The sequence below is a fragment of the Chenopodium quinoa genome, unplaced genomic scaffold, assembly GCF_001683475.1.
Source record: "Chenopodium quinoa cultivar QQ74 unplaced genomic scaffold, ASM168347v1, whole genome shotgun sequence".
NCBI classification, from domain to species: Eukaryota; Viridiplantae; Streptophyta; class Magnoliopsida; order Caryophyllales; family Amaranthaceae; genus Chenopodium; species Chenopodium quinoa.
The window spans coordinates 1,850,015-1,922,103 of record NW_018742483.1 but is presented as its reverse complement, the minus strand read 5'-3'; the positions used below and the strand labels follow the sequence as shown (position 1 = coordinate 1,922,103).

The window sequence follows — 72,089 nt, the reverse complement described above, 5'->3', positions numbered from 1 at the left end:
CGGCCATGTAAAACAGTCGGTCTAGTGAACAATTGGATATTAGAATATGGAATACTTAGACAAATTTGAGGCAAAACAAAAATTCATTAAAAATAAGCCGGTCATTAAAGATCAGCAAAATATTCAAAGCCCCGGCCCCCTGGCCGGGTAAATACAAAATAAACGGCACGCAGGCCGTGGAAAGAATACATAAAGCTTAAGAAGGGGGCAGATCTTCAGTATTAGCAGCTGCCGCCTGATCAGCACTCTTCTTGCTGGACTCGGCTTTAGCTGCATCCTTTTTTGATGCCTTACCCCCAAGCGGCACAAGCGCCACTACCGGCTCCTCCTCCTCCAACGCTTCCTCCAACGCCTCTTCCTCAGCAGCTGCCAGGATCTCTTGATTATAAGTATCAGAACACTGGCGGTACGTTCTTTCCCAAGAGGCAAAGTCCGCATTGGGGAAGAGGCGGCCCCAGGTCATGCGCTGGATTTGAGCGGAGTCTTCCATCATCTCCCGGACCAGCTCTTTCTTCTCTTGCTCGGCCTTTTCCGAGAGCTCTTGAGTAAGACTCTTCTCCTGGGTCACCAGGCGTTCCTTTACGTTGGCCAAGGATTTCTCCAAGGCTTCGTAAGAGTACATTTTCAGGCGAAGAGGTTTCAGCTCGGCCTTGAGATTGGAGATGGTCGCCTCCAGCTCGTCATTCCTCTTTTGGGCCGCCTCTAACTGAGCCCGAACAGCGGCAGTAGCCTGCGCCTGATAATAAAGAATATCAATGGTCAGAACTTCATTTTGGGCAATTTGAAACATTGCCTTATCACAGTCAGAGGCGGCCATAGCTTTTGCAGCCTTTACCTCTTTGTTCTTCCGATCAAGCGGCTTGCGAAGGCCGTTCACTCGGAGCAGGGCCTAAGTAAAAAGGAACAGGCGTCAGTTTCCATACAAAAAGAAAACAGGCGTCCAGAAATTCAAATACTCAAAAATATGCTAAGTATACCTCAGCAAGGACCCTTGCAATCCCGTCTAGGTCAAGGGTGCCGACACCCCTGACCGCCTCCCTTTCAGCTGGAGGAACTGCCCTGATCATAGACTTGGCCATCTCTACCAAGTCAGGCTCCTGAGGGCCAGCTGCATCAAGCATAAACAAACGGATTAGACCTAGTAAAAAAGGGAGCAAGTCTAAAATTTACAAGGACAACTTCTTACTTCTAGGCGGCCCAGTTGGAGTTTTAGAAGAAGTGGTCGGCTGTTTCTCAGCCGCCACATGTTTCCTGGCAGAACCAGGAGAGCTCCCAACAGTCGTCTTCCGGGCCTTGGGGTCCGGCTGTTGGGAAGATGAAGCTCTTGGAGCACCCGTCTAAAAAAGAAGAAAAAAAAAAGTCAGTATATGCATAAACACTCCAAAAAGAGGGTGAAAGGTTCGGAGCTCACCAAGGGTGCTCCCTTCTTGGGGGAGTCGGTTGAAGCTTGTTGCATGATAGAGGCCCGTAACATGGCCGCCGCAGTCTTGGAGGCGGTAATTTTGCTCATGGCGTCCGCTGCAAAAACAAATAGCAAAGTTAATAAAAGTCATAACAAGAAATGCATGGAACAACAGAGTATTCGACAGGCCGGCTACCTCTTGAGCACCGACTGCTGAGGCCACAGGCGGCCAAAAAGTACTCGTCGTAGAGCCATTTGAAGCTCGGGACGCAGTGCAGGGGTACTTGCTCTCGTACCCCTGAAGTAGAGTTCACCTTCGACTCTACTTTGAAGAGTCCTTTATCTAGGATCTCTTTCTTAGCCTTGGGGGGAACAGGCGGCATGATACGGCCGCCTGCAAGAAGAGGCGAATTCCTGTTCCACCTATTGAAGCGCTTGTTCAGCTCAATGTCTGAACTCTCAATGATGAGGAAGGTGCTCCGCCAGTCCTTCCACTTGTTTGCTTTACCTCTCGTCATGAGGTAGCCCCTGTGGCTTGTCAATTGATACCAGCCGGTACCGCCTGTCTTAGGGGTCCGGCTGAGATAGTTCATATGGGCGAAAGCCTCGAAGCTCGGCTCCACCCCGTGCAGTTCGCACCCGGCTACATAGCCGAGTACGTTGACCCAGGAGTTTGGGGCTAACTGCCATAACCCCAACTCATACCCATCCAAAATCCGCTGAACAACCGGATGTAATGGGAAGCGCAGCCCTGCCTTGATGGCCGCCTCGTAGCAGCCAAAGCAGGCGCTATCATAACTGGAACCAGCCGGCCAGACGACTGTGTCTTCTGGATCCGGCACAAACACTAGAAAGTCGGGGCCCATGGTGTGGTTTGCAATAAAGCTCTCCACTTTCTCTTGCATGGCTGTGATCCGGCCCCGAGGTACCGTGCAGTAGTAAGGGGTATTTAGATCTCGGTAAGAGGCGGATGGCTCCGCCCAATTATCCCCCTTCTCAACTGCGTGAGAAAGTCTCGCCTCTTGCAGGCGGCTGTTTTTCTCTTCTGTGCCCAAAGAAGCATGACCAGAAGAGCTTGACTCGGAATCGTCCTCTGACGAGTCCGAAGAGGACGACTCCTCCCCTCTCCCGGAGGGGCCCGCCTCCTCTCTTTGAAAAGGAGCAGATTTGTTAACTGTTAAATGGGAAGGGGTCACTATGACTCCTCCCTCAGAATTGCCGGCTTTCAGGCCGCCTTGTTTCACTTCCACATCTGGCGCCTGGTCAGATGTTTCACTAAGCGGCACCCTGTGGGAGGAGCCGTCTGAATTTGAGATCCTAGCAGTCTTTTTCGTTCTGGCCATCCTGCTCTGCATAGACACAGATACAGTCGGACTTTGTATAAAGGGCAAAGATGGGTCCGGAAAAGGGCAGGCGGCACTCCTAGTCCTAGATTCAGCCGTCCCCGGTGACCGGCTGATCACTAACCTAGGTCGTGTCGTGTGCTTCCGTGGTGCCATTTCAAAAAATAAAAAGAAAATTAAGAGTAAGAGAACTGACAGTTACCTGAACGAGTGACGGTTGATGAAGTTCTGAAAATCCTGTGCAGGCGGCTTGTCAGAACAGGCGGTAGGCAGAAAAGGTCCGAAATGTCAGAGCAAGTTCAGGGGTCCGAATGTTCTCAAAAAGTTCTCAAAGTGTGAAAATGACTCAAGAAAATCCTCCCTTATATAGGCGAAGTGAGAAGGCGAAGGGTCACTTTCAGAATTCAAAATTTGGGCGGGAAAATCTCTCGTCCTTTAGCCGACTGACACCTGTAGAAGGTCGTCGCCTGTTACAGTGCGACACCTGTCACAGATAACACGTGACCAGTCACGTGCCACCTGTGAGGGGCAAATGATTAGGGGATTTTGCTCTCACCAATCAGAATGCGCCACGTGGACCAATCAGGTCCTGCCAAGTGTCCCCCAGTTGGAACTGTCAGGGCTTTCCACGTGGCACGCGCTTATTCGTCCACCTTGGACCTATTATGTCATGACATGTGGCATACTCCATGCCTAATGGAGAAACCGGCCACCCAGGCCCAACTTCCGAGGGAAGCCCAATCAGCCCTAGGTTAACCTACACCTAGGATGGGCACGTTTCCCAAGGTTATAAATACCTCCCTTAATCCTCATTAAGGGGGAACATAACGAAAAAACACATTAATTACACACAGTAATAACCGGCTGATCTCGCTAACAAAGCAGATTACCTACATTAAACACTCTCACCTAGAGAGACCCAACCACTTTAATTTCCGCATTAATTACTCCTTAATCAAGTACTAACTTGACCGTTGGAGGCGGAGCTCCCAGGAGTCTCCGTTATTTTGCAGGTATAGGCGTCCGGTTCCAGTCTCGGAATTGTAACACTCCCGCAGGACATCAGAAAACCCCGAAACAGGTTGCTTGCAACATAGCAACCCGGTCGTTTGGGCAAAAAAAATGACTTGACTCTAAGTCCCAGGTATACGTCCGTCCCTCGTTTAGATGGACGGTAAAGGTACGGTATCCCAAGTTACCTCAATTGGAGCAAGGGCATACCTAGGCATTCTAGCCCAGCCAAACATAGAAATTTTAAGTTAGATAGTACTTGAAATTTCTTGAGTATGTCCGAGAGATAGTTTCAACGGAAGACTCACATAAAGCCAATTAAATGGCCGAATAATCTATTGATTCGGCGTATCGCCTAGCCCAAGGGCAATCATCACTATGATTTGATTAACTTGCTAAGTAGTCATACCCTTTAAGGCATAAATACTACCAAGTCAATCAAACCAATCAAAATATGGACTAGGCGAACGCCAAATAAAGGGGCATACCCCTAGGCTCGTACGAAAGCAATAAAATATGAAAAATTGCAAGAATTTGCTAAGGATGAAACAGATATAAACACCTCTCAAAAGGTGGCAATCAACATTAATTAAAAAACCGCTCAAAGGGCGGTAAAATATCTTACAAAAACCGCTCGAAAAAGGCGGCATTTAAATAAAGCAAAAATTGTTTAAAAAGGGCAGAAAAAGGAAAAGTTGATATCATAGGGCGGTCGGGGCTCTAAGAAGTTGGGTCTTGGCCTTGGAAGGGCTCTTTAGAGGCAGGAAGGTACGCGTCATCGGCAGGCGTTTCTTTGCTCTCCTCCTCGCCTTCAGCGCCGTCCGCAACCTCTTCATTCTCCTCATCTTCTGAGGTAATTGGCGTGACGTCCAGCTCAGGAAAAGGCTGCCCGGCCTTCTTAGCCTCTTCCTTGAGGCAGACGAAGTTGAGGCGTTTAGTGAAGCGTTCCTGATAAAAGGCTACCTCGCCCTCGTCCACTATAAGCTTGAACGCCTCGAAGAAATGGCTCTTCAAACTGTCCTCAGCATTCTGCTCTATGCGGACGACTTCGTCTGCGCTAGCGGGCCGAGGTGCTTCCAGCCTTTAGATTAAGTCCTCAACGGACTTCTTTAAAGTTTCCACCTCGGCCCGAAGAGTGTCCGCCTCATCCAAGGCCTCCTTCAAGTGCTTTTGGGCTAAGGTTACCTCGCTCTTAAGCTTTTCGGAGGCCTCGAACCCTTCCTTCCAACGCTGGCCGTCTAGGACAGCCTGATCCCTTTCTTATCTCATGGCGTCCCTGGCCACGGACTCTTGCTCAAGGGCTTGGCCCAGTTTCACCAGATCTTCAGCTTGCCGCGCTGCCTTGTCGGACAACGCGTTGATATGGGTTTCAAAGTACCGGCAATGGACAGCCGTTTCCCCAATAATGGAATCCTAGGTCTTTTGAATCTTATCCCAGGCATGCTTCAGCTTCTCGTTTTCCTTATCCTTCCATTCAAGGAAGGGGGTCAGCCGCAGGAAGAGCTACGTACCAAAGAAAACAAGTTAGCAAAATGAGAATAAAAAATTAACTAAGTGTGAAAGTTGAAAAAACTACCTCAGCACTGCAGTTGATCATTGGGCCGAGGAAGCCCTTATGAATTCCCCGCAGCTTGTCTTGCTGCTCAGCGGGGACGACCCTGGCCATGGCTTCCCTCATGGATTTCTTGTTCGCGCCAGTAAGAGACTGGCCGGGCAACTTCATATTCAACTCCTTTACAATATCTGCACGCGGGCGCAAAGAGTTTAGTTTTAGCTTAAGCAGACTTAAAAGGAAAGAGTGCAAAATTGTTTAAACTGACCATCTGAGAAGCTCGTAGCAGTAAGAGGGTTGAAGGTGAATGGAGGAGGAGGCGCAGGTCGTCACCCTACTCACCTGTCCGGCCAGGCTGGTCGCCGGCCGACTAAGAGGCCTCAAGCCAATCAGATCTTTGGACTCTTTGGACGGGCGGAGTCACTTCTGGCCCGGTCGGTTCTGCCGGGGTCGACTTGTCCTTATCGTCCAATTTCTCGGACTTATTATGGACCGGCGTGGCGGCCGGATCCACGGACTTGGAAGCCCCGCTATCACCCATCCAAGGTTGTTCTCCTTTGGACTGCTTAGAAGCAGCCCGCGACGTAGTCTTGGCCGCGCTGGTGGAAGTGGTCTTAGAAGCAACCGTCTTCCTTTGCTTGGACGCCTTCCCGTCCTTGTCCGTTTTTGCAGCAGGGGACAACTGCTTTCGTTTGGCCCTTGGGGTTGGAGTTGACAGCTGCAAAAAGGCAAAAGTTAGTGAAAAATAAGCAGAACAATACATCAGTGTCCGTGTTGAGCTGGGAAGAAGGTCCCTTCCATCATGCCAACGCGGACGCAAAGTTACGTCCGTGAGAATTCAGAAAGGAGGACTTTCTCAACATACCAACACGGACGAAAGGGAGATATGGAGGAGGAAAGATGTTTTTACCCCCTTAGTTTGCTCGTACAACTTTTGACGAGCCTTGTAGCGGGCTAAGTCGATTTCCGACATGTTCACCTCCCCCTTTTGTTCTGAATCCAACATCTTGAACGCCTCAGCTGTAAAAGAAAAAGAAGAAAGTGTTAGAAAATTTTTCAATTGGAAAAACTATGTGCGTACAAAAAGTATATATGTCCAAGCGTCCACCTTGGGGCAAGTTCTTTTACAAGCCGTAGGCCGACATGAACGTAGGGTCCCAAAGCCAACTAGATAAAGGGACCCAGTTACTCGGAACGCGCTCAGTTTTGTCGTTCCTCTTCACCCTCTTGACTTTGAAATATTCAAGCTGATGCTCTTGGCTGGGGTGGACGGGTGGTTTATCAGGCTTGTTATTCCAGCGTCTAAGCTGAACCGGCTCGACATTAAATCAATTCATCCGCAAATTAAACTCGACGTCCTTGGTTTTGATGCGGTAGAATCGGTGCTTCCAATCACGCCATTTGGAGACGCGGTCAACCTCTACCATGTAGTCTCTATTGGAGCTCAGAATGAACCAGCCATTCGTGTCTGAGTCCAGCTTGGTCATTGAGTGTATCTCACAAAAGACCGCAAAGTCCGGCTTGAAGCCCTTGCAGATGCACGTCACCAAGTACCCAAATATGTTCAACCAGCTGTTCGGCATCACTTGGAAGAGGGCGATGTCATACTCGTCCAAAATAGTACGGACGAAAGGGTAGAGAGGGAAGCGCATTCCAACATCCAAGGCTGCCCTATAGACACTGAAAGCCCTTTTGCGCGGCCTCTCTTCCTCCCAGGCGGCCACAGCATGTGACTTCCTCGGAGGCTGAATCTCAAATCCCTCCCCTAGGTGGAGGAATATCTTGTATTTTTCAAATTCGTCGTTTAAGTAGCCCAAGGTCGTGCTACCCACCGTATAGGTGTACGGATCTTTAAAGTTGTCAATATTGGCGACGTGCTCCCCGGCCGCCGCCTCACCCTCGGTCGTCTCACCCTCGGCCGCCTTCTCAACCTCTTCCTCTTCCTCTTGGTGAGGAGCATTCCCAAACTCAGAGGACAGCACTCTATCCAGATCGGCCGCCTCTGTCAAGCTGCGACCCTTAGAGCTATGGCCGCCCCTAGAAATTAATGGGATTTTGCCCTTGTCTTTGGCAGTGGCCGCCTGACTTCCTGTAGGAGGGGCACTGCGAGGAGGCAGGTCGGACGGTTCATTAATCGAAATCCCTGTCCTTGGTCTGTCCGACCTGCTATATCGGAGATAGAGTTGAGAAGGAGTTGGGACGGACGGATCAGCGTCCGCCCGAGAAGAGGAAGGAGGTCCTTCACGAGGTAGCAACTCGGCCTCATCCATGACCGAGTTGGCATACTGGGGGAACATTAGTTCCGGAGTTCGCCCGAACGTTCCCACCTCAGTAGAAACGCCTTGAGTTCTTTGGCGCTCCTCGAAGGAAGAAGTAACCTCCACGGCCGAATGATGAGTGCCCGTGGAGGCGGTTGTCCGGGTAGTAGACCCAATCTCGATATCGGTATTATTTAGGTCATAAGGGACCCTAGGATTTATGTATTCTTATGTATCAGAAAAATTATTGAGACATAACCATTAGTTGTAAATGCTTATTTTATAAAATTAATTTTGAAGAAGAACAAACTGAATTTGACATTTTAAACATATATATAAAAGTTAGATTTTTATTATACGATTTTAATTAAGCAAATAAAAAATGATTTTAAACTTGTAATACATAAAGGAAAAAATATATATATACATCAAAGTATTTTGTTCGATGAAGCATAAGGGAAAGACGTATTAGATACCAATAGTTAGTGATAGAAGAAAAATAAATAATTTACTGAATATAGATAAATTGAGAGGAGGAATCAAATTTGAATTTTGAAACCAAAGAAAATATAATGACATCAGATTTTTATTTAGGCGGGAAAATTTTTCTTATAAAGCTGCCACGTGGATAATATATGATGTCAGCGGTTGTTTCTTTAGTTTATTTATAGACTAGATTAACCCCGTGCGATGCACGGTTTTAAAATAAGAATTGAATTATAGACTTTTAACACGTACTGAAAGAAAATAAATTCCTCATTTTCCCAAACTAATTTCTAATTAAATATGAATATACATTTCCCAAAAGTGCATAATTTTTATATTTAATTAATAAATTTCATTTTAATTATATTATTAACTACTGTTAACAGCTCGTAAACAAATAAATAGCATAACATGTGTAGAAAACCCAAAATTTAAAATTTAAAAATTCAAATGGAATATATTTTCAAAACTTTTTTTTTAATAGCAAAAATATTTCGTTAATTAAAAGTCATACGACATCTACAACATAGATTCGACGCTAACAAATACATAAGATATTGAATCAAATAAAATTTTCCTTCATAAAAACTACGATCGTCGAGTAGATCTTGCACTGTGTAACATCTCCCGCTTATATCGCTGGAAAATACAGCCTTGTTGGAGAGACAATCTAACGATCCTTTGTAGCTGTGAGGATTTTTTTTTTTTCTGATTCAACTGTCTGCATTCAAAAACTTGATAACTTTTTCACCAACGAAATAATTTCACGACAATCCATTAAATCTAATATCATGGATTCAAAACTAAGAAATTTCTCCCCTCAAAAGAGAAGATAAACCTTGTCTTTCGAAGAAGGTCGAAAAACTCTTGTCTTTCGAAGGAGGTTAGAATCTCTTTCTTTCGAGAGAGAAAAATTCCTCCCAAAAGGAGGAAACATTTCAAAGCTACGTTAAATAGAGTAGCTTAAAAAGGAAAAAAAAACATGACATCATCCTTGCGTTTGGGAAGGAAAACATTAAATAAAATAGTGACATGTACGCAATGATGATATCAGCGGTTGTTATTTTAGTACATATAGACTAGGTTAGCACCCGTGCGATGCATGAGTTTATCAGTAATTTTTTTTTTTTTTTGGATATTTGTAAATATTTTTTTGAGTTCAAAATGTTCACAACTTCAATTGAATTGACCTCAACTATGCTAACACCTCCTATAAAGACTCCAACAACCTAATATCAACATAATCACCAAAGTAATAGGTACTTATTTTAAATTAATTACCTAAATAATAGCTATTATTAGTTTAAAATTAATTAGCATTTTGTTTCAAAAAAAAAAATTTAAGCGGAAAATCTTTTCATAAAATAGTGCCACGTGTACAACTTTAAAAAAGATGACATCAACAGTTACTACTTTAGTATTAGTTATTGAAGTAAGTATAGATTGATTGATTGATTAATTTTATTTAACTAACAAAAAAAAACTAATAGAGCAAAATGACAAAAAATTTCTTTACCTCAAGAAATAAGCCAATTCGGCCCATTTCTTTTTTTTTTTTTTTGGACAGGACCATTTCTCATATTCTTTACGGACCATTGACTCAAAGGATTTGTGCCAAAACTTTGGTTTGGTAACCTTTTTGCTTTGCTTGATTAATTAAATTATTCTTGATCATTAACTTTCTTTTTATTCAAAGAATAACGATTACTGAAATCTCAAGTACAACATTAGTTCCAACATCATCATTTAGCTGCTTTATCTTATGTTGTCCGTTCAAGATATGGCCTGGGGTTATTTTGGGAAATTTAAACATATTTTAGCAAAATCATTGTTAATTGAAAATCATCTTTCTTATTACTGTATTACTTTTTTCTTGTACACAATTACCAAATCAGCATTATTTCCCATTGGTATAATTTGTGTTAAAAAAAAAGGTACTCCAACCATTCTAATAGATGTATCACTTCAAAATTAAGTCTCTAATAAGGTTTTTTCTAAGGTTTAGGAATATTTACTTGAAAAGGGTTTGGGGAAAAAGGATACACAAACTTTTAAAAAAAATCGGGTGTACAGTAATTATTGTACATCTATTATAAAGATAACCTAAAGTGATTAAAAGGTGTCCCTAAAATGAATAAAAGTTACCCCAATATGCGTTAAAGTAACTCAATTCAAATAAAAATTATCTACACTTTATTAGTAAATAATCACATTTTAAATGACTAAAAATCAATTATTAGTGATTTAATGTAATTAAATTATCTTTATAAAACTTTTCTTGTTGTTGATTTATATAAAAATTGTATTATGTATAAAGTTACCCAAAAAAGACAAAAAGTTACCCTAAAATTAGCTAAAAGTTATCGTTATACTACTCGATGTACACTAATATTAGTGTAAACCGGATGTATACAAAAGTTTTTGAAAAAGATATGAGTTGAGGCAAAATTAAATATCTAATGAGAGTGTTGAGTAATTAGTAAAGAGAGGATTGGAAGTATTGTTTGAGAAAAAATAATAATAATAAAAAAAAAACTAATTTTGAAAAGTAAAGAACTTTTTGGAAGAGAGAATTGTGAATGTAGCGAACTTCCTTCTTTGGTAATTGCTATTATATTTAACTAGCCTTATGTCCCGTGCAATGCACGGATATTCATAGAAAACTGCATAGGAAGATAAATGATGAGTAAATATCAATAAGTCATTATGGTTATAATGTGTAGTCGGAAACATGATTAAATTAATTAAATTTTAGAGCTTTAATTGAAAATGAGGATTAATTAAAAAGGTGGAAGGTTAAAATTAAAGAGAAAAAGAAAAGGTTGAATTGAATAGGGGGAAGATGAAAATAAAACATGCATGCAAGATAAAGTATAAATTTAATAAAAGAACTAGTGTTTGGCCCGTGCGTTGCTGCGGGTGTTACTTTGAGTATTTTTATCATTATTATTATTAAAGAGCTTGAAAGAATTTTTTTTATTGACGAAAATTATAATATTACAATAACAATAATAAATAGTTTTGAATAATTTTGCTTTTATTTCTATTATGTATTTATATATTTATGTGCATAGATAAAACAACATTAGCTTATAGCTTGGATGGTAATAAGTTGGTCTTCATCAATGATATTTTTAGGAACGCTTTTTAATATATAAAAGTATATATATAGATATAGATTAAAGAAAACTAGTGTAATAAAAAAATTAATAATGTAAAAAGACATGTAGCATTTGGGTTAGAGAAGTGTAATAGGATGGAGACATATGTCTACATTAATTAGAGTTTTTAAATACTAAGTACAAATATGGATGAAATGCGGTAATTTAATATTATTTATTTTTCTGATAATGGTATGTAATCCTTCCTTTGTCCTTTGCTTTTTCAAGAGTACAAAGAGGTAGCACCCCCAAAAAACCAAGTCCTACTAAACCAATTTGATCTTCCTAAATATCCAATTTAACCTCCTCTAAAAGGCAATTAATAACAAGTGTTGTTTCTTTACCAAAAAAAACTTTGCACTATTCACTGCATTCAAGATAAAATCAAATCCAAGCAGCTGTTTCTTTTCTTTCATATCCAATTTTAAGACCAAAAACAAAACTTCCTAGGATATTACACAAAAAATATCTAACCAAAATTATCAAAACTTCTTCATCATCAAATCTACAAAACCAAATTAGACCATCCCCATTAGAGGTAGTACAACAAGAAACCTCTTCAGAGACAATAATAATGCAATCTTCGATATCGATTTCGAGTGATCTAAATGATCAGAAGTCTATCAACAAAGAAGGGTTGCAACATAAGGTTGATGAGATGGGTTCAGAGGATCATGTGTGTGTAATAGATGTAAGAAATGAGGAAGAAAAAGAAAAAGAAAAAGAAAATAAAAATGATGAGAAAGTATGCAGAATATGTCAATTATTGAGCACTGATCATCTACCTGCAGGTGCAGGGGATGTTAATCTGGTATGCCTTGGTTGTGCTTGTAGAGGTGAACTTGGTATCTCACATTACCATTGTGCTCTTCTTTGGTTTCAGCAGAAGGGAAACAGGTTTCCAATTTTACCCTCAGTCATTTCTTTATTTTTTTCTGTTTTTTAATTTGTATTTTTTATTTTTTATTAAATGAAGAAATTGGATAATAATTTTCTTATATCACTTTGTATATGAACAATTATGCACCTAGTCCGCTTGCTGGATTTTCTTACCTTATGTATGAATTGAATTATCGGGTTAGTAGTGCAATTTGATAATTCAATGCGGATAAGTTAGTTCTTTCGTGTTTAAAAGTTCATTCCATTTTAACGGTGATTGTGTTAAAAAAAAAAAAAAAAAAAAACTGTCAAACACATAATGCACTTACTTCTCTTTATACTGTCTCCGTTACATATTATTTGCAACGATTTGACATAAAATAGAGAGGAAAAATGTCTAATCATTGCAAGTTTAATAATATGCAACGGAGGTAGTATGTATAAAGTTATTGTATACTATAAACGTCGTATATTAAGTTAAAACTAGTTTTACTTCTAACATGTTCTTTTATGAAGTAAAGAAAACTAGAATGTTTGTTTAGTTTCAAATTCTTCATTTTGTTTTTAAGGAAGTTAAATCCATTATCATTTTTTACTTATAATTTTAATTGATGATGCATTTTCAATTCATCAATAAAAACATTTATATTATACTCCGTATTATATATATATTAAAAGACATTACGAATCAAGTCTACATGACACTCTTCCATGAGTCATTTAAAAAATAAAAATATGATTTATATAAGATTTGAACTTTTAATCTCAAGGTTAAGTAATACGGAGTAAAAATTTAACCACTAAACCTTGTCTTAATATGATTTTGTAAAAGCAAGCAAAATTGTACTCCGTATATTACAGCATAATAAACAAAAATCTATAAAAATGAAATTGAATCATGAATGTCAGGCACAATTATTAAAATACAAGGTTTGAATCATAAATAAACTAAATACCATGTACAATTACCGTAATTTATATAATAACCCGGGCAAAAAAAAAAAAAAATTGTTAAAATCAATACCCTGGAAATCTTGAATGAATAACTTTGTAAAGTGGTATACTGGCATTGTCATTGTATTCTATGCGTTGGAAAATTAACATAAATCTTTTAAAATTTTCATGATAGTCCAACATAACTTCAAAGGAAAAAAGATAATACTTCGTATTAAATTTTAGCATCTTTAAACTTTTAACTACTTGAATATTATAGTCTGTTCCTGGCTCCTTCACAGCCATATATGGAGCACATTTTTCAGTCTATCAAACTTGATGTTATTGAAAATTTGAGATCGAGTTGTATCAATCTTTAACCATCATATAATTAAGATTGTTGTTTCAATTCATTACGATCAAGATTTAGAAAATAATATTTGAACGTTTGTATAAATTAACATTTGGTATTGGTTTAAGCATTTCTAAATTCTAAGTTATATTTATTTTATTATAGGACTTGTGAGATATGTGGTTTACCAGCAAAGAATATAGCAGGGATAGATGATACAGGATTCCGAGCCTACGGTACAGATATTGGCATCATTACGACAGAAATTGCAATGAGCCGTGGTTCATACCCGACGGACCACCGATGCAGCACATCCTTGTCTAGATTCTTACTAGTAGCCGTGGTGCTAGCGTTTGTCCTGCCATGGGCAATTCGGCCTAGCAGAATATTATGACAAAAATTACCTTTCGTTTAATATTTTATCGAGCAGAGGTCTAAAAGATTCAATTACTTCATTTTTTTTGGTACTATGATTGTATAGTTTGTGACTGTGTGAGTGATTGATCCAGGAGAGCCTGAGAGAAGAGTATTACAGGTGTATCAACGCTAGACATGGGGCACGGATATGGACCTTGCTAAGCACAACCGCCAACACGGCATTCCCCAGCCTGTTGCCACAAAATTGGTATTAGGTAGTGATTTTTAAAAATCAAGTAGGCTGTTTCAGTATATTCTTTATTCATCTGGCTCATGAAATTATTCGTGGTTGAAAGCCTGAAATCATGTATATAATGCAGTATATTTGTACCTATGAATTTATACAAGTTTAATGTCATGGTTACCTTCAACTCTTCAGCCATGAACATCTTTGCCACAACAAAACAATTGAATGCCTGATCCTAGCAGAACTTCACTGCTATGAACGCAGGTGAAGTATCGGGTTTTGCAATGAAATGTTGAAGTTTGAACCAAAGATTAAGTGCGACAAGTATTTCAAATTAAAGTACACATTGTATTTACATGTTACAACAATTTATACTCATATATATCTGATATATGTATAGTATGCTACATTGCTAAACCTGAATACAGCTAAAATTTGTTGCTCATTCAGATGTTAGTATCCCATTAGTCCTCTATCCTTCAAAGAGCTTTACATGAATTTCACTTTGGGAAGCCAACTCATCCAAATGCTGCATTTTTCGTGGTAATTTTGTAAAAGACATACCAGTCACAAGTTTCAATTTCATCATTGTCTTTAGTTCTAATTGTCTGAAATAATTTGACAATAACCTGAAAAATCACAAGCAAAAATTGGATAAATCATCAGCTCAGCTACAAATGTTTACCTCAAATACCAAAATTTCCCAAGAGTATACACTTTTTTTCAGCCATAAACGCATAAAATAAACCAGATCATCAAATTTACCTGCAAATATCAAATCCAAACAATTTAATGGCAGCAGTCACAGGCCTCACAGCCATGTCAATCAGCGCGATGTATTAGGTTTCAGTTTTCCATCCAAAATGCTTGGATTACAGGATGTTACAGCTGCCTCAATAAAGCACTTTAATCAAGGGAGTTCAGGAGTGCACAAGCAAAATTCATGACCAAAAAGGCAAGAACATAATCATACTTCGCTCGTGAGCTGATCCATCCATAGTTGTCTTGTCAATTTACCTGTGAGATTGTAATTTATTCCCAAGTAAGCAGCAATAGGCAGCAGCAAACACGTTTGTTCTTTCTGATCTACATAAAAGCGTTGTACATGACCAAGGGAACGTTCCATGGGCCATGTCACAAGAAAGGGGTAGCAATCTACTTAAACCAGGACTCTCTAAGTATTTCATGGGCCATGTCACAAGAAAGGGGTAGCAATCTGCTTTAACCAGGACTCACTAAGCATTTCATGGTCAACGGTCTCATATTCTACACAAAAAATGAGGCAGCCATGGGCATAACACTTTAAAGTGAGGTTTTCCACCAAGAGAATGCCCTGCAAAACTAACGTAGGAATTTCACCATTCTGATCTTTGATTGGAGTTCCCTCGCACCTCTCCTGAATCCTGAACCACGAAAACCTCTAATAACTGCCCTCTCTGCAGACTTAAGTATGTTCATCCCATTCTTTAGACAAGACAATAAGAGTTTGGATGCACTCCTGAATTTCCTTTCCTTGCAAAGATTGTGCACCATGGAGGAATAAGTAAATTCATCCTTCATCTTCGACAACTTGAAAAGTTTCATTGCAAACTCGGCATGGCCAGCTTTATAAACCCCATCAAGCAAACTATTGAAGGCCGGCAGATTTGTAATAGACCCCGTTGAACTAATTAATTTCATATGTCTCTGAGCCTCCTCAACATTCCCTGCCTTGCACAATCCATCGATTAAAATGGCATGAGTATAGTTGTCACATTCAAAGCCTTCGTCCTCCATCGTATCCAACAATTTATAAGCAGCCTCAAACTTCCCCTCTTTACAGTAAAGATTCATTAAAGTGTTATAGCACACATTGTCAGGTGAAATCCCACTTTTCAACATTGCTTCCATGCAATCATTTGCCTCTTTTAGCATGCCTCTCTTAGCAAAAGCTCCTGCAACTGTGCAATATGCAAAGGCATCATATGTAAAACCTTTACTCTTCATTTCCCAAAAAATTTCTAAGCCTTCTTCAAATTTTCTGGACTTAAAGCAACATTTCAAAACTGTTGTATAAGTAATAGCATTAGGTATGTAACCTGAATTTTCAAGCTCTTTGAGAATCCACCTAGCTGCCTTTAATCTACCCGCTTTGCATAGCCCATCAATAAGAATATTATAAGTTATCAGCTCAAGTTCGCAGCCATGGCGCTTTAGGTTCCTATACAACATTAGGGCATTATCAGTATACCCATTCCTGCATAGGCCATTGAGCAACGTGTTGAAACTAGTTCTATCAGGACTGAGATTATTAAGAATAATATCCTGGAAAACTCTATACGCTTCATCTGGTTTTCCTAATTTAAAGAAGCAATGCATCAATGTATTATAACTCCATAAATCTGGTGAAATACCCAAATTCAGCATTTCCTCAAATATATCAAGGGAAAGTGATAGCTGGCATTGCCTACTGGCACCTGCTAGCAATGAATTGTAAGTAATTACGTTAGGCGTAATACCTGCAACTTGCATCCTGCGAACAACAGCATAAGCTGCTTCAATGCCAACAAACCGGCAGTAGGCGTCAACAAGGGCGTTGTAAGTCACTACGTTTGGGAGAACCCCTAGCCTTATACCATCAATTATAACTGCTTCTGCTTTGTCCAATCTTTGTAATTTACAGAATGAAGATATGCATATATTCAACAGTCTAGTTGACAATATGCTGCACATGCTTCACACGAACACCATCGACAAACCCAACCTACACAATTATGACATTTAGGTCATGCAACTCAGATTTAGATACAAAGGAATTGAACAAATTATTTCGGAGTATCCAATTTCTTGAAAGTAAACCCCCCTCCAAAATAACAAAAAATAAACAGAATGTCCATTTTCATATATCATTTCTACATTTTAAACACCTTCACAACCAACACCCCCAACACTGCAAGACTACCGTTCATTCCTTCAATGGCAGCATTAGACACATCGTTGGTCTCCAAGTTGAAACCCCAAATCCTCTAGATTTGCCAGTTTCAAAATAAATGCTCATTTCAGACTTGGAAGAACTACAACAAATGTTAGTAAAAATCCAGTTGATTAATTGTTTGTTGTTAGTAACTTAGTATCTGCCTGTATAGGTATAGTTGTTATAGACAAGTGACCGGTTTAGTGGAGATGGTGGCAACTAATACTGAACAACAATTGCTACAACATTCAATACTCAGGCAATTTCATAGTTGAATCCTAATTTGAGTCAAATATCTCATAATATTAGGGATAATTGATTCATAATTTTAGGGGAATTTGATATGATGATGGCAAATACAAACAAGGTTTCAAAAAAAAAAAAACAAATACTAACAACTTACCTCAGAAACTGCTTCAATGGGGGATACAAGAACTGGATTCAACGGAGAACGCCAACTGCGCTTCAATGGAGAACGTTGAATGCGCTTCAATAAAGCAATTCAATGGATTGGACGCCTTGGACCCCTATCAAAAGCCTTGACCCATGACCCGCCATAGTTATTAATGGGTTAGATCTGTTGAATAAATAAATGGTTGAGTCTTCATAGTTTATGCTACTTCCGTTATATATATTATTTGCAACGATTTGATATAAAGTAAAGAGGAAAAATGGTTAATCGTTACACATACGGAGTAATATGTAACGGAGATAGTAAAATCGAAGGGTAGACCTTTTAAGGGTTTAGAGTAAATATGTTCTAAAAAGTTTATTTTTACACTTCCATTTCTCAAATACTATATTTTTGGATTTTTTTTTTTAAAAAATTTGAAAATGAATGAAATTACATTAATTAAACTGAGTTTACAACAAACGAAAGAATGTATGGTAACATAAGCCAATTACAAGTTATTATGTCTTAAACTAGTTTGTGGACCCGGGCGATGCCCCTGATTTTTACATGGAACTGGTCATTAATATATGTTGTAATTTATGATTTATTTTTCTCGTAATTAAATTTGTTGTTCATATTGTCATTTGCTACATATTAATGTTTTGTATTCAAATGATTACATAAAATATCACATAGCTCGATGGTAAGACACTAGTTGTAGAACTAGTTTTTTGCCCGAGCAATGCTCGGAGATTCATAAGAAAAAAATTATATTTTCATATTACTATAAATTTGTATTTGTTTATAGATTTTGTATACATTTAATATTTTATTTTATTTTATTTAAATTTGTTATTGTTCTACTCCGTATTATTTAGGTTGTATATTTTTTTTTATCAATTTTCTTATATTTTAAAAGAAAAAAATAAAATAAAAAATAAAAGGTTTTTGGCGGGAAATTTTTTAATATGGACGCGACACATGTATTTTTGTAATAGTTCTGGTGATTACTTTAATATATAGTATTGATGATTAAAGGTTGTGAGTTCAAATCTTATGGTGAATTTTTTTTTTTTTTTTATTATTATTATTATAAGGAATGACATATAATGAAGACAAATGGAAGGGAGAGCCACATGGCGTTATGAGTAGTTGCATGGGTGACGTGGCGTTATGAGTAGCTGCATGGGTGACATGGCGTAGTGAAGGGAGCTTATGTGACACGTGGAGATTGTTATAAACATCTAATTGTGTCATGTGAAGTGTGAACTATGCAATTGTATAGGTAGTCTCACCTTTGCGGTTTTAACATCAGCTAAAGGTCACCTATATTTTATTATAAATGGAGTTGCAGAGTAAGTGTAAAATTGTATGAGATAGTTAATTGTATGAGTTGGTTAGTGATATGAGTAAAACAAAAATTTATTAGTGAATAACTTTGGAAGTGAAAACTTTAATACTTTTTTTTTTAATAAAAAAACCATCTAGATCAAGCGAAGAAAATTCCAAAATACGAGGATGGATTACATCACTCCACACTCATTGGCCAAACTCCCATAGTTGAAAGTAAGTCAATTAGTACGTTACATTATTACCCTGGCCTCGCTTTACAAAAGACCATGAATCACTAGTAAAATTAGAAGAAAAAAAAAATAGAATATCCTTTATAATCAGATGAAAGGAACTGGAGTCATACAAACGCTTCCTCATTGCCTCAGTCACCACCGGATTATCACTCTTGATCCCAATACAGCTCATACCCTTGTGTCTCGCAATCTTCATGCCCCAAAATACCGCTTTCACCTTTGCAATCTTAGTATCTCATTTTTCACTCCACTACACCGTAGCTCCCGAAAGCACCACCCCTTCACTATTCCTGTAGACTACACCCAACCCCGTCCCCACCTCCCCCAAAACACCAACATCAATAATAATTTTAAACCACAATAGATGCCGAAGGAGACCCGCCTATAAAGACACTCTTTCCACCCCTCCATTCCCCATGTTATTCAACTTTCCCACCTCATGCCCTTTCATATTAATCTTCAAGGCATGGGCAACAATTTTCTCAACATTCGCATTTTCACCCTCAATCATCCATTTGTTCCTTGCGCTCCACATAGCCCAACACGTGGTAATTAAACTCACTATATCCTCTCTAAAATTACCAAAACAGTGCTCCCACCAGTCACCCATACTGCAAAGAGAGTGAGACAAAACCATAAAATAATTGCACTTACTCCAAATTGCTCGGGCTAAATTGCAATCTTTTAATGCATGCATGACAGATTGTCTTCTCTCTGGCAAACACCACAAGTTAATAGCTAAGGCACAAACTAGCTATAAAAATTAGCTTTAAAATCTTATGTGGCATAAAATAATAATTTGCTAATTAGCTTACTATTGGAATTGCTTTAATAATCCATCTGTTGTTCCTTTTATTAGATACTTTTTTACTTTGCACCCTAGTGTTCCAACCAATCCGGCAAACACCCACCCAAATCCTAATTCTTACTCTCGAACCCCACTTATTTGGCGAACTCCTATCAAACCCCAACCCTTACTCTCAACCCACACTTATACGATCAACTCCCACCTAGCCCCAACCTAGCCAATCGATCGAACCCACGCAACTCTCACCCCACCCTAATCGGCATGAACCTATGACTACCCGGCCCTTCACACCAAACCCGATACCCTAATCTTTTAAAAAAATTATTTATTACAATTAAAATTAAAAATTATTTTTTGTATTTAAAATTAATATTAAGCTATATTTTGTTTTTATTTGTGTCAGTTATTATTTAATTGAGAGTTAATTATAGTATAAGTCAATTAATGACTTGTTTGATCGATCACAAGTAAAATCTAGTACTTAAATTACTTATGAAATATAGATCATGTTAGACTTAATTTTTAATTAATTAAAGTTGACTTAATATTGGAAGATTACCTAGAATTTAATTTATTGTGGTTATTTTTTTTTTATTATTTTATTATATTAGATTTTTCTTTTACTAATCATCTATATATGCATTCCTATTTTACATAAATATTTTCCATACTATAATTACAAAAAAGGCAAAAAAAAAATAATGGTGCATAATCACACCAAAAATCAACATGATTTTTTTTAGTGCATCATTAAATATGTAGTTATTGAAATATATACTTATATATTATTGATTGGTTATTATTTATTGATGATTACTAGTTATTTATTTAAATAAATATAAAAATATGATATTTAATTATATATATATATTTTTTTCTAATAGATAAATCACAAAAGAAGGTCAAAATATAAGTATGAATGAAAATGGTGCAATTAATAAAGGGAGAAAGTATTTAACAAATTATATAAAATTATTTACGAATTAACAAATTATATAACTATATAAGGGCTTGTTCTCATACGTTGAAATTCAGTTCAGTTCAGTTCAATTCAGCTCCTAATTTCCTTCTCTTATAAAATATTCATTTCAGCTGAGTTCAGTTAATGAGAACATGCCCTAACTATATAACAATTATAAAAAGAGAAATTCTCAATGGTACTCTCCAATTTTATAAAATTCTCAATGGTGAACAAAGTTTTATGAAATTATCTTTGGTACTCACTAATTAACATTTCTAATTCAATGGTGACATTAATAATATAAGTATGCAATTATAAGCTAACCCTAGTTAATTAAAGGCATAATTACTAATATAACCCTATAAATTAAATTTAAAAAAACCCAACCACCCCAATCCCAACCCACTGTCAGAGCCCCCCTCCTCTGTCAGCGGCAACCGGCGCGACCCCCTATACTTTCCTTCCCCCTAGCGCCGGCAACCCTGTCCATGGCAACGACCTTCCTTTGACGTCGACGACCTTCCCCAATTATATCAGTTCTCCTTGCCTGGTTCCCTCTTGTTCCCTCGGATTAACAACTAGCTACTCACCCAAACCAAACTACACCAACACAAAACTCGAGGAGAGAGAAAAACCCTCAAAAAACCTTCAGTCTCCTTCAATGGCAGTTTCCAGTAGCTGCTACGCTAAGGTTTTTTCCACATTCGAGTGCCGCTCTGAGCCTTTCGCTACCTTGAAACCCGACATCCCTTCCTCAAACTCTGCTAAATATCGCCGGAATAGGTGGGAGTTCGTTTTCTGGTACTAGCGATCGATCTTTGACGATCTTGCGATTTCTTAGTGTTTTTATGGGTGGTGGTTAAGGTGGTGATAGAAGTGGTGGCACCGTAAAAAAGAGAAAATGAATGGTGGGGTCAACACCGGCACCGGGATCGTGGGTAGGCAGGGCCGCAGGGGCTGGGCTAGGCTATGCTGGGTGGGGGGATAGGGAATAATTAGGTGGGATTTTTTTATAAAATAGGGGTATTTTAGGCATTTCTCATTGCTCTCCCTTTTGAAACATTAACCATGGTTAATATTTTATTAAAATGCTAAACTAATGTTACCACTGAGTTAGTTTTACAAATTATAGATTACCAACGATAATTTGATATTTTATTGTTTACCATTGAGAAAAATAAAAACCTGATGAGTACCATTGAGAATTTCCCTTATAAAAATAAATGATTTTTATAATTATTATTTTTCCTTGAGCCTCCATAATGTTAAAAACAGTTCTATTAATACTGAAGTTGATATTTCATTGTTTTTTTTTTGAAAAAAAGGATAGGTATTAATTAATTGTTAAATTAGAGTTTACATCATTCAGTTCACCGCTCATAGGAAATGGCATAGTTACATTCTGTGATGCAAAAGGTGTCCAAAAGATGCAAAGTCTATGCTTAATTCATTTATACAGACAGGGGGAGGGTTGTCTAAATTACATAATTGATACATTTGATTACAAACTCCTCTAGCATGCTTTGCAAGGATGTCAGCAACTTTGGTCTTGTCCAGATAATCCTTCCTTCAGAAACCTGTGACAGCAGCTGCCTGCAATGCACAATTGAAGGAGTGACTAAGTTAGGGGGGATTGACTGAGAAATGTCTTCCACTGCCTCTTTATTATCAGATTGGATTATGATTTTTTCCCAGCCTTTCTCTGTAATCCATTATAGCCCAAGGCTTATAGCTTTCACTTCAGCTTCCTTAGGAGAGGGGGGTGTAGCCCTTCCATAGGAAGCCTCCTTTCCATTGGCCATATTGGTCTCTACACACTCCAGCACACCCAGTCTGGTTTGATGATAGGATAAAAGATGCATCAACATTCAACTTGAGAAAAGAAGGGGGGAGGAACTCAAGCTTTTGCAACAGGCTTTGTAGTCTGGTGGTTTTTTGTTGAGTAAAACCATTCAGAGGCAACCCATAGGCATTGGGTTTTAGACTTTTGAGAAGGGAGGTTTAGGTTGCTGAAAATCCATTTATTTCTTCTCATCCAAATGCCCCATAGGGCAAAGGTAAAAATAATCTTCCAAGGTACACCATTTTGGACAAGGAGCTTTGCAGATAAGTTTTTTTTCCATCCAATCTTGGAATGGGGAGGGGTGAGTGTATAGGCAATGGTTAGGATCATCCAGGAGCTGCCACAGTTCATGGGCTCTTGGGCAAGAAATAAAGAGATGAAAGGAGTTTTCTGGTGTGTTTGGGCAAAAAGGGCAAGAATTTGAGGTTGATAATCTTCTCAGGTGGAGGTTTGATTTGGTGGGGAGTCTATCATAGGCTAGCTGCCAAAGAAAAGCTCTAATATTGGGGTAAGTGTCAGCTTGCCAAATGATAGACCATTGTTACCAAACAACACATAGAATTCTAAATGCTTCATTTCAATTTTGGAATTTCAAATGCTGATAACCAATTATAAATTTCAAATGTTGATAGCTAATTCAAAATACATTCAAACCATTCATCCCCAATACACAAGGATGATACAAGGGGAGAAATGGTCGAGTTTTCAAAGTGAAGATCTCATTGAGCACCTTGATAGATTCCTTGAGCTATGTGCCATGATTCAAACCAATCAAGTGTCTTAAGAGTACATCCGAATGCATCTATTTTGACAATCTCTTTCGAGTAGAGTTAAGAAGTGGCTCAAGCAAGTGAGGCCAAAGTCTCTCACAACATGGAGAGAGATAGTCAAGACATTCTTGAAGAGGTTCATTTTCGAGGAAAAGACCGTTGATATGAGGAGGAAGATTGTATCGTTTGAACAAGAAACGGTAAGAGTCTTAGTGAAGCTTGGGAAAGGTTCAAGGAATTGGTACAAGCATGTCCTCATCATGAATACAATCAAAGCTTGCTCATGTGATTCTTCTATGATGGATTGGAACCTATGTCTAGAGCTTACTTGGGGATGCAGGGGCGGGTGGACAATTGATTAAGATCTCCCAAAACCAAGTTGAAGCGACGATGAAGAAGTGGCGAAGAACTACTCTTGGGGTAGTAGAAGGAGGAATGCACCGAAGAAAGGTGGGATGTATGAATTAGAGAAGGTTGATTAATTGCAACATCAAATTGAGCTTTGACCAAGGGGCTTGCAAAGTTGAACACAAGTGTTAATAGTGGGGAAAGCTCTTCTCAAGTCAATTTTTTCTCATGTCAAAATTGTGGTGGTATAAACCACGCGAACACGTTGCGACTTATAACACAAGGCAAGATGTATTTAGGGGAAGTGGCAGAGGAGTAGCTTGGAGACAACAACTACTCGGATTTGCACCTTAACCGCAACAATGGGGGCAACAAGCTCAACCATCATACAATTCTAACCCTTAATATCAAAACCCACCTCCACCTCAAAACCAAAACCCAAGGGGTAACTACCCAAGAACCAACCAAAACCAATACAACAACCAAAATCAAGGGTCTCAAAGAAATCAAGATCAAGTATCTCAATCCGATTCCACACAAACCCAAATTCTTCATCAACTCCAAGCCATGAATCAACAAATGCAAGAGGTCAAAGCTAATAACAAGATGGTTGAGTCACAATTAGCCCAATTGGCCGAGAGAGTACATTTCAACTCACCTTCTACTTTACCCGAGCAACCACAACCTAACCCCTCTCACAACTAAAACCCGATTCTTGCAAGGCAATTACATTGAGACCGGGCAAATCCTATCAAGGGACTAAAGAAGGAGTAGAAGAAGGTGTGAGGGTGGAGAAAAGAGTTAAAGAAGACAAGGTTGTTGGGAAAGAAGAGAATGTGGAGAAGAATAAGCCTAATGATGAGAAAACAATTTTAAGACCTAGTGAGACTAGGAATCTAGATGAGCCGGTTCCTTTTCCTGGGAGGCTTACGGAGAGAAAGTTGAATTATAAATTCTCAAAATTCCTTAGTGTAATGAAGAACTTACACATAAGTCTCCCTTTCATCGAGGTTGTTACCCAAATGCCTTCTTACTCCAAATTTCTCAAGGACATCTTAACCAACAAGAGAAATCTCAATGATGAGCTCATTACCCTCCCTCATCAAGTTAGTGCACTCTTTCAACACAAGATGCTAAAGAAAGAGAAGGACCCGGGAAGCTTTACTTTACCGATTAAGATCGGTAACATGGAACCTAGGGGTGCCTTGGCGGATTGAGAAGCGAGTGTTAGCTTAATTCCCCTCTCCATTGCACAGAAACTCAATATTGAAATGATTCCCACGAGAAAAACAATTCAACTAGCCGACCGCTCGGTCAAACTTCCTTGTGGTAAACTTGAAGATGTTCCTATTCAAGTTGGGCATATATATGTGCCATGTGATTTTGTAGTGATGGATATCGAGGAAGATGTTGATACTCCTTTGATCTTGGGTCGTGAAGCTCTTAAAACCTTGGGGACGGTCATCAATTGCAAGAACAATACTATTACATGTGAGGTGGCCGATGAGAAGATTGTCTTTGAGTTCTCCAAGTAACTCAAGACCCCCATGGTTGAGAAATGATATTGAGTTGATGTTGTTAATGAGGATTTAGATCGCTTGGGGAGGGTAATAATGAGGCCTCAGTATCCAATGATTGAAGCTTTTATATGCAAGGAAGAGTTCCACTCTCAAGAGGCAAGAGAGTTTGTCATGGCTATGAAAGAAACCTCAAAGGAGGAAGAGGTTGAACAACAAGTGGAGATCGAGCTTGAGCATAAAGAGGAGAAATTAGAGGAGAGTTCTAAGCCTCCTCCCAAAGTAGACCTCAAGCCCCTTCCCCCTTCTTTGAAATATGCTTATCTTGATAATGAGGGAAAATACCCTATTATTGTCAATGCTACTCTTGATGGACTTCATTTGGAAAAATTGCTTGATTTTTTGAGAAAATATAAAGATGTGATAGGGTATAGCATTGATGAAATCAAGGGTATTAGCCCTTATTTGTGCATGCATCGTATTCATCTTGAAGGTGATCAATCCACCTCCATTAAACCTCAAAGGAGGTTGAACCCCAACCTCCAAGAGGTTGTCAAAAAAGAGATTTTGAAACTACGTGAAACGGACATCATTTATGCTATCTCCGATAGCAAGTGGTGGGTTAGTTCGGTTCATGTAGTTCCAAAAAAGGATGGAATAACCATCATCAAAAATGAAGGAGGAGAGGAAATCTCCACCCGGACGGTGACCGGGGGAAGAATGCGTATTGATTATAGGAGATTGAACAAAAATACAAAGAAGGACCATTTTCCTCTCCCATTCATATATGAACCAAATGTTGGAAAGACTTTCTCACCATGCTTTCTTTTGTTTCTTGGATGGGTACTCATGATTTTTCCAAATCCCTATCCATCCAAGTGACCAAGAGAAAACAACTTTCACATGTCCATATGGAACATTTGCATATCGAAGAATGCCATTCGGGTTATGCAATGCTGCTTCACCTATTCAACGATGCATGGATTCTATTTTATCCGAGATGCTTGAAAAGAGATTGAAGTATTCACTAGTAGAAAAACTCAATTTGGCACCGGTTCAAAACCCCCATAAGGCACCAGTTTTGAACCGTTGACAATTTGGGGGTGCCAATTCATCCAACAAATGCCACCGGTTCAAAAACGATGGCAATATCTAATATTGGCACCGGTTAACTGATGCTATAATTGATTTTTGGCACCGGTTAAACCAGTGCCATAACTTTTTTTTTTGTATTAAAGTCAATTGACACTAGTTAACCGGTGCCATTTCATGTATTTTTTTTAGTTTGCTTTTTACACTTGACATATAATCAGAGAATTCGCGGCTTTATCTCAAAAAATATAAGCAAAACACCATTAAAAAGAATAATTGAATATGAAATATAATCAGAAATATATTCATCATTAAATTGTTATTTTACAATACAAAAAAATAAAATAAATTACAACATCAAAATCAAAAATAAAAATTACAACATCAAAGAAAAAAAATTACAACATCGAAATTAAAATTCCAAAATCAACACCTTGATTCTTCACCTGCATCAATTAAAACACCGAAATTAATAAAACTCACAATAAACTAAAAAACCTCCATGATTCACGAACTCAAAAAAAAACCATAAATCATGAAAAAAAACCCCGAAAATCACGAAAAATAAAATCAACCCAGGAAATAATAATAATAAAAAAACCCAGAAATCACGAAAATTAAACCCATCAAATCACGAAAATTTAAATCAACCCAGAAAATAAAATCAACAAAGGAAAAGAAAGAGAAGGGAAAATCAATCCCTTATTTTTGCATAGTTGTTTGTTTTACTTAGAAAATAAAACAACCTTACTCACCACTACCCCCTTGGGCTCTTCTACAACCACCACTACCCCTTCATTCTTGCCCTTCTCCTTGCCACCACCAATTTGGCCCCCAAGATTCCTTCGCCTTCTTTTGCCTCGGCTGCAACTCCTCCCCTCTGCCGCCGCTGCCGATTATCTTCTCTCTTTCTTTCTTTATTTAAAATTTTTTTAGATCTAATTGCTTGTTTTAAAAGAAAAAATGTTTGGGGGTTTATTTATGGGATGTTTAGGGGTTTAGGGTTTTTTGGATGGTTTTTGTGGTGGGTATGGTGATTTTAAGGGTGAGTTTTTTGGATAGATTTTGTGGCGGGTCTAGTCGTTTTGGGTGTGGGTGGGTTTTTTTGGGTGGGAGTGGGCAATTTTTGGATGTGGTTGGGTTGTGTGGTAGTTTTGGTGGCGGTTAGGTAGTGTTGTCGGTAGGGGTGTTTATATTAGGGTACCCGAGTTTTCGGATACCCAAATCTTTGGGTAGTTTGAAAATCACTATGTCCCGACCCGAGAACATCGGGTACCCAATTTTTGGTACCCCAAATTTCTTGTGTCGGGTCATAGGGTACCCGGATTATAAATTTACCAACTATTTTGTTTCTACATAATCTTGTCGTCTTTCATAGTTTAATCACTTTCACGTGAGTTTCATTGCTTAACTTTATAAAAATTCATTATACAAAATTACAATCCATTAAACAAAATAATTTACAAATAAAATAATTTTTTTTAAAAACAACAAGCAAAAATTATACAGTAATGTATTGAATTATTTCAAGCATCTCACACTTGAGCCTCACTGTGATCATAGACTTAAGTATGGTGGCGTCCAAAGGGAAGGAAACTAGAGCAAAAGAGTCGCCAACAAGTTTTAGGAACTTGTAAACCGTTCACAAGGTGAAGGTTACACCCATTCACGATCTATGAGATCGTTAACTCCATAGTGTTTTGCAATCATGACTGAATATTCGGGAATGAAAGTACAAATCTAACCTAAAGGAGATTGCACCTGCCCTAAAAATAGGCATCTACTTTATTTTTCTTATATTTATGTGCGCTGTTTGACTAACATACGATCAATAAGCTCAACTCAGTTCAATTAACCAAAATAGGCCCTTAGTCATCTACGAATAGGCATCTACTTTAATCAAAATAGGCCCTTAGTCAACCTACCCAAAAAAAAAAAGTACAATGAGTTTCTTTCGGGAAAAAAAAAAAAATCTACAAACGAATTGGGCCGCTAATAACCAAAACCCAACCTCTAAAAAAGAAAATTCAATGATATAAGCCCAGTCCATCATAAGATTAAAAACCCATCAAACATAAACATCATCAACATAAAAACCCTAGCTTGGCCTCCGCTCTATTTTAGGGTTTTTATTTCATTCCCACATTTCACTCTAACGCTTCCTCTCTCTCCATCCGTCGGCTGCTGCTCCAGTTTTTCTCTAATGGTGATTTTCTCTCTCCTCTCTCATTTCACTATCTCGCTCTATTCTGTCGATTTCAATGTATTCTATGAATTTTGTGGATTATGCAGTTTTTTTTTTGCTCTAGCTTTGATGGATTTAAGTTTTTAAGCTCTGATTTAAGTGGGTTCTTGGCGTTTTAATCTCTGAATTTGATAAAATCTAGGGTTTAAATCTTTGTTAATGGATTTCAGGGTTTTAAAAGCTCAAATCATGGTTGATTTAGGTTTATGAATCTCTGATTTAAGTGGGTCCAAGGGCTTTCAAGCTTTAATTTTGACAAAACCTAGGGTTTTAAGCATTGTTATAAATTGGATTTAGGGTTTTATTTATGTTTAATTTAATCAAATTCAGGCGCCGGAGAAGAAGTTATCGAACCCCATGAGGGACATCAAGGTCCAAAAGCTTGTTCTCAACATCTCTGTTGGTGAAAGTGGTGATCGTCTTACCAGAGCTGCTAAGGTATAATAAGCCAAATTTTGTTTCTATATATTTAGGTTGAATAATGCCGATAATTATGAATATGTTTTGAATCCTAGATCATTGTTGTTTTTCTAGGTGTTGGAACAACTCAGCGGTCAAACCCCAGTTTACTCCAAAGGTATAAATTATAAGGTTTAATTAGTTGTTTTTGTAATGTTATATGATTGTTTGACTGTTGTGGTTGTGTATTGTGATTTTGATTTTTGGTTAATACTTTGTATTGTATTTCTGTGCTTCAAGTGCTATTTGTATTGATAAATGTTGTAGATTTATAATTACTTTCTGATTGTTTATAATTTGCGTGAAAATATAATGAAATTTCTGTTAGGTTGTGCTAGTGAATTGTTTTAATGTGCAATTTAGGATTTTTAATTTCCAATTGTATTTTATGAATGTCTTTTATTTTTGGGTTTTGTGTTTGTCGAGCTTAGATCACTACTAAATATTATAAACTTTGTAGGAGTGTTTGTAATGGAAATATGTTGGTTTACATGCTGTTGAACGTGTTAGTTGTAGTAGATTTCTAAGAGATGTTGGTTTTACACCATAAATATGTTGTGTTAATTTACAGAGTAATGCATGTGTGTCTTGATGTCTTTTGTTGTTTTAATTACAGTTGATCATATTAAAACGTTATTTTTAAGAGTGTTTCACTGTTTCATGATAATTTTAATGATTTTGTTGAAAAGATTAGTCGTGGATTTTGTTCATAGTTGTTTGTTTATGATTAACAGCCAGATACACTGTCCGATCTTTTGGAATCAGACGTAATGAAAAGATTGCTTGTCACGTGACTGTTAGAGGTGACAAGGCAATGCAGTTGCTTGAAAGTGGTTTGAAGGTTAAGGAATACGAGTTGTTGAGGAGAAACTTCAGTGAGACTGGATGCTTTGGTTTTGGTATTCAAGAGCACATTGATCTTGGAATCAAGTAAGTGATCATGACTATTTGATTTATTATTCGATCATCTGTTGTTAGTGTCGTACTGTCGTTGCACATTGTTACGTAGGCCTTTATGGATACATACTACTAGTTAGTAACTTAGTAACTTGTCTTTTAGCTTTGTTATATTGTCATCCTTGGCAGTGTTGCTGTTTCAAGTTGTTGTCTTGGTTGGTTAGAATTTAGTATTCTATTACTATCTTCAAAATGTTTGATTTTGCTGCAGCTACTTGACCCTGATATAAAACCTAAATATGTAATGTTACCATTGTAGTTTAGAGTCATGCGGCTGTCTTTTTTTTTGTATGTATTTTTGCTGTTCATTATGCAAGGTTCGCCTTAAAAATGGATATCGTAAGGCTAAAGCAATATTTTCTTATGAAAGGGCCTTTATTGATATAGATTAAGTTGAACTTAGTTCCTGATTTTTCCCCTTTCAGGTACGATCCCTCTACTGGTATTTATGGTATGGACTTCTATGTTGTCCTAGAGCGTCCTGGTTACCGTGTTGCTCGTCGCAGAAGGTGCAAGGCCCGTGTTGGAATCCAGCACAGAGTTACCAAGGATGATGCCATGAAGTGGTTCCAGGTCAAATATGAGGGAGTTATCCTCAACAAGGCCCAAAATCTATCTGCTTAAACCTTTGTTTTTTTCTTTAATGCTAAACCTTTGTCTATCTTAATAGTTGTTATCCCGCTAGGGTTAAATTGGATTTTGTAGTGAAAAAGAGCTTTTTTTGACGATTTATTAGTGTTCTTTGTACTGTTGGGTCACATTGGTTCTAGAATTTTTGTTCTATGCTTGAAGGTTTTACAGTTGTCATAACCATGAATACCCCATCGTACTTCTGTTTACATCAATCAAGTGTTGCTAGTTTGATCCACTCTTTCATTGATTTATGGCTCTGCAATCTTCTGAGATTGTGGGATGGGCAAAGATGTTCCACCCTAATTTGTCCAACTTACCATACCTTTAAATTTCAATGCCTTTGTCAATGTTTTATTTGAATTTGAAAGTTATTTTAGCTTGTATCATTGCTCTTGTTATTCTGGCTTTGTTTTGATGCTATGGGGGAATCAGTCTGTATTGCTCAGTCTCTTGTTTCTAGAGTAATTTGGGACTGGAAATTGTTAATCTCGTGCATGCTGTACGTCTTCCATGTTAAATGTTGGTGCATTGTGCTGACCCTTGTTGTCCAAGACTGAAACTATGTTAACTTTGATATCACAAGTCAGTCTTTTAGTAGATGGTTGATATAATTGAAGGCTTTAGTCGTCCTGGATCATTGGTTTGTTTTTTACTCTATTTTTTTAAAAGAACATACAGCAACTGGATATCTAATACTAACTGGATTTCTTCCAGAATTTAAAAAATAGATTGCAGCTTTAAGTATCCAAACATACAAAACATTTTAAGGTATCAGCCCAAATGAAATGATTAAGAAGCTAGTAGCACAAAAGTGTCTGAGATGAAAAGCCGGAAGGCTCCCACTAGTAGCTAAAAACCTTTCTAGATAAGCTGGCCACTGCCCTTGCGAGGTGCAGTTAGAGGAAGAGGCGGAGTAAGAATCTTGCAGTCATGTCCAGCAAGGAAAGGTGCAAGATGAAGCTTTCCCTGAACGTCTTCCTTAGCAGCAAGATAGCTCTCCCTAGCAAAAGAACTCGTCACACAGCACATGTTTCATCCCCATTAAGTTGTCTCACAGATCCAAGTCTCATTTCCCTTTCACCTGTTTGAAGCATATCGCTCTTCATCACTTTTGTCATTGCTCTAATACCAACACCAACCTGACAGAGTCAGTCTCTCCTCCCATTATAAGTCATCTTGTTATCCATCTTACCTACTGCTAGTATATGCCGTTATAAAACTTTTAGTCTTAGATAACTTAAGTGGTTCTACTACTTAGCGGGCGTTTGGTATGACTAATGAAAATGAAGTGGAAAAGAAACAAATAAGTGGGAAAAAAGGAATCATTTAACTCTTACCTTTCCATTTGTTTGGTTTAATCATGGAAATGATTCATTTAAACCTATCTTCCTTTATTTTTGTTTGAGGAGAGTAATGGGGCGTTTGGATTGTAGGAATGAGAGTTTGAGGATTAAAATGTGGGAATGAGATTGAGAATTAATTGATGGGAGTACACGAAAATATGCCAATACCTTGGTTGGATAGTGGGTGAGAATATATAAGGAATAAATAACAATTTTACCAAAATACCCTTACTAAGATTATTATTTCATTCTTTTCATTAATGGCAAAAATGTCATTTTCCCCCTATTCCCATTCCCATCCATTTATTACCTACCTTCCCTAGGTAATAAAATGGTGGGAATTACTCCTAAATATTCTCATTCTCAAATCCCTTTTTATTCCCATTCCCACCAAACAAACAAGACTTATTTTTTCAATTGGGATTAAAATTCCCAATCCCACCCTCAATTCCCATTTGCCAAACACCCCATAAGGATAATTATTACCTTAGGTTTTAGAGAGGTAACAAATGGTGGAAACCATTACCTAAGGGTAATTGTTACCCAAACCTTCAAACTAAACACTTGGTAACGTTAATGGTTTATTTGAATATGTTTCCAATCAAAAAACACTCCAAGCAAACATGCTCTTATGTATACAAAGTAGTAGTATTTATCTTAGTATTTTAATTCCTCTAAAAATGAAAAATAAGCTTTGTATTTTAAAGATGACCTTGAATTCTTAAGTGTAAGTTGGTAGTACATGTCATGGGAAATTCAAACTCCATTACCCAGGAGGGCAAGGTAACACTAAAGTCTAAAGAGAAGTGTCTGAACTTTGCTATAATCATCAACATTTCCTAAAGAAAGGGCTGAAGATAGAAACTATTGTGCAGAGATCAGTTTATGGATTTAGCTAAATGTGGGTTACCTTCTACAATTGGTTGGTGGCGTAGCGATGATTGAGACTATACTTGGTAGGGAGGACCCGTGTTCGATCCCCCGCAATAACAATTGGGAGGGGACTGAAAGCTAACCACTTAGAACTAATCTCCGAATCCGGATTAGCCCAAAGGGTGAACCGGGTGTAACACCAAAAATAAAAGAATGAAAGAGAACCACACCGTATATGTATACACTACAAGCCGTGAGTCCTAACTATGACTAGAAAATATCAACCAGGATCGACCCAAATTGAATACGGTCCAAATTGAATGCCGCCCTGTGGCTTATGAACTAATGTACTTTGAACTATCTTAAAAAGGCTCTCCAAGCGCCTCTAGATCTAGCATAATTGTTTGGGCTGGCCACATCTTGAGACCCATATAAGTCTGGATGTCTCTAAGGGCAATATTTACTTTAAGAATATACTACTACTCAAATAGGTTAACATAATCACGTAAAATCAGTAGTTTTTTCTCTATATAATTTTTTTTAAGTATAGATTTTACTTATAGAAGAATAAGTATATTGGTTGAATTCCTCTAAAAAATATATATTGGTTAAATTTGTGCATTGGAAAATCTAAAACCTTGCACAACATCAATTGAACACAACAATCATTAGTTTGTGTCGTGATGCACCCAACTTGAGAAATGTAAGAGGTAAAATAAATTCCGTGTGTATAAAAAAAATAAGATCTTGCAAATGAAAGCGGAGTGCCTTCATGGTGTTGGATAACCCTTTAAGATATTTTCTAAAATAGTACGTAGTATTAATTTGATAATGTACACAAAATCACACGTCAATTAATGTCATTAGTCTTTATTTCAAGTTATTATTTTTCCTTTATCTTATCCAACTAGCATAGTGCCCGTGCGATGCACGGATTATAAATTTAATCAAATTATTAAACCCGTAGGAAAAATAAAAATAAAAACAAAGGTAATTCATTTACTATTAAAGGACTTGTACTAATGGTCAATAAAAAAAAAATTAAAGGAACGTTATTTGAATAGTATTTTATGTTATTTGAATTTCTTTTAATTTTTTATAATGTTATTTTATAAATTGAAAAATAATTGAATAATACTCCACATAGCTATATAAGAAGTGGACTAATTTATTTATATCTCCCGTTGAGAAAAAACTAAAATTTTCTTATCATACCATCCGCATCAGTAGCTACAATCAATCTAATATATACATGTTTTATTTACCCGTCGCACTCATTAAATCTATAGACACAATAATAACCTTATATTTGATCTACCAGAACATATATTTTCCTAAGTTAAGTATTGTGCCAAAAACTATATATTATATAATAGTCATATATATAACCAACAATCGATTAAATATAGTATACGACACAAATACTTCGTATATAGGTATGGATACTGATAATTTTATATAAATAAAATATACGGAGTATATATTACTAAGATTTATCCCTACCTTAATTATAAAAAGGTTAACAAAACTCTTATAATAGTGCATGAACATTTATATATATAAAAATATTCTTTTTACATATATTTTCCCCCATTTAATTTTAAATGCCTTAAAATTGTCTTTTGAATTCGCTAAATTAATTTAAAAGGTTATGTTTATTTCAATATTTAAAGCCATTTACTATTTTCATTTCCTTTTGTTTTAATTTTTCTATTTAGAATTTATTAAACTATTAGGTTTCAAGATCGAAGTCAATATTTTTTTACCGTACAATCACTAAATCAAAGTTGCTCAACTAAAATTTTGGACATTGCATAGCTACACAACATCCAACACATTTAATGATTACATGCAAATAATTTTAATAAAACTACGCATTCGATATAAGTTATTAAACAATTTAACTACATATACATTTTGATAGGTTTATATCTTTCATATTAACAAAAATTTACAAATGTTATTATCATATTTTGAAAAAAAAATAGACTTTGGAGTTTTGTATAAGATAGATAAAGGATAAGTTAATTTCCGTCATATATGCATTGAGTTTTGGGTGTTCTATCCGGTTCACCCTTTGAGCTAATCTAGATTTGAGGATCATTTCTAGGTTATTAGGTTTCACTCCCTTCCGATTGTTGTTGCAAGGGAGCACACTGGTCCTCCCTACCAAGTGTAGTCTCAATCACCACTACACCAACAACCAATTGGTGTAGTGGTGATTGAGACTACACTTGGTATGGAGGACACGTGTTATAAAATATTATATTATATACATATACTTTTTTATATTATAAAAAATATTATATTATATACACATACTATTATAGTTAAAAGTATTATTATGTATAAAACAACATAAATTATTGCACATGATTGTTGTATATCTAGTATAGTACATGAGCAATGCACGATTTTTAATTCAAAATGTCAGTTTTTCTAAAAACAAATTCATAAGTAATTGCATTGTTAATACGGATATTACAATTTAAAACATGAGTAATAGTTATAATATATTTTATATCTATCCCTTTTCCGTCAAATGTCTAATTCAATTTAACTTTTATTCCTCTTGTTTAGATTGGTTATTGGTTCACTTTTTTACTTTTTATTTTTTATATGCTAGAAAAACAAAAGGTCATTGTAAAAGACATTGTATAGAAAATGAAAGGCCGATTAAAATTAAATTTATGTTCAAGATTATGTATTTCTTTCCAAGACAACATTTCGGCTCAGCATTCAGTATTTTTCAAGGAGTACAACAAACGATAAAAGTAATTTTTACACTAAAAAATTTTGTATCAAAAACTTTTACATTATTTTGGGTAACTTTTATCAATAAAGCATAAATAACTTTCATTCATTACAGGGTAGCTTTTATAATAGGTGCACAATATTTTATTGTACATCCGATATTTTGGGTAACTTTTATCAATAAAGCATAAATAACTTTCACTCATTACAGGGTAGCTTTTATAATAGGTGCACAATATTTTATTGTACATCTGCTTTTTTTTTTAAATGTTTGTATTGATTTCATAATTGACGTCAAACTAAATATTATCGATTTTATTTAATTTTCATAAAGAAAAAACAATATTAGCCTTTCAAAATACGAAATATTTGTTTCCTTAATTATGCCACTTTAATCATATTGCTTCAAATTAGCTATTATTCTTTAACTTAATTATAAATAAAGATTTGAAAGATTTTATGGATTATTTGTAGTATTGGAAAGTATATATTTATTATAAAAAATTAAATCAATATTTATGTTAGGAAATCATGAAAATCTTATGCATGTATAGAAACTTGCTTTTATTGTTTGAAGTTTAACAAAAATAACTATGCTTAAATATGTAAACAGTAATTATATAGATTTATTTTATACATAAGATAAGCCAATGAGAGATTGACATTTGTCATCCTCACATTGAGACGCTTGTCTTTTAGTATAATATATAGATAGATTCTTTAGAGGCGTTTGTTAGACTTTGGCTAATAAGCATTACCGTTGCAAAAAAATAAATAAATGAACATTACAAAAGAAAATACCAATTGGACGAAGATGTGAGAAAATTCTTACTCCAAAGAGAGAAAGAAAGACCAAAATCATTGGGCAACTGAGCAAGCAACAATATATCCACACTTTGACACGTGCAAGTAATAATCAAGCTGAAGTTAGAAGTTAAACTACCACTCTCACATTCTTCCAAATTCCTCCCGATTCTTATGAAACAATTGGTGCTCACTTTGCCACTTCATCACTTACATTTTTCACTATAAATTAAAATTATTATTCTCATCCTCATAATTTTTATTTCTTCCAATTAAAAGTCTTTAAATAAAACAATAAAAAAAAAATCTTTGCCATTAATCTGAATTATTATTTTTTATACAAGAAAACTAGAAAAAGCTCCTGAAAACTGTAAAAATGGCTCAATTGTTAACCCCAGTATGTGCTGATCCATTCAAATTACAAAACCCAGTACATAATTTTACGAGTAACGCAAATTCTAGTAGAAGTAAGTGGAGCGTGCATTCTACGCGCCGCTATAAATGGCGCGTGATGGGTCAGAATGGAAGTAGGGGTTCGACTCGAGTTAAAGCAGTTGCTGATGATTCAGCTGGAGTTGTAGATGAATTTGCTGATGATTATTATGCTGTTTTGGGTCTGGTAATATTCTCTAATTTATTTTTTGGCATTTTTTTTGGTGTTATTATTGGTAACTTATAGCATGTACTTGTAATTGATTAATTTTTGGCTCAAAATGAATAAATTGGGAAGTTAATTTTTTTGGGCTTGTTATTTGATTGAAAAGACATGGTTTAAATTGAGAGGAAAACTGTCAAATTGTTCGAAGTTTATTTGTTCTGCAATTTTGTTATTAGAGAAATTGGCAATGATCATAATTAGCTATGTTTTAGCAATGATTATAAATTTTTAGTTATGTTTGAATAACATTGAGTTTCAAATTTGTCAGACACCAGATGCTACACCACAGCAAATTAGAAAAGCTTATTACAATTGTATGAAAGCTTGTCATCCGGATTTGAGTGGTGATGATCCTGAGACTACAAACTTTTGCATGTTCATCAATGAAGTTTATGGGGTATGATTTATAGCAAACAATAAGTTCTTCTGCTTGATTTTGAGCTGTTAGTCTCATAGGTGATTACTGTTGTATAATCTGAATGAAACTGTAAAATTCGCGTCTTATAGGTGCTTAGTGATCCAGTGCAACGAATGGTGTATGATGAGATTCATGGCTATTCTTTGACGGCGACTAATCCATTTATGGATGAAGCGAGCCCTAGGGATCACGTGTTTGTTGATGAATTCAGCTGTATAGGTGTGTCATTTGTGTATGTAATGTAGATGCACTACTTTTAAACTGATGATCTTTTAATATATTCTAGTCTGAGTGTCATTTAGAATGTCAAACGTCATCACAAACTTGTTGGATAATCCGTCACAGGATGTAAAAACTGTGCAAATGTGGCACCGGATGTTTTTCAAATTGAGGAAGACTTTGGGAGGGCTCGAGCCTACAAACAATGTGGGATGTCTGACCTTGTTGAACAAGCGATTGAGAGCTGGTATGAACACTGTTACAATGGTCTTGGTGTAGTGATCGAAATGATATTCTAGTTATAAGATAGTAGTATTCATATATGTATTTTGTATTTACTTGTTATATGCATTAAAAATAGAGTCCTGTTTTTCTTTCAATTGACTAGATGTCCGATTACAGCCCAGTTGATTGTATTCATTGGACTTCTGCTGCACAACTATCTTTGCTTGAAGATGAGATGCGGAGAGTGGAACGAGTAAATGTAAGTAGAAAGTGTCTTTGTTTTCTGTTGTTTCTTTGAAGCTTCTGATTAATTACTAGGTTATTATTTAGGCCTGCAGTGATTGAACAAACATAAACAGCCTTTTGCTTAGTACCTTATTCTGGATCTTGAAAATGTGTCTATTTTGGCCAAATACTTCATTTCAACCTCAAGTACCTTTAATGGACCTTCAGCAGTACACTGACTTTATTTTGAACACTTACCCTTCATGTTGGACCGAAGCTTTGAAATGTTTATAAAATAGCCAAGTCTTAGACATGTTTCAGTTACAGATACCTGCAGCTGAATCTGAGTAATGTAGATCTCTGCATTATCATGAATTTGTTGTTTCCTTTCTTCCTTCACTTTTTTGTTTTTATTGATCTGGACAGTATATAGGACTAATAGGAGTGTCTGTTTGTCAAACTCATTCCCACTAGGGACCGGTTTCTTATCCTCTTAGACATAAATATGACATGGCGCTTAGAATAATAAGCTGGACTAAAGTATAAAAACACAAACGATTTGTTATCTGATCTGAAGCATGCACAACTCCTGGATCCCCAGAACTTATTTGAATCTCTTTTCTTTCTGTTATTTGGACTGAACAGTATTCATAATGTTTAAAAAATGAACAGGTTGCACTGATGCTAGCCGGCATGGGATCATCATCAGATGTATTTAGAATGGTAACTGCTATGTACTTTTTTCCACATTTGAATCGATTGTTGATTGTATGATCCCATGAATAGTTGAATACTACTTCTACCACTAAAATGGTGAAAACATTTAATTCAGTCTGAAAATTAGTTCTCAAAATTCAAAAACAATACTTGCTTTTCCAGCTGTTATTCCTAATTTTTTGAGCCTTCCAAATTTTGTAGGCCAATTCTCGCTGGGAGAAGAGACAGTCAAAACTTCTGGTAAGAGCACTCTAATTGTGTGTTCTATTTGGTGAAACCTTTATACATAGTACCTGCTTTTTGTCTTGATCCTCTTGAGAACTCATTTGATGTCAGCCTCTTTACAAAAATACTTGCACTAAATTGCTTTGATCAACATACCTTAAACATTTGAGGTTTCATCTGTTTCAGGAAAAAGCCAGATTGAGAATGATGAAGGAGAAAGGCCCTGGTGCTGTCGACCAATACTGGGATAACCTCTGGGGAAAACAGAGAGAATACCAGAGTACAGGTAACTAGAGTTTGCCAATTAATAGAGTTATTACTGAATTTAAAGGTGATGTGTTGCTTATCAAATTGGTGTCGAGTTCAATCAAATGTCTCCTCTTTTCAGATTAGTTTCAATCCTCAATAAAGATGAAGATTAAATTCTCTTCTTTGGAATAATATAGATTTATTTTCATGCATCCACCTAAGAGAGCCTTTGTAAACCCCATAGAAGTCAGTATCAGTAGATGGCCTTATATCACCAGTTTTTTTTTTTTATTTTTTTTTTTATTATTTTTTTTAGGGCTTGTTTTGTTCAGCTTAGCTCCAATCAGTTCAGTTCAGCTTAGCTCCAATCAGTTCAGTTCACTTCAGTTCATCTCCTAATTCTCTCATAAATAATTCATTTCATTTCAATTAAGTTCAGTTCAGCCCCAATCAGTTCAATTCAATTCAATTCAGTTCAGTTCAGTTGTTTTCAGTAAATCGGAACAAACCCTTAGCTTCATACAATTTAGAGGATTGTCACTTGTAATTATCTATGTGCACACAGTTGCATTATATTTATTGTGGGGTACTAACTTTTGTACTCACAATTAGAACTTTCTGCTACACCCTTGAACTTCCGATGTTATACAAGCTTATCTAATGAATCAATTGTCTTGATGCCCAACATACCCAACATTTACGTATACGCTCTGCAGAGTGCAGACCACATAGCCTGTTTGTCTCAAAAGGAAAGAAGGCTCTCTGCCAGTGAGCTTATTATTACACTTCTATAATTAGAGGCTATTCAAGGCCATCAATCAGCCTAGTACTTGGAAGCTTGTTGAAATATATATTACTACATAGTTGTATAAAAGTTGAAGAATAACCTATCCAAGAAACTTTCAATTTTTTTTTTTTTTTGAAATCGAACATACTCTTTCTCCACTTTACAAGCTAAAAGAAACAGTGAGGTTGTGTTGTGTTAGACATAATGGAAACCAATAAGAATGTAATTTTCTTTATGATATGAAGTTAATTTTCCTTGAAAATATTGTCTCAAGCTTCATTTTACTGTCTAAAATTTCTGGAAAAGATAGAGAGAAAAGGAAAAATGGATGAGCAGGTAATGAAGAGGAGGAAATAACTCAAATAAGTGAAAGAAGGTGAGAAAATGTGCCATCCTTTATGAAAAATGGTTATTTTCAACTTATAGAAAATTTCTCACCCCGAAGTAATCAAAATAGGGGAAAATGGGAAAGCTAATATCCTTGAAAACTGTCTTACTTCCAAGTTGCAACCTAATTCAGTCTAAGCCTCCCATATCCATGTCGGAAGTGAAGCTTTTTGACCCAACACTCCCATTTTATTGAAATTCCACATCCTTTACATGGTTTGCGCATCTTGGCCATTCACCATATGAAATCGCTTTGTATTTTCTAAGCAACGATGTTGAATCTCTTAGGTATTTCTTCCATGTTAATATTCACAGAGAAAACAGCTTGCTTAGGCCAATCTGTTGGATGGGCTTGTGTTACTAGTGTTTAAATTGCTTAGTATTCAATTGATTTGCATTGTTCATGGAACGATATTAACAACAAATGGCTATTTCCATTGAACTTTCTTTGTAAACCATCATCTTTTGTTTCTCTTTTTATTGATTAAATTATTGAAGCTCTAGACATGGTCTTTATATTAATTTATTCAATTGTTATGCAGAGGAGGAAGTAAAAGAGCGAGCAAACCGAGCAGCTGCAGCAGCTCGTAGATGGCGAGAATACTCAAGGAGAGGTGCTGATAAACCTCCCACTTATAAACTTCCTGAGGCGGCAGTGGAAGTGTCTGAGTGATCACCATCCAACAATGCATATATATAACCTCTTCTTTTTTTTTTTTTTTTTTCCTTTGGGATTTACCATATAATTCATCTTACAAATGTATAGTTCATATTTTGCATATATCAATGATCCTCTTTTCAATTAAATCATGTAATCAGAATTCAAACTAGAATCTAATATCATATGAAAGTATTTTGATGCAGAAAAGTTGGACAAGCAGGATCATTTCTTAAGTTTCACGTACGAGGTATAATAATACCACATAAATTTGAACTGTTCTTATTGCAACTGAAGGCATATGCACAATGCACATGTCAACCATTAACATATCGTATCTAATTAAACTGGTCTCGGTTTAATTTAGACCTATTTAATTGAACTAGTTACTGTAATTAGTTTGGGTTTACCCATTTTATCAAAAATATCGAGAAGGCTCAATCTTGTAAGTACTGCATGTACATGCTTACATATTCCAAAGAACATTAATACAGATATGAATCTGTAGTTTGGGGTGACCAATTCTATTGTACGTCAGATCAACTCTTGTTCAATTTACTATTATTGATTGCATAAATAAAATTCTACAGTAATTTTATTGTGAAAGTGATCCTGATCCAACATGTAAAAGGGAATATTAAAATTATAGAAAATTATTATTTTTTTTTTAAAAATAAAAATATATCAGAATATGTTTTCAGGAGATCTCTCAATTCGGCCATTTGCAAGAACGTTTTCTCCGCGGATGGCGCAGCAAGAGCCGGTCTTTATTATTACATTAATAATATTAATTAAATAACTAATTAATAATATACTAGTAGATAGATAAATTAATCAAGGATGAACTATAAATTCTATAATGCTAGGCTGCTTTCTATGCTTACTCTGAGTTTAAAAACACTTGTGGAAACTGTCAATTTTGTTGTCACATATATGCTGGGCAATTAATATGTTAAACTTGTTTATTATTACTATCTTGGCCTCGTGTAGCATGCGTTCTTCATTTAGTTTTTTAAGGGTTAGAATCGGAAGAGTACAATCGGACCCCGGCTAGATCGCAACTCTCATGGTTTATTTGATTTTTATTGTTGATTGAACACTTGCAGTTGAGTGAGGTTAAGGATATCTGTAGACACCTGATTGTGTCTCCCCAAAAATCAAACCCAGCGATGAGTACCTTTCACATCTTTGATTATTTAGTTAGGTGAAGAGTCTCTTGATTTTTCCTTTAACCTTGATCATTTCTAACCTTTCCTAAAATGTTTTAAGTCAAAATCATTTATTTCGTGTCTTTCAAAATCATTCATTCTGGTATTAATAGAGAAAATTAGAGGTTCTTTAAGCAGAGATTTGTTATATTGAGCTTTGATTTATTTTGGGATCCATTTCAACCTCAACTACTCCTTGAGATGATAAGAGCATCTCCAATGGTTTAATAGTAAAGACTTGCTTGCAATATTCTTAGTTACATGCTTACCATTGAAGAACAAAAAATTGAGCAACATGCAAGCTACTGTAGCCCAAACAAGCTACATGCTTGATTGAAAAAAAGACAAATAAACTCATCTCATATTGTAACATGTGTATAATTATTTATTTATTTTTTTAAATTTTATTTTTTGCAAACTAAAAGATGTTGTAGTTTACCATTGGAACATTTTGTTGCTAAAATATGTTGTAACATAAATTAATGTGGGAAAGCAAGTATTGTAGCTTGCCATTGATGGATATAGAGAATTGACATCTACATCAACTAAAATATTGTAAATTAATTAGTACGAGTACATAATTCTACAAAATATTGTACAAGGATAACCTTTTTCCTTCAAAGCTAACTAGAAAATTTTCCCTATTTGTAAAGCTCACAATATTCTAATACAAATCAAGTATTCAAAGAACTTAAAACTACATTAACCTTATGTTAAGTAGCATAAAATAATTATCCTAAAGAAATAAAAGATTTTTTTTTTTGAATGAGAAGTAATAATATCATTAAATAATAGCCATACGACATCTATAATAATAAAGATTTGTAAATCACATATTCAGATAAAATATCATAACTTTTACAATCAAAATCATAACTAATTTGCATATTTGGCATAACTCATACTCCACCGCTTCAAGCTTGACGCGAGCAATGATTTTCGATATCTTTGCATCTTTCCAAGTTGAGACTTTCGCAAGCTGCGCTGATGTTTTGATCGATCGCTTGATGACAAATCCCATACCCATATGAATCCAAATCACCTTTCCAATTATTATAAGAACCAAAAAAATAAAATCCCCATTTATGGATGAGAATCAAAATCCCAGAAAATTGAAAAAATCCCAAAAATTTAAGACAGACTCTCACAGATGGAGAGAACAAAACAAAACAAACAAACCAAAACGTAAAACAAAACAAAAAACTAAGGGCTTGTTTGACATTACTTTTGGTTTTAGTTTTCAGTTTTTTTTTAAAACTAAAAATTAAATACAGGAAACAAGAAAAAGGTGTTTCCACTTTTCTGTTGTCAGTTTTCAAAATTATTATAATTTTAATAAGTTTATATAATTTTTGATTCATTATGGGACACATATCATATATTTTTAGAAAACAAAAAAAATCAAAAACAGAAAACCACAGCAATGCCAAACGAACCCTTAATGAATTAAAGAAAGAAGGTCAGAAATAGGCTAATTTTTGAAGAAATTAGACTATTTCCGGCTTAAACGGCCAAGAAAACTAAAAACCTAGAAGAGATAGAAGAGAGAAAAAAGAAAAAGGAGAATTATATATTTGGTAAATTAAAAAAAAAAAAATTAAAAAAAGTGATAATCTTAGTGGGATGTGTACAAAAAAAATATATATTTTTTTAATACTTCCTCCGTTTTTATTTTATTGCACCATTATACCTTTTACACTATTCACTTAATCTTTTTTGACCATCATTTGTAATTTATACATTAGGCAAAATATAATCATGTGGATAGTAGACACCCATTTGTGTCTCCCCAAATCCAAACCCGGTGATGAGTACCTTTCACGTCGAATCATAATCGAATGAAACGAAAGTGTGGAAAGGTCTAGTGTTGCGGAAAGTTTTATTTCTTTTCTTTTCTTTTCTCTTCTCTCTGTTTTTTGAAAACTTTATTTTAAGAAAACAGCCAATTCAGTTTGGTTGGTCTATGATATGGGTCCAATAGTGGTGTAGTTGGATGGGGCTTGCAAAGACCTTTCCAACGATGTATTATAAGCCCAATTCCGATGAATATTGAGGAAGTTATGACCAATTTACTAAACTAGGCCCAGTTTGAGCTTTAAGTACGGCCCAATGATCTAGAGGAGGGCCTAATATGATTTATCATTCCTAATGTAATTAGGAATGATTTTGGTCTTCTAGAACATTCTAGAAGGTTTTATCATTCTTAATTCAATTAGGATTCTTCAGAGTTTTAATTAGATCAAATAACATTTTCGACTGAAATTATATTATTTTATCTTCCAGTACAGTGAAATTATCAGATTTTCGAAAATGCGTTAAAATCCGGTTTGGCGTCCAACCCCAGGCCTTGGCGCCAGACGCCAGCCATTGGCGCCTGGCGCCAATGAGCCAGGGTTGGCGCCAAGGTGGTTTTTCGATCTTCAGACTCTGTTTTGATAAATTATCTTTTTTGGATGTTTTTCTCTATAAATATCGTATCAAAAACTCCGTTTTCATTCACGGATTATTAATATTCAATCATCATCTACATCTATCATTCACCAACTCTTTTTATTCATCAAATCGTTCATTAATTCTTTTCATTCATCATCTACAATCATCAATCGTCAACAATTACTTTATGAATCATTAATCTTTTAGTATTCTTTCTAAATTTTTCTCTTTAATACAAAATTCCGCATTCACAAGATCTTGATACACCTAGCCATATTCGAAGTTGCCTTCGCCCTAGACGTGAAAGGTTTTAATTTCTGAGGGTTTGGTCCCAAATCTCTATTTCAATTATTTAATTTAATTGTTTTGATTATTATTTTCCTTGAAGTTACTAACGTGTGTATTTTGTAATTAGAAAGAGGTACGAGGCATCCAAGTAAGTACTTTAATGGTTTAATTTATTTTATGATGTAGATATCATGCTTAGGTCGTTATTTTGATTCCTAGTATCATGTCTAGAGTATCTTTAATATTAAGTATATGCTTCCTATGTTCTTTCTAATGTTAATGATTATTATTATTTATTATGTTGCTTGATATGCATATTATATTGTTATTGCTTGATCACCTTTTATGTATGTTTAAAGGGAATTGGTACTTGTAATCACGCTTAATAAGATAATTAATAATCTTGTTTAGGGTTAATTATGATTATAATTCAAGTGATCGCCAATAATAGTTTATTTGTGCATTAAATTCAACCAACATAGATTAAACAGGTTTAGGGTTATTCCTATTGATTGCATGTTAGTCAGAAAGCGCACATGAATACGAGCAGAATAAAGTAGAGGCCTATTATTAGGGCAGGTTCAATCTCTTTTAGGTTGGATTTGTACTTTCATCCCCGAACCCTTATTTGGTTCATGACCTTATGGAGTTGGCGATTTCTTGGATCGTTAAGGGGTGTAACCTTCACCTCGTGAACGGTTTACAAGTTCCTTAAAAACTTGTTGGCGACTCTTTTGCTCTATCTTCTTCCCTTTTGGACGCCACCATACTTTAGTGGATGATCACAATGGGGTTCAAGCTAGTGGGATTTTAAAGGCTTGAAACTATTCCCCACAGTTTTTGGCGACTCCACTAGGGAGGATTTCTATTTTAATTCCTGAATTTGTTTCGGCAATGATTTAGAATGAGTGGATGAGACTCGAAAAGTTCTAAGTATTTCATGTGCGTAATTTTGATTAACATTGTTGTCATATGCATAAAAAGGTTCTCATTGGAAAGACCATTCGTAATGAGTCAAAGACATAGGATTTTACACGTAGGAAATTTGAGAAACGTCTTTCACAACTAGGACTGAAATAACACCGCGCGAAACTGGATGATTTTATTGAGCACAGAAAGCTGCTGAGGCATGTGGGAAGTAGCGTCAGGGGCGAGAGCTTGGCGCCACACTTTTTGCCGTAGCGCCAGACGCTACAGTTAAAATATGGCGCCAGTCTCTGTTTGCTGGCGCCAATTTCCCCCAATACCGAGCTAGAAATATGCGTTCTAATTTCGACCGGTTTTTCGTATTGTTTGCTCGATCCTACTTCCTGATTGAATTTTTTCTCATTTTTCTGAAACCCATATGTGTTCTACATATGGACATAACCCTCTGGGAATTCATGCTCTATCTACCCGATTGAACGCTCCTGGCAACAAAGGGTACATCTGAGAGGTTGAATTCACCAAACCATGGAAGCGAGTTTTTTCTAAAAAACTCGCGGTGTTCTATCCACACGCGTTAACCCTTCACGGTTAGGCTTCTACGCGGTGCATCTGAACAATTAACCATGGACCCTGTTTGACTAAACCATATCCCGAACTTTAGAGAACTAGAGCCATGGTTAGGTTGCGAACTCATTGCATCATATTGTGCTTACTTGCCTAATTGTGCATTATTTGTTGTGCATATATATTCTATGCTCCTCCTAACCATTTGTTTGTGTTGAGATTATAATTAATGACTTAAAGAACTTTGCCTAATTAATTAATTAATTAATTAATTAATTCGAGTCAATAAAGCTTTTTCTTCTTTTAATCGGAATTGACCTAGTACGACTTTAGGCATACTCCAGTTGACTAATAATATCGAAAACAGTCCCAGACAGAGGCTCTAGTATTGGTGCCAAAATCTGGGCTGTAGCGCCACTGTATGGTGTGTAGCGCCAGACATTTACTAAAAAGTCTGGCGCCAACCACCATATTGTGACGCCAGTTCTGTCGCTTGGCCGACAGTTCGGATTATTTGTCGAGTCATTACCTAATGTCTAATTAGTCAGGTTCATGTTTAATTCGGTTAATTTTGCTGGCAATAATGCTTAATTGAATCAATATTCGAGTTTAGGCACTACGTCCCATGGTCTACACAAGAGTCCAAGCATGTCATTTACACTCAATACATACACTAATACACATGTCTTGACCATGATTAAGAGAGTCTTGGTGCGCGCGTTATTTTTCGTCATTTTTTTAGGGGGGTAAGTCGGATATTAATCCTCCAATAAATAATAGTACTTAAGTTCCCTAAACACATGTACATTATTTCTCCCTAAAAATATGCATACCTTTTTTTTTTTTTTTTTTAAAAAAAGAGCCATAAAGTCAAACTGATTCAAGTTAAGTAATTAAAACGCAAACTGGCCTAATTTACAGCGCGTGGTCAAGAAAGGAAGGACGATTAATCAAAGATAACCTCTTCGTACAAGTCCAACTTTTTGACAAACCTATAGCTCGCAAGAGGAAAGCAAGAGTTATAATGGCAACTCAGGAAGAAGTTAATGATCTCAAGAACCAACTGGCTACTGTAACTGAGACACTAAAGCTTCTCGCACTTAAGATCGAGGATCCCGCGAAGCAACAACAAATGGACCTCATGCAAGAAAGCCTAAGAAAGTTGTCCAGCGACTACAAATTTCAAGAACTCACATCCCAAGGGGTCTCGGTGGATAAAGATCTTCTTCCGCAGAAGTTCAGTGCCAACGACATCCCAAAGTTTAGGGCAATCGACAACCCCTACTTCCATCTAAGGGCATTTGAAACAATAATGAGTATCAAGGGTATCGATAAGAAAATTTTCCCTTCTTTGTTTTCGCTATCTCTCGAGACCGTTTGCCAACAATGGTTCTTTTCTCTTGAAAAAGAAAAGACCTCTACCTGGGAATCCATAGCAAACGCTTTCGTTGATAGGTACAAGTGCAACGTTCAAGTCGAAACTGACCATAGAGAACTTGAAATTCTCAAGCAGAAGGAGAATGAAGGCTTCACATCTTTCTTTAACAAGTGGAGAGAAACCTCAGCTAAAATGATTGAGGTACCAAGTGAAAAAGAGTCTGTGAGATTGTTCATTAAAAATCTCCAAGAAAAATATTCAAAACATCTTAAATATCAAAATAACCTTCATACCTTTAAGGATGTTTATGATATTGGGATTAATATTGAAGATGACTTAGCTAAATCTAAAGCTGCTAACAATAACTCCAACAGTGGCTGGAAAGGAAAGTAGAACGATAATCCTTCTTCTTCCAAAACCACCCACTCAAATAATGTTAGCACCTTTAATTTGGGAGAAGTCCTCGCCATGAACAACCAAGGACAAAAGAAACTGTTTAGGAGAAACTTCACTCCTATTGGCATGAGTTATGACACCGCGTTTGATCGGTTAAACGCAAAAGGTCTTATAACTCCCATTGGACCATTTGGAGATCCACCATTCGAGAAGAGGTCGCCTAATTGGAACCCCAATGCACATTGCAAATATCATCAAGGTAGGGGCCATTCCACTGAAAGCTGTTGGAAGCTTAAGGAAGCTATACAAGACCCGATTGACAGTAATAAGCTGCCGTTGCCTCCTGCCAGTAAGAAACCGAGTATTGACAATGCACCTCTAGCTCACACATTGGCCATCTCCGATGAAGAAGGCGAAGTTGACCCCTCATCTCTCATTAAGCCTGTCAAAGTAACCAACGTCGAAGAAGAAGAAGAGACCTTTTTCGATGTAGAAGATAATCTTCCAGAACCAGCAAATGAGGTAGAAATACGAATACTCACACTATATCTGAGGGAGACATCACAACTGTTACATGAAACTCTCAAAATTCTGAATGAACTTCGCAAGGAATATGATCAAGAACCTGAGAGAGAATTCACACCAGTAAAAACGACTTATGAGGCAAAACACTTTCCCTTACAAGTCACCGTAAGACCCAAGAAGAGCAATAAGGTTTATACTCCAATTGGGATCCCGTATGCACAAATGTTTAAAATGCTCTCCGAGAGTGGCAAGGTCAAACCTCTCGAACCGAGACCATTTGAATCATTAAAAAGAACAGATAGATATTATTGTCAATACCATCAGTCACGAGGACACACCATAGAAAACTGCTTCAAATATAATTCAAGGATTTGGTGCAGAAAATGATTGATAGAAAAGAATTAGTCCAAGTTCAACAAGAAGAGGATATAAATGTTAATGGAGTATGGGACAGTGATGAAGAAGATGTCTATCTAAAAGACATATTAGAACCTTCACCTTCCATATCATACACCACGGACGACATTTGGGCTGAAGAAGATTCATCAATAGACGTCCTCACAAGATCCGGGAGAATACAACCTCCTGTTTCAACACAACCCATGCCTACCGTACAACAAATTCCCATACCTATCATCTAAGACAATGACATCGTTAAACAATTCAAGAAGACAAAAGTGGAGATGAATGTATGGAAACTTCTAGCAACATCTCGAGAACATAGGTTGGCTGTGATGAATGCCTTGGATAAAATCGGGATAGATTCTGACACCACTCCTGAGGGACTAGCTAACTTCCTCACGAGTGATCTCCCTAGTCCAATTAATCTAATCACCTTCTCTGATTAAGATTTACCCCCGGAAGGTGACAAGCACTACAAAGCGTTAAACCTCACAGTAGTCTACAAAAGAATAAATGTTCCCATGACTCTTGTAGACAATGGATCGGCTATTAACGTCTGTCCACTTAGGACTGCGAGGATGCTCGACATAAATGATGAGGATTTAACTCCGTCCACACAAGGAATAAGAGCTTACAATAATACTCGACGTTAAGCTCTTGGAAAAATAACCCTAAATTTGACGGCAGGAGCAATATAACATGCTACTACTTTTCAAGTGGTAGACATCAAAGCCTCATTCAATCTGTTGTTAGGACGCCCTTGGCTCCATGACCTAAAGGCCGTCCCTTCATCTCTCCACCAACAAGTGAAAACTATAGTTGGAGGAATCCCCATCACTATTGGTGCTTCGCCAATGAGGATCAAGTCAATAGAGAATCCAATCATCAACGTGGAGCACGACGAAGATGATGAAGACCTATGGGGCTTTAACGAAGAAGTATCCTTAATCCAAGAGGATGAAAGGACATCTCTTTGCCACGACCCCCATTCCAACATGATTATCAACACTATGTTAAAGAAACAAGGACACTTCCCTAGGATGACCTTAGGAAAGAAGAAGGGGATAGCAAAATCGATAGAGTCACCTGGCCTCCCTAAACTAGATACTTTCGGACTTGGTTTCGAGCCGACTCGGAAAGATCTCAAGCGAGCCCAGGACAAATTGAAAGCACGTAGGGACGCTCGCATTCAAAAGAAAGCAATTCCAATGGATGAGTACCCTCTTACGCTTAATGGTCAGTTTATAAAAGAAGGAGAGGACTATCCATGCCATGAATTTCCCGAACCATTTGTTGTAAATGGTATACGACAACCAGGATTCTAGATTTTCTTGGATTGCTACTTCATTGACGAAATCCCAACTCCCGTCCATAAGGAGAAAGCACCTCCATGCTTTGGCTTTAACGTCATGGGATTACTGTTTGGGCGAGAAAAGAATGAGCCAATTTATGAGGAAGACAACTCCTCACTCATTCAAATGGTCCTACAAAGCGAAAACTTCGACCCCTCAAAGCTAATTACTCCAGCTGAAAGATTAGTGCAAGGGTGGCGCAAGACTATCAAGGTGACTACTCCGAGTGGAAGGAAGATATCAATCACGACAGGACAAGGGCCGATGTTTGAAGAATCGTCAGAGTCAGGGTCAGAGTCTGAGTCAGAGCCTTTCCTTTTAGAATCTTCTAAGTCTTTAGCTATAACGCCTTCCCTTCCTTTTTCTTCTCCTAGGATAGTTAGTGATCCAGTCCCTGATGACATATCACTCTTTGATGTAATGATCTCAGAGTATAATAATATCGCTCATTCTCCTTACTTCTCGTGTTCTTCCCTAACCCAAGATGACGAACATTGCTTAGCTAAACGATGAAAATGATAAAGAATTTATTAAAGCAATGGAAACACTTGAAAAGAAAACACCAGTAATTAAAGAGACTGAAACAGTTGACATCTCAAATGATTCAACTCATAAAAGAGAAGTTAATATCGGACTAACATTGAATAAACAAGAAAGAACTGAGTTAATTAACTTGCTTAAAGAATTTATCGATGTATTTGCTTGGTCATATGAAGATATGCCAGGCATTAACAGAGAAATAGCTCAACACACTATACCATTAATTCCAGGAATGAAACATGTAAAACAAAAGTTACGTCGAATGAAACCCGACGTAGCACTTTAGATAAAAGAAGAAGTTCAAAAACAAATGACTGCAGGTTTCATCAAGGTATCCAAATACCCCGAATGGGTCGCCAACGTCGTCCCAGTTCCTAAGAAAGACGGAAGGGTAAGGATGTGTGTCGACTATCGAGATCTAAATAAGGCAAGTCCAAAGGACGACTTCCCTTTGCCACACATCGATATTCTGGTAGACAACACAAGAAATCACGCGCTTCTCTCATTCATGGACGAATACGCAGGGTAAAATCAGATTCTCATGGCGGAAGAAGACATGGAGAAGACAACTTTTATCACACCATGGGGCACTTACTGTTACACGGTAATGCCATTTGGGTTGAAAAACGCAGGTGCTACTTACCAACGTGCAGCAACTGCCTTGCTCCATGACATGATGCACAAAGAAGTCGAAGTATATGTAGACGACATGATTGTGAAATCAAATGACCGTCCAGGCCATCAAGTAGCCTTAAGGAAATTTTTCGAAAGGCTAAGAAAATACAATATGAGGTTAAATCCATCAAAATGTGCTTTTGGAGTCACCTCAGGCAAGCTCTTGGGATACGTCATAAGCTCTAGAGGAATAGAGATAGATCCAACCAAGATTAAAGCAATCATGTCAATGCCACCGCCCAAAACCGAGAAACAGATTCGGGGATTCATTGGCCGGTTGCAATACATAAGTAGGTTCATATCAAAATTAACAACGATATGCGAACCAATCTTCAAAAAGCTCAAGAAGAATGTACCAGTAATATGGGATGACGAGTGTCAAAAAGCCTTTGACCGGATCAAAGCCTATCTCGCAAATCCTCCCATATTAGCGCCAGCACTTCCCGGAATACCTCTTAGGTTATACTTGACGGTTACCAAAGAGACAATGGGAGCCATGCTAGCACAAGAGGTATAAAACAAAGATAATGCAATCTATTACTTAAGTAAGAAGATGCTCGAATACGAAACACGCTATACACCACTCGAGAAATTGTGCCTCGCTTTGGTGTGGGCCATGACTAAGTTGAGACATTACATGTTGGTGCATACCGTTTTCGTAGTATCTCGATTAGATCCACTCAAATACTTGTTCGAGAAATCAACGCTCAATGGACGTATTTCAAGATGGATAGTCAACTTAGCCCAGCTCGATGTGCGGTTTATGCCACAAAAAGCTATTAAAGGATCCGTGGTGTCAGACTTTCTGGCAGATTTTCCAATAGAAGACTCGACACCAATACAGGACAATGAATTTCCAGATGAAGATTTGATGGTCACCGAAGATGATTCTTGGACCTTGTATTTTGACCGAGCCTCAAACCAAAAGGGATGTGGTGTCGGAGTGCTACTAGTATCACCTAAAGAAGAACACGTCCCAATCTCAATAAAGCTTGATTTCGACGTTACCAACAATGCTGCTGAATATGAAGCATGTGTGGTAGGCCTTGAAACAGCCCTGGCATTGGGAGTAAAAAAGTTAAGGATATTTGGAGATTCCTCTCTAATCATTAATCAAATATCTAAAAGGTGGAAAGTTAGGAGCGAAAGCCTAGCCCCTTACCAAACTTATTTGGAAACTCTTACCGATCAGTTAGAGAAGGTAGAATACACATACCTACCTAGAGAAGAAAATCAATTTGCTGATGCCTTGGCAAGATTAGCCTCAATGGTTAGGATTCCCACGGATATCGAGCAAATGCCTCTAACTATCGAAAAAAAGGCACAAACCGACATATATAAAGGCTATAGAAGACGACGACCCAGTCCAAGACGAAGATGAAGAACAAGAAGAAGAACCATGGTACACAGACATTCTCAACTATGTCACCAATGGAGAATACCCTCCTCATGCTGACAAAAGAGCTAAGCGAGCCTTGAGAATTTTGGCTTCTCAATATGTACTCATAGACAACGAGCTACATAAAAGGGTACCTAAAGGTCGAGCCCTCCTATGTGTAGGGAAGGTGGATGCACAAAGAATAATGAGAATGGTCCACGAAGGAATCTGTGGAACTCATATAAATGGCAAAATGTTAGTCTAGAAAATAACGCGAGAAGGGTATTATTGGACTACCATGAATAGGGATTGCCATCAATATGTAAAAAGATGCCCTAAGTGTCAAATTTATGCCAATTTACAGCACGTTCCTCCATCTTTGCTCTACACCTACACATCACCATGGCCATTCTCTACATGGGGAATTGACATAATTGGCAAGATCGCTCTTTCAGGGACAGGAGGCCATGAATTTATTCTAGTAGCAATTGATTACTTTAAAAAGTGGGTTAAAGCACAATCATATGCTAAACTCACCGCAAAACATGTAGCACTCTTTATCGAGAGAAATATCATTTGTCGATATGAAGTCCCACATGAAATGATAAGTGACAATGGAACTCACTTTCAAGCCGAATGTGAAGAATTGCTACATAAATATGGTATCCAACATCATCATTCGTCCCCTTATAGACCTTAAGCAAACGGAGCAGTCGAGACAGCTAATAAGAATTTAAAGACTATCATCGAGAAAATGACAGAAAATTATAAGGATTGGCCTGACAAGCTTCACTTTGCATTGTGGGGTTATCGCACGTCAATCCGTACGTCAACAGGAAATACACCATTTTCTTTGGTATATGGAATGGATGCCGTACAACCTGTCGAACTAGAAATACCATCTCTACGTATTGCGCTAGAGAGTAAACTCGATGAAGTCGAATGGACTAGGGCACGATATGAAGAATTGACCCTACTCGATGAAAAACGACTAGAAGCTCTACATCATACTTAGTGCTATCAAACTCGTATGGCTAGATATTTTAATAAGAAGGTCAAGACAAGAAATATCAAAGTAGGAGATTTGGTATTAAAAACGCTAAGAAAAAATGTTTTAGATCCAAGGGGAAAGTTTAGACCTAATTGGTCTGGCCCCTACATTGTCAAAACAATCCTGTCAGGTGGTGCAGCAAAATTAACTGACATGGATGGCAATGAATTATCAAACACGACCAATCTTGACCAACTTAAAAAATACTACCCATAATTACTTGAGTAGGACACTCAAGAGAGCTACGTTCGGCCGGATTCCTTAAGAAAGGATACGTAGGCAACCCATTACGGGTGCGGCCACTTTCCTTTTTGACATCTCCGCGTTCCAGAATCAACAAAAAGTCAACAAAAGTCGGAAAAGCAACTGGCGTCACAGAACAGAGTCTAGCGCCAACCAAAAGCCATTAGCGCCAGACGGTGGAATTGGCGCCTGGCGCCAGACCTCAATATCTGGCGCCAATCAGCAATTACTGACGCCAATTCAGTCATTAAATCTGGGCGAATTTCGGTGCCTTTCGGAAAATTTTTCGACTTCCGTACTTGAAAAGTTTCCGAAAATTAATTTTTTCGGTTTTTCATTGCTTTAATAAAACAAATTTAAAGTAACAATTTAATTGAAAGCTGAAATTTCATTAATGAAATAAAATTGCATTGTTAATGGAATTTAAATAAGGCTGAAATTAATTAACTTTAAATTAAGAATCTAATAAATCTAAAGCTAAGCAATGGTCTAGTCTTTCTTCTCCTTCTTTGCTCTTTTCCAATTCTTTTCTGCCTCCTCCTCTTCATCCATTACTTTAGCTAGTAGGCATCCTTTAGAGGACCTACATTCAATCTTAGAATAGATTGTTTCTCCTTCAGCTAGCACCCCATGCTTCTTTTCCACCCAAGCCTTCTTGTCTATAACCTTCCTTTTCCCCTTGTCTTTAGTAGTATTCTTCTTCTTAGGCATTATAGGTGTCTTGAACTCAATTCTTGCACCTAAGTGTTCCTTGGCCGGTGTCACCCTGTCACCTAGATGATTCTTCACATCGGTTCTACCCTGATCAATTAAAGACTTCTTCAGCAACCACTTCTTTACATCATTAGGTAAAGAAGGGGGAACCTTTTGGGTAATCACTTCCCATAAAGGTATAGCCCTCTAGTAAGTGTCAAATTTATCTACTTCTTGAGATATGGGATACTCATAGGGAGGACGAAGATCCCCGGAAGGAATATTTTGAAGCAAGCCATATTGTCTCTTTACTTTGCAGGGGTAATAATATGTCATGCGAGACAAGCTTGGAAGACGGCAGAAAGGTTGCTTGTTAACACCAACCATCCTTTTTATTTTCCACCATGGAATGACCCACTTGATATTGAAATCACGTGATTCAAAGACTTTCTTCCACCCATGGCGCCCAATTTTAGGGATGCGCTTCTTTCTTCTCACAAAGCAAGTGGGCGTATAACTTTCAATGTCGTCCGGAGGGTTAATTAATCCTAGCCTTTCCATTAGCCACATCTGAAAAAAAAAAAATTTTCAATGCAAATAAATTAATATTACAATACAAAAATATATTTTTTGATTTCTGTAATTAAAAATATTATTTTTCTACCTGTAATAAAATTGGAGAACCGCGAAGAGGTGCTTTTGGGTCCCTTTTCAACTCATCTAGACTAATCATAGTCTCTCCAACTATTAAAGGCATTGGATTTCTCCCTGATTCAATTTGTTCTAGCACAGTGGTTATAATTGATTGACCCTCATTAATTTTACTACTACTAAGACAATATTGATTAAGCATGCAGAATAAGAACGCCCTTCTTCTATATATGTGAAAAGATTCAGAAAGCGGTTTATCAAAATAATAGCGTGCGAATTCTTTTAAGTTCCCCACGTTGCCATTTACTATCTTTGATAAATCCCTTTCCTTCAAGTTAAAGAAGCGCTCAAAATCCTTATAGTAATATGCATCTACTCTAGGGATTACTACCAGGTCTATTGCAGGGAAGCCTAAAATAGCACCAAATTCCTCTGGCAAAGGGCTAATTTCATCATACCCTATTCTAAAACAATGTGTCTCAATATTCCAATATTCTAAAGCGGTATGTATGAAGTCTATGTCTAGATCTACCCCTTTAATGCCATATATTCCCCCAAGTGAAATAAATCCAATTCTTTTCTTTCTCTAGCGTTGAGAGATCGACACCATTCATGAGAATATTGGGTGAAGGTTTTAGTGACTAAAGACATGATTATTATTTTTTCTAAAGAGAAGAATAATTTTTTCGCTGGAATTATGTGAAGAATCGGCTGAGCAGGGGGGCTATTTATGCACAAATCGCAAGAAATTTCAATCCGAATAAAATACAGAGTCAGCGTCGATTGGCGTCAAAACTTCGATATTGGCGTCACACAACAACTTTTGGCGCCACACGCTAGCAACAACGCCACAGGATGGCGCCAGGTCAGCAGGGCAGCCGCGCGTACTCAGTTTGCGTTTTGATTTTAATTTGGAGTCGGTCAGTGACTTTATGGCCCCGTTTTAATTTCTTAATTTAATTACATTTAACAATTATTTTTAATTATTTTTTTATATCCTTTTTTGGATTTTATATTAAAATCAGCCTTTCTCTCCGTTTTATTTTTCCTTTTTATTTTTCTTTTTGGGGGAGAGAGTCGGATAATACCCTCCATTAATAATAAAAATGACGGAATTTTTGCGCAAAATTTTTATCACATCTGCACACACTAACATACACTAACATAATAATAGATATTACAGAACAAAGTGTCTAAATAACAAGTCAAAGGCAAAGTTCTATAAAAAGTCAAAATAAAATACATATACAAAAATAAACTACGGCGCTGGAGGACGTAGGCCCATCATGCCATAAAACTGCGCCGTCCGAGGAGTCACCTCTCCACCAGCTCCGTCCTCAGCACCAGCTCCAGTCTCCGTAGGAGGAGGGAAACTCAAAACAGGACCGCTCCAGCCAAGGTGAACCTGAGGCTGAGACCGCGGAGGCTGCTGCGATGACGAGCCAACCTCGTACATCCCACCACCTTTGAAAGCCGAGGTAGCCTCTCCTAACGGTGCAGTAGGAGCATCCTCAGAAGAAGACCCTGAGCCCTCAACAACGTCAGCTCGAGCAGCCTCGGAACGGCCACCTCTACCTCCTGACGAAGTGCGAAGACGTCTCGAGCTAGACCTTGCTGGCTCTCTCCGCCCCTCAGGCCTCGTACGGGTGTGAGAAGCAATCGGCTGACCTTGCAAAAATATTAAATCAGAAACAAGGTGAAAACTGAAGCATAGTGCAGAAACAATAAGTAAAGAAAAGTTACCTCTCGGACAGCGTCGTCTCGACGACAGGTAGTGTAGGGAATAGTTTCAAGCCTTTAAAATCCCACTAGCTTGAACCCCACTGTAATCATACACTAAAGTACGGTGGCGTCCAAAAGGGTCGCCAACAAGTTTTTAAGGAACTTGTAAACCGTTCACGAGGTGAAGGTTACATCCCTTAACGATCCAAGAGATCGTCAACTCCATAAGGTCATGAACCAAATAAGGGTTCGGGGATGATGGTACAAATCCAACCTAAAAGAGATTGAACCTGCCCTAATAATAGGCCTCTACTTTATTCTGCTCGTATTCATGTGCACTTTATGACTAACATACAATCAATAGGATTAACCCTAAACCTATTTAATCTATGTTGGTTGAATATTAATGCACAAACAAACTATTATTGGCGATCACTTGAATTATAATCACAATTAACCTAACAAGATTATTAATTATCTTATTAAGCGTGGTTGCAAATACCGGTTCCCTTTAACCTGCAATAAAGGTGATCAAGCAATAACAATATAAAATAATATGCATATCGAGCAACATAATAAATAATCATAATCATCATAATAATCATAAACATCATAAATATTAGAAAGAACATAGGAAGCATCATACTTTTAATCATACTTGATATTAAAGATACCCTAGACATGATACTAGGAACCGTAAATAACAATCTAGGCATGATATCTACATCATAAATCAATTAAACCATTAAAGTACTTACTTGGATGCCTCGTACCTCTTTCTAATTAAAAAATACACACGTTAGTAACTTCAAGGAAAAATAATAATCAAAACAATTAAATTAAATAATTGAAATAGAGATTTGGGACCAAACCCTCAGAAATTAAAACCTTTCACGTCTAGGGCGAAAGCAACTTCGAATATGGCTAGGTGTATCAAGATCTTGTGAATGCGGAATTTTGTTTTAAAGAGCAAAGTTTAGAAAGAATGCTAAAAGATTAATGATTCATAAAGTAATTGTTGACGATTGACGATTGTAGATGATGACGGAGTTTATTAAAACTTAAGAATAAAAGAATTGGTGAATGATAGATGTAGATGATTATTGAATATTAATAATCCGTGAATGAAAACGGAGTTTTTGATACGATATTTATAGAGAAAAATATCCAAAAAAGATAATTTATCAAAACAGAGTCTGAAGATCGCAAAACTAACTTGGCGCCAGCCCTGGCTCATTGGCGCCAGGACCAATGGCTGGCGTCTGGCGCCAATCCTGATTCCAGGCGCCAAGGCCTGGGGTTGGACGCCAAACCGAATTTTAACGCGTTTTCGAAAATCTGATAATTTTACCGTACTGGAAGATAAAATAATATAATTTCGGTCGAAAATGCTATTTGATCTAATTAAAACTCTGAAGAATCCTAATTGAATTAAGAATGATAAAAACTTCTAGAATTTTCTAGAAGACCAAAACCATTCCTAATTACATTAGGAATGATAAATCATATTAGGCCCTCCCCTAGATCATTGGGCCGTACTTAAAGCTCAAACCGGGCCCAGTTTAGTAAATTTGCCATAACTTCCTCAATATTCATCGGAATTGGGCTTATAATATATCGTTGGAAAGGTCTTTGCAAGCCCCATCCAACTACACCACTATTGGACCCATATCATGGACCAACCAAACTGGATTGGCTGTTTTGATAAATTATCTTTTTTGGATGTTTTTCCCTATAAATATCGTATCAAAAACTCCGTTTTCATTCACGGATTATTAATATTCAATCATCATCTACATCTATCATTCACCAACTCTTTTTATTCATCAAATCGTTCATTAATTCTTTTCATTCATCATCTACAATCATCAATCGTCAACAATTACTTTATGAATCATTAATCTTTTAGTATTCTTTCTAAACTTTGCTCTTTAATACAAAATTCCGCATTCACAAGAACTTGATACACCTAGCCATATTCGAAGTTGCCTTCGCCCTAGACGTGAAAGGTTTTAATTTCTGAGGGTTTGGTCCCAAATCTCTATTTCAATTATTTAATTTAATTGTTTTGATTATTATTTTCCTTGAAGTTACCAACGTGTGTATTTTGTAATTAGAAAGAGGTACGAGGCATCCAAGTAAGTACTTTAATGGTTTAATTGATTTATGATGTAGATATCATGCTTAGGTCGTTATTTTGATTCCTAGTATCATGTCTAGGGTATCTTTAATATTAAGTATATCAAGTATGATGCTTCCTATGTTCTTTCTAATGTTAATGATTATTATTATTTATTATGTTGCTTGATATGCATATTATTTTATATTGTTATTGCTTGATCACCTTTTATATATGTTTAAAGGGAATTGGTACTTGTAATCACGCTTAATAAGATAATTAATAATCTTGTTTAGGGTTAATTATGATTATAATTCAAGTGATCGCCAATAATAGTTTATTTGTGCATTAAATTCAACCAACATAGATTAAACAGGTTTAGGGTTATTCCTATTGATTGCATGTTAGTCAGAAAGCGCACATGAATACGAGCAGAATAAAGTAGAGGCCTATTATAAGGGCAGGTTCAATCTCTTTTAGGTTGGATTTGCACCTTCATCCCCGAACCCTTATTTGGTTCATGACCTTATGGAGTTGGCGATCTCTTGGATCGTTAAGGGGTGTAACCTTCACCTCGTGAACGGTTTACAAGTTCCTTAAAAACTTGTTGGCGACTCTTTTGCTCTATCTTCTTCCCTTTTGGACGCCACCATACTTTAGTGTATGATCACAGTGGGGTTCAAGCTAGTGGGATTTTAAAGGCTTGAAACTATTCCCCACAGGGATCTAGTTAGATTTGTATGGAACTCTACTTTTCAAAAATCAAATTTTTATAATTTCTAGCTACAAAAGTATAATTGAAGATATTGATAGCTAAAGTAACGCATTGGCAAGCGTGAAATCCTTTATGATGCAATAAAAAAAGAACGGAGGAAGTATAAAAAAGGAAAAAGAAAACAAAAAAAAAAAAATAAAACCAAAGAAAACTGAGAGAAGAAAACAAAACCATTTCCCAATAATTCCAAAATCCTAAATTGTGAAATTCAACAATTCTACCGTGAATTTGGAGGATTTTGAATGTGAATTACGAGAAATTTGGGCAGAAATTGGAATTTTACATGCAACAATTATGTTTTCGAAGGGAAATTTGGTTTCACTTAATGAAGCATTGAATATTTTGAAGTCGGATGTTGTTGATTTCTTGGGTTTGTCGGACAAACTGGACTACTCTATTCAAAGAATTCAAGTATATATTCAATCAATTGCTCTACTCAATTGCCTTTACCTTTAATCATTTAATGAAATTGTTGTTGATTTCTTGGTCGTGTTATGCGTACTTTCAGCAGGGTTGAATAGAACTTTCAATTGCTGTGAAATATAGTATTGTCGTTGATGTTATAAACTATGAAAGTCATTTGAACATTTTACCTTTTCAAAATTATGCTCAATTTAGCTACATTGTTAGCTTCTTTCTCTCTTTTGTTTTGCGAAAATCAGAATCAAAAATGGATTTAGAGGGAATTAAAAGGGAATTGAGAGATGTTTGGGTGGATATTGCAATTCTACAAGCTATTTTCTTTCGTTGAAGGATCATTTTGAAGTTTTGAATTCGAATATCGATTGCAATCAAATTGATTTTGTTGATTCCTAAGACATGGAAAAAATTCACATATAAAATTCATTAACGGACCATTTTGTCAATAGCAAAAATAACATTTTTTTTTGAGTGAAACATGAAAAAATTATACTAAAATTATTAATATAATTAACAAATTATGTGAAACTATATGTATATGTAACTATTAGTATTGATAAAATAATCGTAATTTTCATAAAATGTTTCATTTTATTTTTTTAGTGATATGATATGATAGATTTATTCATGTTTTAAATATTGATAACAAGAGGTTTTAAAAAATAAGCGAAGTCAATTGATTCATTACCATAAACTGAGATTCGTCTCAGCAATTTGGTATGCGTGAGTCAGAATGCTTAGTAATTGTTGATTTTTACGTCTCAGCAATTTGGCATGCGTGAGTCAGAATGCTTAGTAATGGTTGATTTTTACGTTTTTATAGGGGCTTGAGATAGTTTTCGTTTTTTTTTTTGGTTTTTAGAGAGCCACAACTAACCACTTGAGCTACCCCTCACTTTCACTGATAATTTTCGATTGTTGAGACAAGAGTTCAACAATTTAGAGAAAAAATTTTGCGCATGTACATTGACAGTTTCGGTACATTAATTTGTTATTAGTGTAAGATTAATTCTTTTACTATATATATAGTTTGATATTTGATGAAATGAATTTGATTTACTATTGTTATTATAATATTTCAAGTTTTCACGAATCTACTCTTTTGAAACTTTATGCTTCTAATCTGAGGCGTAGGATAGATTTATTAGCCGTGATAGTTATTATTATTTTTTTTTTTTAAAAAATTGCAACACCTAACCATATTTATTGATTGTTTGTTTGTTTTGTTTTTTTTTTTAAAAGGTTGAATCTAATTGGCTGTTGAATATCATTCCTACAAAAATTATTATAATTGGGAAAATATAAGGTAGTGTTTGAGAACTTTAATATGATTTAAAATACTTGATTTTAATTCGAGAATTTGAAATGTTGAACTTCATAACAATTGTTTGAAAAACTTAAATAATCTCAATTCAATTTCATTCTATTGTGTGCAAAATATGTAGTTTTTAAGGTTATAATTGAAATCATCTCTTATTTTTGTTTGAGCTTTTGAATGAATCACAACTTTTATTAGATGCCACTGCGGTCAATATTAGATCCCGTGCTTCCTTCGCTACTAGTTGGAGAGTCAACATGACATTTATAATCTATTACGAACATAAAAGACGAAAATGTTAAGAATCAAGCTTCCTTTAATAGAAGCTGATGAGAGCAAGAGGACTGGTATTAAAATCTCGAGTCCGATTCCTCTATCCCACTATTGTGTTTAATTCCATGTTCCATTCTATTTAAAATCTCGAGTCTAATTCCTTTATCCAACTATTGTGTCTAATTTCATGTTCCATTCAATTTGATTGGGCCATATCATTTTAAATGTATCAATATTCTTTATTTAATTTTTAATAGCAAATAAAATTAAATAAAGTTTACATTATTACCTAATGTATATTCTAGTCCTTATCTTTTTTTTTTCCTCCTAATACAATTATGTTTATAGGAATTATATAATAGGACAGAGGGAGTATTTTCTTTTAGTATTACTCTTACCTCTCGCATCTTTTTGTAGACACCAAATTGTATCTCTCCAAAACCAAACCCAGTGATGAGTACTTTTTACGTCATTTGATTATCGAACAAAGTGAAATATGAAAGAGTCTCGTGATTCCTCTATTTTTAATAAAATACTTCTTTCTGTTTTCGAAAAATAAATATTTTTTTCATGTCTTATTTATGGAAAATGTCCAATCCAATTTAATTTGGTCCATGATATGGGTCCAATAATAGTGAAGTTGGATGAGGCTCAAAAAGAGCTTTCCAGCGATATATTATAAGCCCAATTATGATGAATAATGAAGAAGCTATGACCCAAATAATAAATTGGATATTAAATGATTTTATGGGCGACCCAATGATCAAGTGGAGGGTCAATTTAATTATCATTTCTAAAGTCATTATGAATTACTTTAATTTTCTAGAATAATCTTGAAGGTTATTTTAAGTTCTAAAGGGATTAGGATCAATAACTATATTTTTAGAAAAGATAAAGAATTTCGTTTGAATTAAAACAAGTGTTTTAAAGGATTTAATCTGATTTAAATGATAAAGTATGGACTATAGATTACCCAATTATATCGGAAAAAGGACTCCGTACAACAAATATTATCCCGCAGTACTATCGCGTTACGACAGGTCCATCACGCCGCGATAAGCCTGTCGCGCCGTGACAGGCCATCGCGTCGCGATAGCCCTGTCGCTCCGCAATGGGAGTAGTTTTACTTCGATTGGAATTCGATCTTCTCTGATCGTTTCGGATATTTTTCTCTATAAATAGGGTCGTATTTCCCCATTTTCAATCCAATAATCAACAATCATCTATTCTATTCTATTCTATTCTCTCTATCAAAGCTAGAAGCTTATTCTTTCTCCCTCTTTCTAAACCTTGCCTTTCCAAAAACAACATTCATCCATCACGAGACTTAGACACACCAAGCCAAGCTCGAAGTTGCCATAGCCCTAGACGTGAAAGGTTGATAGTTTTGAGGGTTTGGTCCCAAATCTAATTTCAGTTATTTAAATTAATTGTTTGATTTAATATTTTATTGAAGTTACTAACACATGTATTGTTTTGATAGAAAGAGATACGAGACAACAAAGTGAATTATTTCATTGTTATATTTCTTTAGAAAGCATGTTTAGGTTATTTTAATTACTAGTATCATGTTAGGATGTTTTTAGTGCTTTATAGTATCATGATTAGGTTGCTTCCTATTTTCTTCTATCATGCTAGTATCATTTTTTTATTTTTTTTTCTTGTTTTTTTCTTGTTTTTTATTTTTTTTATTTTGACAATTAGAAGAAGAGAATTTTATTACATATTATCCTTGTCTCCAAGGATAGCAGGCAACACATCAAGAGTACAGTCCTCCATTAACACTCTTAACTCATTGGTCATAGAGGACTTAGCAATGAGATGAGCAACCTTGTTAAATAATCTAAGACAAAAGGCAAAACTGCAAGATTCTAAAATACTAGTCAGACTTAAAGCATCAAAGACAATAAGTTGAGATGCATATTTCTCTTGTACAATCCCTTGGAGCATCTTCACTAGCTGAAGGCAATCAGATTCCACCTCTAATCTTCTCAGACCAACGTCATATGCCAGAGTGAGACCAAACAAAACAGCCTGAGCTTCAGCTTCTAAGGGGGAACACTCAATAGAGATACTCATACTTGCAGTCATTATGATATCCCCAACATTGTCTTTGACAATCATACCATCAGTAGGGAGGGCAGCACCAGTATTAAGTTTGAAGTGGTTGGCAGAAGGCAGTTTTTACATAGTAGTAGCTGTCACACCTTGAAGCTTAATGGGTGTCTCACGTATCATTGCTTCTTAAAATTCACCAAGAAAAGCCATAGCTTTTGAACAATCTGCCATAGGATCAATTTTTTTCTTTTCAAAGACCCACGAACTCCTCATACCCCATATTTTCCATATGATCATCATAACTGTTTCCCAGCTATGAGCCACTTTACACTTATAAATCATGTCAACACACCAGTCATAAAAATTTGAGAAACTAAAGAGGGTCGTATCAAGTCTCACAAGTGATAAACGCCACATAATATTGCTCTCCGCACACTCAAGAAATAAGTGAAGAGTTGTCTCATTTGCATCCCCACAACGGGAGCAAATCCTGTCCACTTTTAAGCCTTGATTAGAAAAAGTATCCATTATTGGGAGACCCTTTGCCATAGCTCTCCAAACTAGAATTGACTTTCTAAGGAACATCAGCATTCCAGATTTTACACCATATCTTATTAGCAGGAGATGAGCTTGAACATATACTCCTTGCCTGCTTTCTTTCAAGTTCTAAATGATAAGCATTTTGCACACTAAAATCACCATTTTTTGTGTGCTTCCACTGCAAAACATCCTCCTGCTCACTGTTAGGAATCCTAATCTTCATAATAGAAGCCACTTCAACCTCAGAGAGTAAATCTCTAAGGTATTTAACTCTCCATTTGCGTTCTGAGAGATCAATCCAGCCATCCACAATAGCTTTGCACAAGTCAGGGTGAGGGGGGGGGGGGGGGTGGAGAAAGAATTTTGTTTCCAGGGAGCATGGGAATCCATTTATCACCTCACATTCGGACATTTCTCCAATTACCAATAAGCCATCTTGAGCCTTCAATAATCAATTCCCTTACAGAGACAATAAAGCGCCAAGTGTAGCTTGCGTTTAGGGGTATTTTTGCATCCCAAAGAGTTGAGCGCTGAAAGTATTTCCCTTTCAGAACTCGAGCTGCAAGAGAGTCCGGATTAGTAGCAATTCTCTAGAATTGTTTAGCAAGAAGCGCACTATTAAAAGCACTGAGATCTCTAAAGCCAATCCCACCTTCTTAGATTTACAGAGTTTCTCCCAAGATATCAGGGCCAATTTCCGTTCACTGCCTTTCTAACCCCACCAGAAATTCCTACATAATGAAGTGATGTTTGCAAGAACAGATTCCGGAAGCTTGAAGCACAACATTGCATATGTGGGTATCGCTTGTGCTATGGATTTTAGCAACACCTCTCTACTAGTTCTAGATAGATACCTCTCTTTCCACCCTTTCACTTTCTTCCAAACACGGTCTTGAATAACCTGAAAAATGGTTTTCTTAGATCTCCAGAGGTAGGTGGGGATACCAAGGTACTTCTCGTGTCCTTCGACTCTCGTAAAGTTCAACTTCATTTGAAGAATTTCCTGCAAATTTGCACTAACATTATGACTGAAGGACACTTCCGATTTTTCAAGGTTAATTTTTTGACCCGAAGCTAGCTGGTAGGTGGATAAGATATCAGTGAGCGCCTCAGCGTCACATTCGCTAGCTCTTGTAAATAAGAGACTATTGTCTGGAAAGAAAAGGTGTGAGATGGCAGGCACATATTGATTTGGGTATTTTTATACCTTGCCAAGTGGCCCAATCGGAGCCTGCCACGTATCGCTGGAAGAAGCGCCACCTTGAACCTTCCAAGATGGTGACACGTGGTAGGCAGATATCCCCTTGATTTGGGATGTTTGATGATCCTAAGTGGACCATTAGGAGGGCGACACGTGTCACCCTAAGAGACGCCCAAATGGCCTTTTAGGATCAGTGACACATGTCACTCAGATATCACCTCTGAAATGGCGGCCTTCAAGGGCCCAAACCTTGAGGCGCCGTTTTGCGGCGTGCCCTAATCCCTAGGTCAGCAAACCCTAGGGAGGGCACACTTCCCCAAAAGACCCTATAAATAGGGACAATTCCCTCATTTATGGACAATTACGGAACACGAGACAACACGTCACATCAACATTTATTACAGAGCTGTCGTTCTCCAGAAATAGACAGCACAATACCCGAGCTTGGAATCCGAGCAGATGACTTTATTTCCGCACGTTTTACTCCGAATACTTTACTAACTTAATCTTCGGAGCCGGACCACCGACCATCCAGCGGTCCGTTTGCTTTGCAGGTACATGCGCCCCTTGCTGGATCCAGTCTTAGTGTTGTAACTCTCCCGAGGGACAAAAAACCCCGAAACATTTGGCGCCGTCTTTGGGGAGAGTACCTCTAAGATGGCTTCATAAGAACCTGTACCGAATCCTGAGACCAATCGGCCTCCGGAAGACATAGTGGTCCAGACGGACCATGACTCAGGGGACGACGCTGATGTTGAAACTTATGTTGATCCTAATGGGTCCCTCATCTCTAGACGCATCCGCAGCAAAGAAAAGCGGGAGCGTCACCATGATCAGGCGGGAAAACTGCTGGTCAGCCAAGGAAGCCCTTAGGGCGGCCGGGTGATCCTTCCCAGGCGGCAGGATCAACCCAATCACCCGAGACGAGCTTATGAAACTCCTGAGCAGTCTCAGGGGTGAAATCAAGCAGCTTGCCACCAAGAAGTCGCCTACTCCTAGAAAGGAGCAGACGACCAAGAAGCCAGCCCAGCCTGGTAAACAGAAGTCGGTCATGGACCGCCAGCCGATTCCTCATCCTGCCCCCAAGGAGAAGGCTCGGCCCCAATTTGACCTCTCTAGACTTCGTTTCCCAGAAACGGGTACAAGAAAAACCATTCGGCACATACAGCCGGATGGTAGCAAGAAAAAATTCTCCGATGCTCGACATTACATCGAGCGGAAGAGAACCCAGCTATCAGAGTTGGCCTCTACATCGACCTACCATGATAGCTTCCAGAATACCTCTGTGAGGTATTCCCAATCTGTACATGAGACCCCAGCAAGCAGCCCTCGGGTTCAGTTTGGCCCTCATGTAATACAGTCGGCTCAGTACATGGCTCCGCCGTTGTACCAGTCGCCTGCTTTACCTTACATTCAGCCTGCTTTCTTTAGAGGTCAGGCGGCATACGGCTACCAGCCGATGGATTGGCAGCTTAGGCTGCAACACCTTGGAGATCAACCCTCTACTTTCTTTAGGGAAATAAACAAAGCCAAACAGCCGGCCAAGGTTAAAAATGTGTTGGTTGGAACCTATGATGGGACCTCCAACCTTGAAGACCACCTGCTAGCATACACCCACCTCATGTATTTACAAGGATTGGATGATGCCGCATGGTGTCGCTGTTTTCCAGCCAACCTAAAGGGCATAGCCCAATAATGGTTCGGAAATCTTCCGGCTAGTTGCATTAATAGCTTCAAGACGCTTGCGTTCTTGTTTGCTTCAAACTTCTCTATGAACATCCCTGCCAAAAAGACAAGTCTTGATTTGGGCAATGTACAACAAGGAGATATAGAAGGGTTGCGTTCCTATGTCAGGCGGTTCAATCTGGTGAGAATCCAGATTCATGGGCTGTCTGATGAGGTCGCCTACACAGACTTCTTCAAGGGTCTGAAGGACGGGTCTACTTTCAAGTACGAACTCGTCCGCAAACAAATTTTCACTTTGCAAGGAGAATTACGGGAGGCGGAAGCCTATATACAGGCGACCGAGCTCTGCTCCTCCAGCAAGAAGTCGGACTCAAAGAAGTTCGACCGACAGAAGGAGAGTTGGCCTGCTCAGCCGGCTCCTAAGCCAGAAGAGAGCAAAAAGAAAAAACAGATTTGGGCCATTGATAACTCCGATCAACCGACCTAGAAGAAGAAAAAAGAGTGGAAACCGTACGTTCCAAGGTACGAGTTCCACAAGGACTGCTGCTCCATCCTCTTGGAGATCAAGGATTGGCTGACGACTCCTATGAAAGGTTCTGCTGAAAATCGGAACAAAAGCAAACACTATCATTTCCATGAGGATGTCGTCCATGACACGAACAATTGTTTCAGTCTCAAGCGGGAGCTTAACCGTCTGGCCGACAAGGGACAACTGAAGTCCTATGTGAAGTCCAAAGTGACTTCCAAGGCAAATCCGGGGCAGTCCAAGAAGAAAACTCCCCAGCCTGCTATTAGTGTCGAAACAGATGAAGACTTGGTATATACAATCGCAGGCGGATTCGCCGGGGGTGGCTCGACCATTCGGGGCACCAAGGACCATCTGAGAAAGATGGTCAATTCTGTTGAAGAAGGAGAGGCGGCAAGCACATCCGCCTTTCCAAAAGTCATCGTTACCGAGCAGGACAAAGGCAAAGTCCATCGGCCGCATGATGACCCTGTGGTCATTGAATGCAAAGTGGCCAACCAACTGGTTGGTCGAATTTTAATTGACACAACAACTCCTCTGACCTCATCAGTCTCAAATGATTATCCAACCTCAAGTACAAACCGGATAGCATGATGGAGGTCTCTCACACCCTTGTTGGGTTTGAAGGAGGACTTGTGCACCCAGTCGGACGAATTAATTTGCTCGTCCGCCTGGGGAATAAAGGAGACGGTCGGCACATGACCATCCGTTTCCTAGTGGTTGAAGAGCTCACAGCCTACAACCTCATCTTTGGCCGACCCACTTTAAACGAGTGCAAGGCCGTCATCATTCCTGCTCTCATGCTGCTCAAGTATGAGAAGGATGATGGAATAGTCGGTTCCCTCAATGGGGACCAGAAGATGGCTCAAGAATGTTATCTCTCGGACGTCACACCTGCGGTTATAGCGGCCGGCAGAGGCAAACAGCCAATCGACCTTGATGATGTCAAGGAAGAACATTCGACCTCACCAGCCGGTAAGAAAAGAAAGACTGATTAGCTGGTGATGGTAAAAAAGAAAAGCAATAGCAATCACTGATCGGGGAACGGTCAGATGATCTTTGTCCCCAGCCTGCTGGCGAACACATTGATATCCCTCTAGAAGACAGTCGGCTAGAGTGGACGGTTAAGGTGGGGACGGTTGCATTTGCTAAGCTGGGTGAGAGCCTGCACCAGTTGCTGAGAGAATTCAAAGACATTTTTTCCTTTGAAGTGGAAGAGAATTCAGCCCGGATCTCGCTGTCCACAAACTGTCCACAAACATTCGGCAAAAGAAGAGCAATCACGGCGAGGAAAGAAGTCAGGCGGCAACCGCCGAGGTAAAAAAGCTGCTGGACGCCAAGTTCATTCGGCCATGCAATTTCCCTAAGTGGGTAGCTAACGTTGTGTTAGTAAGAAAGCCGAATGGAACTTGGCGCATGTGTGTTGACTACACCGATCTCAACAAGGCATGTCCAAAGGATAGCTATCCACTGCCTAAGATCGACAGTCTGGTCGATTCAACAGCCGGACATGCCCTGATGAGTTTTATGGACTCCTATTCAGGTTTCCACCAGATCCCCCTGTGGAAAAAAGATCAAGAAAAGACGACATTCGTCACTGATCAGGGGTTGTTCTGTTATACGCTGATGCCGTTTGGTTTGAAGAACGCACCTGCTACTTTCCTACGAATGATTAATACGGTCTTCATTAATCAAATCGGAAGGAATGTAGAGGCGTACAATGATGACATGATAGTCAAATCCAAACAACAGGCGGATCATCTTGCTGATCTCCGAGAAACATTCGCCATACTCAGGCGGCACAAGGTCATGCTAAACCCAAAAAAGTGTGTCTTTGGTGTTGAGTCTGGGAAGTTTCTCTGATTTTTGATTGACCAAAGGGGAATAGAGGCCAACCCTGAAAAAATACAAGCAGTAATCGACATGCTGTCGCCTCGTACCGTGAAGGAAGTGCAAAAGTTAACAGGTTGCCTGGCGGCCTTGGGGAGATTCCTCAGTCGGTCAGGTGACAAGTGTCTCTACTTCTTCCAGGCAATCAAGAAGAAGACCAACTTTGAATGAGGGGGATGATGCAGAGGAGGCTTTTCAAAAGCTAAAAACTCATCTACACGCTTTGCCAAGGCTTGTTATCCCTTTGCCCAAAGAGAAGCTCTTCATGTACCTGGCCGTCTCCGATCATGCCCTCAGTGCCGTTCTCTTAGCTGAAAGAGACGGCATCCAGCTCCCGGTGTATTTCATTAGCCATGTTCTTAGGAACGCAGAGCTTCGGTACCCCATGGTTGAAAAATTTGGCCTTGCCCTTTACATGTACATCAAGAAGCTAAAACCTTACTTCTTGGCGCATGCGGTAGTATTCTATACTGACCAACCGATCAAGCAACCACTCACAACCTTGGAGTCTTCTGGACGAATGATCAAATGGACGATTTAAATGCAAGGATTGGAAATCACTTACAAACCAAGGAAGGCAAAAAAAGGGCAAGCATTCGCCGACTTTATTGTTGAAATGACAAGGCCGGTTGCACCGGACAATACTAGCCAGGTTTGGAAAGTGTATGTGGATGGGAGCTCCACTACGAACGACTGTGGTGCAGGGATTATCTGTCAATCTCCTGAGAGAGATAAGTACGAATATGTATTACGGTTCAAGTTTCAAGTCTCTAACAATGAGGTCGAATATGAAGCCCTGCTAGTTGGCATTCGGTATTGCAAGGCGGCAGGGGCAAAGACAATTGACGCCTGCTCTGATTCCCAGCTGGTCGTACTCCAAGTCAATAGGACGTACGAGGCCACTCATCCGGCCATGATAAAATATTTGCAGGCGGTAAAAAATGAAGTTGGGACACTTGAGGAGTTTCATCTAAATCAAGTGCCACGGTCTTCAAACAATCAGGCGGATGCTCTGTCCAAACTGGCATTATCCGCCTCCTGTGAAACGCCTCGGTCAGTTTTCTGGGAGGTCATGGAAAAGAGAAGTATATCTAATGAAGACCCCATTGGAATTCTCAACCGAAGCTCAAACTGGATGGACAGAATCCGGACTTATCTTGCAGACGGCACGCTCCCTAATTCACCCCAGGAGGCGGCTGTTCTGAAAAAGAGAGCGGCAAACTTCGAGCTGAGACAAGGAGAACTCTTCAAGGCTGGTTTTTTGAAACCTCTGTTGAAGTGTGTTACCCAGAGAAGGGTAAAGAAGTCCTCAAAGATTTGCATGCGGGATTCTGCGCCTCCCATATAGGCGGCAGGTCCTTAGCTGCCAAGGCCAGGCGACTCTATTTCTGGCCGACTCTGGAGTCGGATGCAATGGAAATGGTAAAAAAATGTGACAAGTGCCAAAAGTTTGGCAAGCTCATCCATCGTTTGGCCACAGACCTGACGGCCATCCACAACCCAATATCCTTTGCTTAATGGGGCATGGACATACTTGGGCCTTACACAGCCGCCCTAGGCGGAAAGCGCTATATATTGGTAGCTGTGGATTACTTTACCAAGTGGGTAGAGGCGGAGGCGGTAAAAAACATCAAGACTAAAGATGTCATTTCCTTCATATGGAGGAATATTATCACTCATTTCGGGGTGCCGATGTCTATAGTTTTTGACAACGGTCCTCAGTTCGAGACGCCTCAGCTCAAGACTTGGTTGGGAGACCAGGGGGTCT

The 72,089-nt window shown here is 37.5% G+C and overlaps 5 protein-coding genes across 6 annotated transcripts; 3 read left to right on the top strand and 2 right to left on the bottom strand.

Moving 5' to 3' along the window:
- The first annotated feature begins 11,457 nt into the window (after window positions 1-11,457).
- Window positions 11,458-14,172, top strand: LOC110719125. Its single transcript, XM_021898029.1, has 2 exons — window positions 11,458-12,110; window positions 13,543-14,172. Exons 1-2 carry the CDS (start codon window positions 11,788-11,790, stop codon window positions 13,769-13,771), a joined length of 552 nt encoding a protein of 183 aa, XP_021753721.1. The 5' UTR covers window positions 11,458-11,787; the 3' UTR covers window positions 13,772-14,172.
- Window positions 14,173-14,292: 120 nt separating this feature from the next.
- On the bottom strand, window positions 14,293-17,903 carry LOC110719124 (putative pentatricopeptide repeat-containing protein At4g17915). 2 transcript variants are annotated; one of them, XM_021898028.1, is made up of 4 exons: window positions 17,338-17,900; window positions 16,060-16,724; window positions 14,747-15,921; window positions 14,293-14,610 (listed from the first exon to the last, which is right to left on the bottom strand). In XM_021898028.1, exons 2-3 carry the CDS (start codon window positions 16,691-16,693, stop codon window positions 15,323-15,325), a joined length of 1,233 nt encoding a protein of 410 aa, XP_021753720.1. In that variant the 5' UTR covers window positions 16,694-16,724; window positions 17,338-17,900; the 3' UTR covers window positions 14,293-14,610; window positions 14,747-15,322. The 2 variants fall into 2 exon arrangements, with proteins under 2 accessions (XP_021753720.1, XP_021753719.1); XM_021898027.1 differs by having other exon boundaries at window positions 14,747-16,724; window positions 17,338-17,903.
- Window positions 17,904-28,345: 10,442 nt separating this feature from the next.
- Window positions 28,346-30,782, top strand: LOC110719123 (60S ribosomal protein L11-1). The gene is made up of 5 exons (XM_021898026.1): window positions 28,346-28,459; window positions 28,829-28,936; window positions 29,033-29,075; window positions 29,692-29,887; window positions 30,340-30,782. The coding sequence occupies exons 1-5, from the start codon at window positions 28,457-28,459 to the stop codon at window positions 30,536-30,538; spliced, it is 549 nt and encodes a 182-aa protein (XP_021753718.1). The 5' UTR covers window positions 28,346-28,456; the 3' UTR covers window positions 30,539-30,782.
- Window positions 30,783-36,285: 5,503 nt separating this feature from the next.
- LOC110719122 (chaperone protein dnaJ C76, chloroplastic-like) lies at window positions 36,286-41,149 on the top strand. The gene is made up of 9 exons (XM_021898025.1): window positions 36,286-36,940; window positions 37,248-37,376; window positions 37,487-37,616; window positions 37,743-37,863; window positions 38,019-38,100; window positions 38,739-38,789; window positions 38,985-39,023; window positions 39,195-39,294; window positions 40,974-41,149. Exons 1-9 carry the CDS (start codon window positions 36,698-36,700, stop codon window positions 41,102-41,104), a joined length of 1,026 nt encoding a protein of 341 aa, XP_021753717.1. The 5' UTR covers window positions 36,286-36,697; the 3' UTR covers window positions 41,105-41,149.
- A 22,990-nt stretch (window positions 41,150-64,139) lies between these two features.
- On the bottom strand, window positions 64,140-65,027 carry LOC110719147. Its single transcript, XM_021898051.1, has 2 exons — window positions 64,676-65,027; window positions 64,140-64,531 (listed from the first exon to the last, which is right to left on the bottom strand). The coding sequence occupies exons 1-2, from the start codon at window positions 65,025-65,027 to the stop codon at window positions 64,140-64,142; spliced, it is 744 nt and encodes a 247-aa protein (XP_021753743.1).
- Between the last annotated feature and the right edge of the window lie 7,062 nt (window positions 65,028-72,089).

Excerpts from the sequence above, each read along its gene's own strand:
- LOC110719122 (XM_021898025.1), top strand. The coding sequence starts at position 36,698 with ATGGCTCAATTGTTAACCCCAGTATGTGCTGATCCATTCAAATTACAA. Across the intron at positions 36,941-37,247 it reads ATTATGCTGTTTTGGGTCTG|ACACCAGATGCTACACCACA; the intron begins GTAATATTCTCT and ends CAAATTTGTCAG. Across the intron at positions 38,790-38,984 it reads CATCAGATGTATTTAGAATG|GCCAATTCTCGCTGGGAGAA; the intron begins GTAACTGCTATG and ends CAAATTTTGTAG.
- LOC110719124 (XM_021898027.1), bottom strand. The coding sequence starts at position 16,693 with ATGTGCAGCATATTGTCAACTAGACTGTTGAATATATGCATATCTTCA.
- LOC110719147 (XM_021898051.1), bottom strand. The coding sequence starts at position 65,027 with ATGGCAAAGGGTCTCCCAATAATGGATACTTTTTCTAATCAAGGCTTA. Across the intron at positions 64,532-64,675 it reads AAAAGCTATGGCTTTTCTTG|ACAATGTTGGGGATATCATA; the intron begins GTGAATTTTAAG and ends TGATTGTCAAAG.
- LOC110719123 (XM_021898026.1), top strand. Across the intron at positions 28,937-29,032 it reads GTCTTACCAGAGCTGCTAAG|GTGTTGGAACAACTCAGCGG; the intron begins GTATAATAAGCC and ends TTGTTTTTCTAG. Across the intron at positions 29,076-29,691 it reads AACCCCAGTTTACTCCAAAG|CCAGATACACTGTCCGATCT; the intron begins GTATAAATTATA and ends TATGATTAACAG.
- LOC110719125 (XM_021898029.1), top strand. The coding sequence starts at position 11,788 with ATGCAATCTTCGATATCGATTTCGAGTGATCTAAATGATCAGAAGTCT. Across the intron at positions 12,111-13,542 it reads TTTCAGCAGAAGGGAAACAG|GACTTGTGAGATATGTGGTT; the intron begins GTTTCCAATTTT and ends ATTTTATTATAG.